This window comes from Anabrus simplex, chromosome 8 (assembly GCF_040414725.1).
Source record: "Anabrus simplex isolate iqAnaSimp1 chromosome 8, ASM4041472v1, whole genome shotgun sequence".
NCBI lineage: Eukaryota > Metazoa > Arthropoda > Insecta > Orthoptera > Tettigoniidae > Anabrus > Anabrus simplex.
The window spans coordinates 85606189-85678277 of NC_090272.1; positions in this window are offsets into that span (position 1 = coordinate 85606189).

Genomic DNA, 72089 nt, shown 5'->3' on the forward strand with positions numbered 1-72089 from the left:
TAAATAAATAAATAAATAAATAAATAAATAAATAAATAAATAAATAAATAAATAAATAAATAAATTAATTAATTAATTAATTAATATTAATTAATTAATTTCCATTAAAAAGGGAGGTTCAGATGTTGAAGGGAAAGACGGACATAAACACGGTAACATCCACCCAGTTCACGTAAGTCACTGGTTGATTCTTTTATATTTTCTCCTCTCCACTTAGACCAATATTCACCATCTACACTTTATATGGGTCACCCTGTAGCGATGTTCTTCATGACTTTGTGACCGCCCGACTTATCTCTTCGCAGACTGTAAGTTATAATTTTAGCAAAACATTCAGCTTGAAAGCTAACATAAACGTAGGCGATGGCACTCCTAGATTATGTCATTCTATCCACATGCTTGCCAAAGAAGAAGTGTAAAGTCTTCGGTACCGTACGTGAGATCTAAGTCCTGACGTCATAGCCGGAATGAGGTCAGAGACAGATCTGCACGGCGTGATGTCAGCTGATAGAAACCACAACCCAACACATGACTCAATCAGCTGTGCATGGCAGAGATACAATTCAATCCCTAAACCTGGTTTGTTAATAGTTCACTTCGTTCTCCAGCCTCACAATTGTCATGACTATAACACTATTGCTACTACTACTACAAGTACTATAACTTTAATACGATATTCTCACTCTTCGAGATGTCAAGCTTCTTTGTCTTCCGTCTACAGTTACAAAACTAGGCGGCCCTTATAAATAATCCTTGTGTGATAAATATACCTCGGATTTTTAGCTGGTAATAGGTTAGAATGCAAAGTAATTTGGTTTGTAGGAAGTGTGATGCAACCCGTAGTATCACAATGTAGGAAGAGTAGCATAAATTCAAGGATCCATTTTGGCAAGGTGTAGTGCTGCGAAGACACAAAATGCTAATGAAAATCTTCACAGTGTTATCTGGTCAAAATGCCCCACCAAAATCTTTGTTTCTGTGAAGAAAATTGTAATGGCGATGTCAGAGGTAATTTCATCGTTCAACCAAGGACGATATAGTACTGAAGTTGCCAAAACTCCAGATAGGAGCTCGATGTGCGAAGTGAAGAGACTTCTGAGTAAACAGAGGGATCGTCGTAGAGTGAAGCAAAGTGTCTACCGTTCTTTGGAGGAGAAGGAGAAGAGGAAGAGACATGCTTCCAGAGTTGCCAATATTCGTGCAGAAGATGCTAAGAAATAAAAGGAAGGAAAAACATAAGGTTCTGGCGAATTTTAGGTAATGGATCAGGAAGAAAACCTTACTTGAACTTTGACTTCATTTTCTCGCCAATTAAAATTTTACACATTTTCCCCATTTTTCTCCCATAATATCCTGCCAAATGTAACAAAATTTGTATGGTATATTATGCATCATAGCTATATTAGAAAACTTGTATATGGAATTTTTGATTGCAGAATATTTTCAAGGAATAGGGATCTCCGAATCCAAAATTTTACAAAATTACACAAATTTTAGCACAGTATATATCCTTATATAAATTATATACAGAAAACGTCATTATAGGCCGGGCTGAGTGGCTCAGACGGTTCAGGCACTGGCCTTCTGACCCCAACTTGGCAGGTTCGATTTTGGCCCAGTCCGGTGGTATTTGAAGGTGCTCAAATAAGTCAGCCTCATGTCGGTAGACTTACTGGCACGTAAAAGAACTTCTGCGGGACACAATTCCGGCACCTCGGCGTCTCCAAAAATCGTAAAATTAGAGTCGTGGGACTCAAAGCAAATAACAAATATACAGTGATTTTAAAGAGGTATTATCTACCTAATTCCAAATTTTCATTAATATCTCAATTTCATGAAAAAATGCAATCAAAAGTTTCAAAAATATTTCCAAAACATTTTTTGGAACAATTATTTATTGTATATGTAATACATTTGCGTGATGTCCTTACGTTTATTTAGGTGACATTCCCGCAAAGTTTCGTGAAAATCCAAGCTGCTTCTTCTGCTTCATCTGTTTATCCTCCAGGGTCGGTTTTTCCCTCGGAAGCACCGAGGGGTCCCACCTCTACCGCCTCAAGAGCAGTGTCCTGGAGCTTCAGACTCTAGGTCGGGGGATACAACTGGGGAGGTTGGCCAGTACCTCGTCCAGGCAGCCTCACCTTCTATGCTGAACAGGGGCCTTGTGGGGGGATGGGAAGATTGGAAGGGATAGCAAGAGGGAAGGAAGTGACCGTGGCCTTAAGCTAGGTACCGTCCCGGCATTTGCCTGGAGGAGAAGGGGGAAACCACGGAAAACCACTTCGAGGGTGGCTGAGGAGGGAATCGAACCCCTCTACTCAGTTGACCTCCCGAGGCTGAGTGGACCTCGTTCCAGCACTCGTGCCTCTTTTCAAATTTCGTGGCAGAGCCGGAAATCGAACCCGGGTCTCCGTAAGTGGCAACTAATCACAGTAACCACTACACCACAAAGGCGGACGAAAATACAAGCATTTGGTAAAAATATCTGTTTATTTCCAGACTGTCCCTTTCACATTCAAAAATACAGATTAATAGGAGGATGTGAATACTAGCTGGAGCATAATTCATAACAAAATAAGTCACACTTTGGTTACTTTTATCCGTTTTACTGACTAGGCTAATCTGAAAATTCCCTGTTCTTTCCAATAATAATTATCATTGCACGTATGTATCTCATTCACCACACCAGAGCACTGTTTGCTGACGCATACGACTGCGTTGATTATGTTGGATGCATGACCACCCCTACCGCATGATATCCCCAGTTTACTCGAATTTCCGGCTCATATTTCGTAAAACTGTGTTATGAAGTGTTTAAATAGAATAAATTATGTAATTGGTTGCACATGGAATCAGATGACATAATTGTATCGTTTAGAATTACATTCATAGAGCAAATTATACAAATTGGGTGTGTGGTGTGGCTTTTGCACACGACAACGGAAATGTATATATTCGCTACATAGATGAGTACGATTTATTTTTGCCTTACGGTGAGTTATGCTACATGGAGCATTGTTTTATGTGAGGGATAAGGACGTTGAAGTTCCTTGTGGGTGGCGGCGGTAGAATACGCCCATGATATCTCCAACCTATCGTAAGAATCGCCTGAAAGGGGAATCTTTCAGGACTTTGGGTTGTCAACCACGGGGCCCTTCGGTGAATCCGGTATTGCTTCTACTTACTTATGGGAGGCTCCTCGATTCAACTTCTCTGTCCGACCTTCCTTGGCAACTCTTATTCTCTTCTGACCGAGCGGCTAGGGTCCCGCAGCTGTGAGCTTACATTCCAAAGATAGTGGGTTCGAGCCCCACTGTCGCTAGCCCTAAATATGGTTTTCCGTGGCTTCCCATTTGTTACACAGGCAAATGCTGGGGCTGCACCTTAATTAAGGCCATGTCCGCTTCCTTCCCACTCCTAGCCCTTTCCTCTCACAATGTCACTGTAAGTCCTACATAGTTCATTTCATAAAATCAAAAGCAGCCAAATTCGGATTATTTGCAATCTTATGCGAAGAAATGGGGAGTGAACATAAACATATTCTCTTCTATACTGAGGTGAAGTGGCTTTCCAAATGGGAACTGTCTAGTACATTTAATTGAATGAAGAGTTTCAAGCTGCTGATAAGAACATGTGTATTCTTAATCTATCTGTATCGGTGCGACGTAAAGTAAATTGTAAAATTGTGTTAGGCTCGCGAGGCCTAGCGATCTTTCATTTTCACGTCCTTCGAGACAACTTCCATAGTGTAATAGCTAGCATTATTAGCTGCCATCCTCGAAGGGTTGGGTTCAATTCCGGATCAGAAATTTAAGATAGGAAGAAGGGCGGATATGTGGTTAAAATGTACATGCAGCTCATCCTCACTAGAGAGCGAGAGAGAGAGAGAGAGAGAGAGAGAGAGAGAGAGAGAGAGAGAGAGTGGGGGGGGGCGGGGAGGGGGGTTGGGCCTGAGAGGAATTGTACCACCTCAAGACAAGGACACGATATTTTTTTTACGCCCTTTGAGGCCCTTCACTTATTTTTGTTGATCCTTAGATCTTCGAATAGTTGGCCGTCTTTCGTAGTATTTCTGGTTAGTTTTAAGAGAGGATGATTTTCCCATTGCCTTTATTAAAAGAGTGATCACCACCATCACGATGCATTGCCTCTACCGAGTGAATGGATGAGTAGTTTCAATCACCTAGCTGTCAGCTTGCATTTGGGATCCTGGCCACCTTTTAGGTGGCCCGCCTCTCCCCCTCAGGGAGGGGAATGGCATCTTTTCATGATGATGCGTTTGGAAGATAGTCGGTTCGAACCCCACTGTCGGAAGCCTTAACCATGGTTTTCCGTGGTTTCCTGATTTCACACCAGGCAAATGCTGAGGTTGTACCTGAATTAAAGCTAGGGCCGCTTCCTCCCCATTCCTCACCCTTTCCTATCTCACCGTTGCTCTAAGACCTATCTCTTTGGGTTCGACGCAAAGCAAATTGTGAAAAAGATGAAAAAGAAAGGGAACCCGGATATTTTCTCGAAATGAGACAATCAAAATAATGCTTGCAATGTGCGGCTATGCAGTCCAGGTGGTTGGATGTCTCTATTCTGGATGTACCGTGTTTTCGAAAATTCGAAGTGTATAAATTCGAGAAACACAGACAACCTCCCTTTTGAGAGTCAAATTCGGGCTATCCGACGTTTCTTGAAAATATAATATTAAATACATACTACTACTACTACTACCACTACTACTACTACTACTACTAAATACTACATACACACGTCTTCATTGTAGACTGTTGTGCCTTTCAGTGTTCTGTCTGCAAACCTGTGTGAATTAACTAAGCACCTCCATAATCCTCTACTTGTAAAATAGCTCTGTGGCCTCGTTGACTTACACCTCTTCTTTTCCTGACCTTTGCCCATTTTCCTGGAGTGGATGAACTTCGCAACTTCTCACTAACTGAGACTTTCGTTTTAGGCGTATTTGCAAATCGCACACTTCGTAAAATATTTTTAAATTTATTTTAAAAGAACTAAATGACAGAAGCTTCCTCTATAACCAACGTCATTCAGTGTGTTGGAGGAACAAGAGGGCAGGGCGAATGCGAGAGATATGAATAATGTCAAATTATCTGCTTCCGTATAAGCAATAGCTCGTACCTGCTAGAAACATTCCATATACTACTTTACAATGGTTCTTCAGTAGTAGTATACTCCAGTCTATCCTGAAAAATAATTAAATAATTTATAGAGCTTACTATGATGTTTATAAAACGAAGTTATAATTAAAATATGTGTTATGTTCGCGAGTTCGGTGAAAACATATTCGGTACGGATGGAGTGATATTATTCTATAAATTGCGTGAATATGCAAAAGGATCAGTAGCATCAAAGGTGAGTAGAAAATTTACTACAAAAGAATAGTGAAAATTTTTGCCTGAGTTGAATAAGTGACATTCTTTGTGGAAACCCTTCATCTGCAGATTTTCAGGAATTTTCTACAAATTATTTAAATCTATTTAAGAACGCTCCCGTTACATCATGTGGTTTCGAAAGAAGCTTTTCTCTCTACAAGACGATACTTAGCGACAACAGGAGAGGATTCTCAGGTGGTGGTGGTGGTGGTGGTGGTGGTGGTGGTGGTGATTATTGTTTTAAGAGGAAGTACAACTAGGTAACCATCCTCTATATAACATTAATCAGAGAGAAAAAATGGAAGGAGTCCGACACTTCGAAAAATGAAGGTATGGGGCAAAAGAAGATAAGCGCTACGAAGGGCATGAAAATGAAAGACTCCCTAGGCCTCCATACGTAATACCGTCGGGGTCTGAAAAGAACAAGAGTTGGCCAAGGGAGGTCGGATAAGATAGGTGAAAGTGAGGAGCCTGGTACAAGTAAGTGGAAGCAATGCCAGGACTCAGCTAAAGGCCCCGTGGTCACCAACCCATGCTCCAAAGTTCAGAGGCTCTGGGGCCACCTTTAGTCGCCTTTACGACAGGCAGAGGATACCGTGGGTGTTATTCTACCGCCCCCACCCACAGGGGGGAGAGGTTTCTCACTCAACAATCTTAAGATGTATGTGGTCATAAATTGCATCATTTCTGATGATGGAGAATAGATCAGGTATAAAAGGTTCATTCACATAATACATATTTTGTATATAACGAAAAATTGATTGAGTACTGAACAGTGAAAGTAACTGTAGTGTTTATGTCTTCCACAGAGTCCGTCCTTGCCTAGACGTATGCTGTATAACCTTAATGAGTTCATGAACTATTCTGCATTATAGTTGACTAGGGGACCCGTGCGAGAATTCTCGCATGTTCATAAAGTAAGTGGAGGAGTAGCCCCCTGGTGAACTATGGAATACACAAATCAGTACAATATTAGACAATCTTACCTACCACTTAATGTAATCTTTGATTATTTTTTTTTACATTTACGGTGTTCACTTGAACGGAAGGAAATGCAAGTGCATTATTATACTGACGAATGTTCCGGAAGTTATTTTTGCTTTTGCTATCATTCTTTTCTTAAACTGATAATTACAGCATATTATAATGACATAAAACAGGCGTCACCGCGTCGAAAATTTGAGGTGGAGAGCACTGATGGTGCGTATTTTCCTACAGCAACAGTATTTGCAAATCGTACATTTCATACAATAATTTTAAACTCATTTTAAAAGAAATTATCGATATTTATGAAATGAGAGTCCAATTCGTCACTGCTAATGTCTATTCTCTTTCTTTTGAATGCTTATTTGTCAGGATCGGTTACCTGCGAGCGCCGCAAAAGGGATCTACACTACTGAAATAATATATATGATTTTTAGATTAATGATTTCGAAGAATTAAAACTATTTTAACTTTACATTAATTGCAGGCTGTAGCAATTGTAATAAAAGTGTTTCTGAATGTAATGTAGATGATATTAATTAAGTCATAGTTTGAATTATATGGGTCGTATTTCTATGGATGTTTAGGTCAATTAATGCATACATATTTAACACATTTTAGTTCATAGAAATCTGCCACCCTAGTTGTAATTGTATGACCGACGGTAAGTTTTCTCAAATCCATTGTCCTATTCGTATTTTATACTAGCAAGATACCCGTGCTTCGCTACGGTATTATACTGAAATGTATAATTGAATGCTTATTGTATTAGATATATAATCCGCCGAAATTCGCGATCTGACTCGTTTGCTGCGAGAATCCACCAAAATTCCCGATCTGACTGGTTTTCTATGATTTTACGGCACGTTTCCTCCCATTTTTCAATCTTCCTTTTCAGCAATCGATTTCGTACTTCCTGGGTTAGGCTCAGGTATTCCTCCCGGTCAGTTGGGTCCGTAAATCTGTGCCATCTTTTCCTATAATCATTTTTAATATGGATAAAATCCTTCAGGAGATCCGGCGTGGTGTCATATTGGATGCCTTGGCGGCACTGAACCCGCGGCCGGGTTGCATTCTTAGTCATTACCCGTCCAGGAGCCGTTTCCAGCGCGGTCCGCACATTTGACGACGGTGCGGAATATTAATATTATTGTTATTATTATTATTATTATAATTATTATTATTATTATTATGTGTTGCTGGAATGGCTGATGACAGGGAAAACCGGAGTATCCGGAGAAAAACCTGTCCCGCCTCCGTTTTGTCCAGCATGAATGCCACATGGAGTGACCGGGATTTGAACCACGGAACCCAGCTGTGAGAGGCCAGCGCGCTGCCGCCTGAGCAACGGAAGATCCTTATAAGTACATTAATAACAGTAAAATCAATTGGTCTCACCTCCTTCTACACCCCACCGAAGTTAAGTTTATTTACCGCCAACCCCCCCCCCCCCACCATAAAAAATTAAAAGAATGCTTGTTTCTTTATGTTTAAGGAAGATTCCAAACACCAATGTTCACGTCTATTACCTTCAGTTTTCAGATAGAAGTATCCCCATAAAAATAATTCACTTTTTTTCACTTCATTTCACAATAATCCCCCCCCCCTTAAGTGAATTTTCCCGCAAATAATACTTGTTTCTTTAATAGTAAAGGATCTTCTAAATACCAATTATCACGACTCTAACTTCTTCAGTTTTCGATTTATGTGTCCTCATGAAAGGAATTCAACTCCTTTACACTCCCGCCCTCCAAGATGGTTTCCCCACCAAAACGCGTTCTTCTTTGTTTTTAAAGGAGGTCCAAATAAGAATTTTCACGCCTGTAACAACTTTAGTTTTTATTAGATGTATGTATTCTCATACAATTCAGTCAATTAATTTTTCAATTCTTTCACCCCCCCCCCCTTTCATTGGATTTTCCGAGAATACGTGTTTCTTTACTTTTAAAGCAGATTGCAAATATCAAATTTCACGTCTGTAACATCTTCATTTTTGAGATATCAGTAGCCTAATTAAAAGAATTCATCACCATTTTCAGTCACTTTTACCCGCCCCCCCCCTTCCACCCAAGTGGTATTTTCGAAAACTAAAAGTACACGTTTCTTTATGTTTAATAGAGATAAAAAATACCATTTTTCACTTCTGTAACATGTTAAGTTTTTTTTAGATATACTGTAAATATTCTCATTTTAAAATTTCACCCCTTTTAAGTTCCCCTTAAGCGGAGTTTCCAAAAACAAATCACCTATATTTCTTTACATTTACAGGAGATTTAACCCACTCTTTACGTCTGTAACATTTTACGTTTCCAAGATATTCTGTAGATATAGTCTTTCAAAAAATTCACCCCAATTTGTCACTCCTGTTTAACCGCCATTAAATGGCTTTTCCAAAAACTTAAAAATACGTGTTTCTTAATTTTTAAGGGAGATCCCATATGCAAATTATCAGTTCTGTAATATCTTTAGTTTCTGAGATATGTGTATCCTCAATTAAGGCATTCAACCCATTCTTCACCCTTTTACACCCCTCCTATTAGGATTTACAGAAAACAAAAAAATGTGTTCCTTTATTTTTAGAGGAGATTCTAACTACCAATTTTTATATCTGTAAATTTTAAAGTTTTAAGGTGTAGACACACTCATTTTAAAAATTCACCCCCCCTTTTCACCCCTCAATATTTGGATTTTCCAAGAACGAAAAAATACGTGTTTCTTTACTTTTAAAGTAGATCCAAAATACCAATTTTCAGGTCTGTAATATCTTCAGGTTCTGAAATATAAGTAGCCTCATGAAAGGCATTCAACCCATTATTCACCCTTTTACACCCTTCCTATTGGGATTTTCCGAAAACAAAAGATTACGTGTTTCTTTATTTTTAAAGGAGATTCTAAATACCAATTTTTACATCTATAAACTTTAAAAGTTTTGAGATATAGATACACTCATTTTAAAAAATCACCCCCTTTTCACCCCCCCCCCATTAAGTGGATTTTCCACAAAAAGAAAAATACGTGTTTCTTTATTTTTAAAGGAGATCCCAAACACCAATTTTTAGGTCTATAATATCTTCAGTTTCTGAGATATAAGTAGCCTCATTAAAGGCATTCAACCCATTTTTAACCCCTTTTCACTCCTCCTATTGCGATTTTCCGAAAACAAAGAAATATGTGTTTCTTTATTTTTAATGAAGATTCTAAATACCAATTTTTACATCTGCAAACTTTAAAAGTTTGGAGATATAGATTCACTCATTTTAAAAATTCACCCCCTTTTCACCCTCCCATTAATTGGATTTCACAAAAACAAAAAAATACGTGTTTCTTTATTTTTAAAAGAGATCAAAAGTACCAATTTTCAGGTCTGTAATATCGTCAGTTTATGAGATATAAGTACCGGTATCCTGATTAAAGGCATTCAACCCATTTTCCCCCATTTTCACCCTTTTTCATCACTCATATTGGGATTTTCTGAAAACAAAAAAATACGTGTTTCCTTATTTTTAAAGAAGATTCTAGATACCAATTTTTACATCTGTAAACTTTTAAAGTTTTGAGATATAGATACACTCATTTTAAAATTTCACCCCCATTTTCACCCCCTTACCGAAGGAATATCCAAAAATCCTCTCTTAGCGAGCACCTACATCATGATATGAATATATCCCCAAAATTTCATTTCTTTATGTCCAGTAGTTTTGGCTCGGCGATGATGAATCAGTCAGTCAGTCAGTCAGTCAGGACAAGCTATTTTATATATATAGATTGACTCACATAGCTGTCCGGTGACAAGGAACCTATAAGAGTCTTTGGCCTTGAATCGAGACGGAACTTCAAGGAAAGATGATGGGAGATTACTGAGCATGCATGACCTTCCCCATCTTCAATGGATTGTAATACAAACTACGCTCATTTTCATTTAGATGTAATTCCTGATATGTAGGCAACCCTTAAGACATTCCAGCTTGCCGGGAGGCCAGTGTACAGGAAGATGTTACTCGTACTGAATAAGTCATGGAGTTCCACTTTTGTCCTCTATTATCTCAGGAGGAGTTTTCTTGCTTTCTCGAGTAGGTTTCTTATATTGTTAACATTTTTGTTGGAGTCATCAGTCCATAGACTGGTTTGATGCAGCTCTCCATGCCAGTCTATCCTGCGCTAACCTTTTCACTTCTACGTAACTACTGAATCTTACATCTGCTTTAATCTGCTTGTCATATACTTTAGTCTATCCCTACCGTTCTTATCTCCTACACTTCCCTCAAAAAACAACTGAACAAGTCCTGGGTGTCTTAAGATGTGTTCTCTCATTTTATCTCTTCTTCTCATCAAATTTAGCCAAATCGATCTCCTCTCACCAATTCGATTCTGTATATCCTCATTAATGATTCGATCTACCCATCACACCTTCAGCATTCTTCTTTTAAACCACATTTCCAGAGCTTCTATTCTATTTCTTTCTGGGATAGTTATCGACCATGTTTCACTTCATACAATAACATGCTCCAGACGAAAGTCTTCAGAAACGTCTTTCTAATAACTATATCAAATTTGAAGTGAGCATTTTTTTTCTTTAAGAAAGCTCTTCCTTGCTTGTGCTAGTCTGCATTTTATGTCCTCCTTACTGCTGGCATCGTACTTCCTTTAAGAATTCATTTCCTAATCTAATATCACCTGCACCTCCTTCATTCCATTACTTTCGTTTGGAACATATTTATTTTCATCTTATACTCCTTACCCACTACTTCGTCCAAACCATTCAACAACTTCTCGAGTTCTTCTGCAGTCTCAGATAAAATAACAATATCATCGGCAAATCTCAGGGTTTTGATTTCCTCTTCTCGGATTGTGCTCCCCTTTGCAAATTCTCCTTTGATTTCCTTTACTGCATGTTCTATATAAACACTGAAAAGTGGGAGGGAAAATTCAGCCTTACCTCACTCCTTTCTGGATTGCTGCTTCTTTTTCAAAGCCCTCGATTCTTATCACTGCAGACTTATTTTTATACAGATTGTACATAGTTCTTCGTTCTCGGCATCTGATGCCGATCACCTTCAGAATCTCAGATGGCTTGGTCCAATCAACATTATCGAATGCCTTTTCTAGATCAATGAACGTCATATACGTGGGCTAGTCCTTCTTAATTTGATCCTCTATGATCAGACGTAAAATCAGGATTGCTTTACGTGTTCCTACATTTCTTCTGAAGCCAAACTGATCTTCTCTCAACTCAGCTTCAACTTATCTTCCTATTCTTCTGTAAATAATTCAATCAATTGAATTCAGAATACATACTTCTGTAAGAATATGAATAACAGCATGGATATAATATAAATTCAGGGTTTTAAAGAATATCTGTTTTGCATACGCCAGCTTCATGTTGTAGGGCACAACAATTCCTAGCCAGTTAAGGGTATTAAACCTGAGACTAAATCACTCTATCTGATACAAGAGACAACGTACCTGGCCAAGGAAACCGAGCAATATGTCAAGGTAAATACGTGGCAGTCTGGAATTGGACGGCCAGGGTAGCAGTCTTCTTGTCAGACCAGTTCTCCCATGAGCTGCTTCGTCACGGTTCCTTTTAGTTTATTTATTCTGTACGTAGTAAAAATCAAATCTTATATGGTAACTTAGAATTAGAATTTCTAATTTATTAAGCAATATACAAAACTCTCCAGTGTTAATCTAATCTAGTTTTAGAGATTTATGTCAGCTGAATTTTTACCCAGCTCCATGGCTTTATGGTTAGCATGCTGACGTTCGGTCCAAGAGGTCGGGGATTTTAAACTTAATTGGTTAATTCGTCGGGGGCTGGGTGTTTGTAATGTCCTCAACATTAGAAACCATCTTAGGTAGGGCCTCATCCTCACAGACATACAAGTCGTCTATACACTGTCTACTAGGAAAAGACCTGCACCAGATCTCTCCGGAGGTCATACGCCAGTATTATTATTATTATTATTATTATTATTATTATTATTATTATTATTATTATTATTATTATTATTGAGTTCGTTTGGTTCTTCTGAGGGCCACGGTGCTTGTGCTTTAGCTGCATTGTTGTTGTTTTCGATTGTTGTCGCTTCTGGTGTTGTTAATGGTAGGTTTGGCTGCTGTTTTCTTCCAGGTACCTTGACCTTTTCTGCTGGCCCAGCGTTTCTTCATTTTCTTGCTGAACTCTATTTTACGTTTCTCGGACCATTTCCTACTCTCATTTTGGTCAGCTTCTGTAAGGGATGTTAGGAAGGGTCTCGTTTTAATAGATGAACGGCAGTTGCTTCTGTTAATTATTACTATAGCATGATTCTCGTTGGCTGAACGGTCAGCGTACTGGCCTTCGGTTCAGAGGATCTCGGGTTCGATTCCCGGCCGGGTCGGGGATTTTAACCTTAATTGGCTAATTCCAATGGCACGGGGGCTGGGTGTATGTGTTGTCTTCATCATCATTTCATCCTCATCACGACGCGCAGGTCACCTACGGGTGTCAAATAGAAAGACCTGCACCTGGCGAGCCGAACCCTTTCTGGGATATCCCGCCACTAAAAGCCATACGACATTTCATTTTCATAGCATGATTAATATTAAGTTTTGCCGGATCCTTCTCTCTCTACCAGCTAGATCCACAGCGATCCAGTGGCTTTACCCTTGCTGGCTACCTTGAAGATTTTATAGGACAGCCTGTGAGAATCCAATCTATACAGGCGTCCGTAGAAAGTAAGCCATTTTCTTCTGATGGAATCTGTGAGGGTTTCTTGCTGTTGGTAGAGTTCACGGTATGGTTTGTACCATCTCCTTACATCTGATACGATCCTTGGTTCTACTATCTTTCTCAGGAACTTACTTTTTTGTACTGTTATTATAGCCGATTCAGAGAAATTATGTGAACATTTTTATTTTTATTGTTATGATTGTTATGATAGCTCTGACCCATATATAGTTAGATACAGAGTTTCTCCTCCTTCTTCTTCTAATACCGTATTCATGATTAGATGTTGACGATCGTTCTGGCTATCATAGTTTTGTTAATGGCTGCGCGGAATAGCGATTTTTTTGAGTTTGTCCGAGCCGTCTTGGGTTCTCCAGCCAAGACGTTCGTGGTCTCCCAGGACCTCTCTTGCTGTCAATATTTCCTTGTATAATAATTTGCAGTAGGCTATGGGTTTGCGGGTACCTCCTGATAGGATTTCTAGATACGAGAAATTGAAAAGATCTAAAGGAAAGCAGCGCGACTTGACCTTGTCGATTTCCGACAAAAGGATAGTGTTACGAAAATGTTGCAAACTTTGGCCTGGGAAGACTTGGGAGTAAGGAGACGAGCTGCTCGACTAAGCGGTATGTTCCGAGCTGTCAGTGGAGAGATAGCGTGGAATCACATTAGTAGACGAAAAACCTTGAGTAGAGAGTTTAAAAGTAGGAAAGATCATAATATGAAAATAAAGTTGCAATTCAAGAGAACGAAATCGCACGTATTCATTTATAGGATGACGACTAGGAGATTGGAATCGTTTATCAAGGGAAAAGTTCGATACATTTCCAAATTATTTCAAACCATTAAAAATGTCTAGGCATCTGCCATCTGTGAGACAGCCCCAAATGCAGATCGTTGATGACGGACTGATTGACTGATTTGTTTTTTGGTTTGTGGCACACTGCTACTCCTTTAGGAATATTGCGGTATGTTAGTCTGCTTTAAAAGGATTTCAAACGCTAGGAATCACTCCCGACAGATATCACGAACCCAAGGATAAAGTATATAAACCACTAGAAAGATCGAGAAACATGTCGATCTCTATGTATGTTTAGTCCTCAGCCCGAAGGCTGGCTGGATGCTCAACAGCTCCACCATCAGCTGTCATAGATGACCTAAGCATCGCTGAAGAGGAGTACTAGGGAAATGAGGAGTGAGGTAGTTTCCCGTTGCTTTCCTCACCGAGCCAGAAGTTGCTATTACATATCAGTCTGCCAAGCCCACTGAAATGCATGCACCAACCCACCCTATGGACAATATTTTCACACCATTCATAGCAGGGACTGGCTGCAGAAGGAATGGCATTACTAGCATCACTCATACCTCAGTCACTTTCATTTTGTCAAAGCCAAGGATAAAGCTGAGACAGATCAATGAAAGTAACAAGATTGCTCTAGCCCATACCAGAAGACATAGTGCACTGTAAACACTAGGTGCCGCCAGCAAAGGATCTCTGATGCCCTATAATACCATATTTTTGGTACTGACCAACATCAAAATTAGAAATAAAAGCGATTCATTTCTGTAGATTAAGAATTATGGGAGTGTTTGACTGTTATTATTCCCTGTATTGAAGAGTTGTTCTAAAGTTAAAGACACCACATTCCCCGCTATGTTGCAACACTAATGTAATTACTGATCATTCTTAATGTTTCAGTTTCAATTATATCTTCGCTGTTCTCTGAGGTTAATAAATGACATTACTGTAATATTTAGGAGCCTTCGTGGTTTAGGCGGCAGAAGCGCCAGCCTCTCACCGCTGGGTTCCGTGGTTTAAATCCCGGTCACTCCAGTGAGATTTGTGCTGGACAAAGCGGAGGCGGGACAGGTTTTTCTCCGGGTACTCCGGTTTTCCCTGTCATCTTGCATTTCAGCAACACTCTCCAATATAATTTCATTTCATCTGTCAGCTATAAATCATTGCTCCAGAGGAGTGTGACAGGCTTTGGCACCCGGCACAATTCCTATCCTCGTCGCTAGATGGGGTCATCATTCATTCCATTCCTGACCTGGTCGAATGACTGGAAATATGCTGTGGATTTTCACTGTAATATCTAATATACATGTCTGTTTTTGTGTGTTCATATTTTCCAGATGCATTATTCTTTATGGGCACAGCCTTTGAGATTCTCTGCTCTAGGGTCTCACTGCGTGTTTGTGAGACGTGTGTGGCACAAACTAAAAATGACAGTGCTTCAAGCTGTGCATGCTTTCATGTTACCTATCTCCGTGGGCCAACTTCTGTTCTTTCCGAGCTAGTCAGTATCAAGTCGTTGCTTCATATAAGAGACTCATTATCTCGATGTGTTTCGTGTGAAGTCGTCGTGAACTGTGTTGTCTGTACCAGCGTGTGTATAAATTACGGTGAGGTTGGCTGCATTTTCCAGCATATGAATTGAAGACTAACTAAAAGCACTTTTAGGATGGCTATTGGTGATATTTTAACCCTGTTCCTATCCCAGTTATGCTCTCAATGACATTTCCTTCTTCATCCTTAAACCATTACACTACCTCTTCTTGTGTAAGTGCCATATTCTCAATGAACGTCGGCGGTCAATCTGCTCCAGGCCTCCCTACTGACAGCTGTTGTAAATAAGCCAGCTGATGATCACGGCCAGGATTTTGATGATCTAAAATGTTTAGAAAATGATCTATAAAACAACGGCAACAATTCAGTAAAATGATCTGAAAACTTAAAAAATTGGCATAAATTTTGAACGAAAATTTACAATCAATTTGCTAATAGAGTAGGTATAGCTATAGTCATGTTGTTGACATACAGTAATGTTAACACACAAACAAATGCAAACAGACTTGTCATTCTATACTAACATAAATTTAATGGATACTTAATCTAATTTCATACTTTGATGAAGATGCACATAAATACCGATTAACAGCTCAGCCCATTGTTTATTACTACAAATTAAATTTTTCTTTAAATAATTTATTGTCTGTCATGTGGTCCTTCAAGAACAAAACAGACAAAAAAAGAAAATTTTGCCATTATATAATCGAATGCATTATTGGATTAGAGCATGCATGAAAAACGTACACTTACAATGCCTTACATCATTCCGCTTTACAATACTACCACTTTCACTTCACATATTTTGCAGACAAGAATTTCACATCGGCAGAATAAATATCCTTCCCGAATTGCAAAATTATTTATTTAAAAAGAGCAAACCTACTTGGCTTTAACTTCGGCATTTTAAACATGTACACTGCAAACCAAAATCGGAATTGACAACGAACATTAACTCCACACACGTGGCATTACTTGGCCAAATGTAATTTGTCCTGCTACCCTCGCCTTGAACATCCCTCTCGGATTAGTTACAACTACAGGTGTCTCTCCTAGAATGTTGACATTTCCCAGAAGTAAGGGGTGAACAAAGTTCCTTAGTACCCAGATTGACAAAACGTTGTGATGATTCTCAAGTCTCCATATTCATCCTCACTTAAAGTTGCGTTAGTATCCAATACCACACGTGAAAATACTACAAAATCCTTCAACATGTAACAAAATGACGGAAAAAGTATAAAATGCTTTATTAAATTCCATAAAATGACCAAATAATGAGGTATAATTTTGGAAAATGACATGAAAATACAAAATGGCAAAAAATGACCTAATAACATAGCATTTCTACAATGTGGGAACTATAATGAAGTTTTCTGTACAAGTTAGCAATGTCTGTTGAGAACTAATTAAAAGATGACATGTCCTCAGAATCCTAGCTTTGGTGATGATGAACTGGACCACTGGCGCAGGCTCTTCCCAACCAGGAAATACGCCGTCCCCCAGGAGTTCTTCTTCCTTTTACTTCTCCTTGAAGTATAGCTTATTGGAGGTGGTATTTCTCCTTACACACAATATGGTCAAATTATGTCGTCTTATTTTCTTTGATGGTCTTTCTTACTTCTAATTGTTTACTCATTACCACGTCGTTCGTTACGTGATGCAACCAAGATATCCTGAGCATTCGACATAATGCCAGAACTCAAAGGCATTTGACCGTTTAAATATTACGGTCGTGAGTGTCCAAGCCTCCTTGCCGTAATACAAAGTGGAGAAGACGTACCACTTAAGGACTCGGATTCCAACATGAAGGTTGAAGCTCAGATTACTTCCTTCATCCGATAGAATACCACCTGTGGTTTCTCAATGCAGATGTTTATTTCTTGATATTGGTCCCATATCTCATTTAGTGAACCTGCATGATTTAATTCCCTGATGTGGGCCACCCAGAAGGTTCTGTTCAGTGTCTGACCAGGACATTGGCTGAGTTTGGTAGTGTAATGGAAGTACGATGTTGGATAACAAATGTATTGTAGATTTACTTCTAATATTTATCCTCGTTGGACCGTGTTGTTGTTCTGTGCATCATCATCATCATCATCATCATCATCATCATCATCATCATCATATTCTAAAGGCTAAGCCTTGTCACCATAGCCTTAGGTGTCTATCTTGTGCCAGTCTTTTCGACTCAATGTAGGTCTTGCACTTCATCCTCAGAAGCAGGTTCTTGAAATAACACACTCTGGATCGTCATCTTTCTCTTTTCCCGGCAACTCGGTGATGTTACAAAGGAACTCCTCATGTCACATGATGTGACCAATACATTAACATTTTCAGTTTTCCAATGTCAGTTACCACTCTGTTTTTTCTCTTATCTCTCTCTAAGGACTCCGGTATTCACTACAACTTATCCCCTGCATTCTCCTCCACATCCACACTTCAGTTTCCTATAGTCTTTTCTTTTCATGTTCTCCAAATGTCCAGCTTTCGCAACCTTACAGAAGCATGCTCAATACAAAGGTTTTGGCAAAGGCCTTCCGAGTTTGAATATCTATGTGCTTGTTGGCCAGCAGATGCTTTTTATCGTCAAAGGCTCTCTTTGCCATTGCTGTCCCGTGGTTTTCCACTTTCACACTAGGCAAATGCTGGGGCTGTACCTTAATTGCCGCTTCCTTTCCACTCCTGGCCCTTTCCTGTCCCATCGTCGCCATAAGACCTATCTGTGTCGGTGCGACGTAAAGCAACTTTTAAAAAATATTGCCATTGCTGTCCTTTTCGTATTCTCATTGTCACTCGTAATTAGGGCTCCTAGGTAGCAAAACTGTTTCACTGGTTCAATTTTATCAGGGTCTATTTTGATGTGTGTTATAGGTGTCTCTTCGGATTTACAAATTGTCATTTTTTTCCCCTTGTATTAATTTTGAGGTTTCATTTGCCTAAATTTTCTGCTAGTATGTTGATCATTAGAGCCCGGATTTTTATGCATTAAGAGGTTAGAATGTAAACTTACTGAAGAGAGTAACAAGTATAGTCTAATCGAAACAGACTTTCAACGTATTAGGTCGTGTTACGTACATGTAGTGAACCCGAGTGACTTAGGCCCATAGTCAGTCATGATTTGATCGGTAAAATAATATGGTACATTTATTGAAATACAGAGGAGTGTATTTGAAAATATTTCGTTTAGGTAATGTCGAAAGCAGAGCGAAGGAAGGACGACAGACTGGAGCCTGACGGATTAGCTCAACACGACAACTTTTAGCTACTTCACAGCAGGGAATATCATTAGTTGGCGTACAAGGAAATACAGAGTCCACAAATAAGTCTTGGTCAGAAAGAGGAAGGGGGAGAGTCATACAAAGAAAACTCACCACATGAGTAAGACCTTGGGATATTTTTGGTAGGACGGAAATTCCATGACCTCATGGAAAAGTACAGCGGCTGAGTGTACGTTCGCTAGCCTAAGTTCGAGCAGGTGGAGATTTAAATCACGTGACCGCGTGCCGGCCAATAGTAAAAATTCGATGGGAGACTCAGTGATACCATCTTAAGGAATGAGGGATGAGATATTTTCGTAACTACAAAAGTAATCAGTAATAAATTATTATGAGTACACGGATGAATGTAATGAATTTATTAGAGGTCATGCATGGAAAAATAATCAATACTTATTGGCAAATTAAAGAAATTGAAGGCTGGATTTCTTGGAAACCGGACAGCTTGAATCTCATTGGCTGAAAGAAGACCACGTTGTCAGGGACGCTTACGAAGGCGCGAAATGTGAGGAGCGAAATCCACCCATATCTCCTAAATCTGTGATCACCAGGAGTTCATATTTTATCCAGCAGATATGCTAGCGGAGTGGATTAATTTGATGTAAATTTTAACTTCCAATTCGGAGTGCAAGTACCGATATTAAAAATCCACCCCCTCCCTCAGGGGTATGACGTCAACGAATCCGCGGGAAAAAGGCTTCATCCATATATACGGGGCAAGGGATCATCGCCAGCACACTTGTCTTGAATCGTTGGAGCTGAATTGACGGTCGCCAGCATACGTGAATTGAATATCGGGAGCTGAACTGTTGGTCGCCGCTAACTTAGAATTCTACGGTCGTACAGTCATTTAATGGCGCGAGCATCCGCCAGTGTTTGTAAAATGTGATCGCGCTCAAGCAACATGTTAAATTTGGAAATAGTAACGTAGGACAGTGTCTGTCATTTGTGAAAATCAGTGATGTAAAGTAATTACCCTGCAAGAGAGTAGTATAAAGTATATCACCATAAGTACGTACATAATAGACTGTGTGACGAACAGTACTTTAAGGAAGTAGTAGCCTGTACTTAGCTATACCGAACCGATGTCATGAACACGTCGAGAATGCCGTATAAATCGGGCGTATCGCGACGGGCGTAATAGTTGACACCTCGTCGTACGTGTCCAGGTCCATTGTGCGGTAGGTGGACGAAGATTAAATAGTGTAAATATATTAAATTCTTGGGTCTAGGATAGAAATTTGTTGTATCCAAGTTAATGTATACAGTGTTAACGTAGTAAATGGTGAAGGTTTGTGGTAATCAAGATATGAGTATAAAATGATAATGTGCCAGGAAATCTTTTGTGAAACTACGCCATCAAGAATGGAGGAGTAAAACGCAGAGAGGGGCCGGATGGAGCCTCTCGTCTGCAAAGCTGCAATGGAATACCGATAACTAAGATGAGTACTAAAACTGTAAATAATATTTGGGAAATGTTATCGTGATGGGAAAAATGGGAATAACTTGATTATACTTGGTTACCTTCTGTAACAAGATGGGTCGCTTAACGACCCCATCCTAAATTTGTAGCACGGACAGTAGTAAATCATAATAATGTAAATAATCGGGTCTTTTATGTATTCAGTTTGTGGGAGATGTAAATTTGTATATATAGTGTAGTACGTTAATTCATGCATGCATTCATATTTTCTTTGTAGTCGATAATTTTCTTTACATTTGATTTTGATTATGCTAGTTAAATAAGACCCGATATGTGCTTTTATGTTTTGTCATTTTAACGAGCCATTTAATGACATGGAAGGAAAATCCAGCCTCGCCATACCAAGAGTGTTTTGTTGAAATTAATATGGTCATATTTTCAAAGTGAAGTTGTTAAATTTGTGAGATGCGATTATAATATAATATTTCCAAGTAAATCATATCTGGAGTGTTTAGTGCCAGAATAAATCGACTTTGTGAAAGGGGTTATGCGTTAAACATATTACGAGTGGACTACCGAGTAACAGGCAAATTATTTTTTTAATAATAATAATAATAAATAAATAATATAACTACTTTTTTTGTGAAGATATTTTTTTTAAATATGATTTGGAGATAATAATAATTCATGTGATCAAGTGTTGAGTTTATTGGGAATCATTTAATGACGGGATGTCATTTTTAATTCGGAATTAAAGTGCGTGATAATTTAATTTGATCAATTAATAATATTGAAATGTAGATCGGTGCTAATAATCCGTACATGTTAATGAACGTGTGGTTTAAATTACGGTCCAATATTTTTTTACGTATAAATGTCGCGTTTTGAAGTTGCGATTCATTAGCCGGAACATGTAGTGCTAATATTACGAGACCATGATTGTCAAAATTTGGTAAATATAATTTCAAGATGTTACGATTATTTGTGGAGAATGAACTAAGGCATAGATCCAAATGAAATAGAATATGTGAAAGAATCTGCAGTCAGATAATAAAAGGTCGTGCAATGTCAGAAATGAATAAATAAGTCAGTTGATAATTCTGTGAGAAATAAATGAATCGAGATAGAGAGGAAAATAAATTCCGTACGAGAGACACTTAGGATATTGATATGAGTGTAAAATGTACGGGCAGTGTCACAGAGAAATACTGAGTTACGCAGCGGGTAGAATTCGAACCCGTGACAGCATGTACGAAATAAATAGACTGCACAGCTAGTCGTTGAGATACAACGGATCTAAGGATAAGGAGAGTTCAGATTCCACAGAAATGGTCGTATATTGTATTCATTGTAATAACGAGCGAGGACAATCATGATGTCGTGATAATAATAATAATAAATATTGCAGATAAAGGATTGGACCGCCTTAATTAATTGAGCGTTGATAAAGATGTTAAACGGGAATCTAAATGACAATATGCAACCGATAATAATAATAATAATGTAAGGACGATGTTAAATCATCGCGGTCAGATTAATAATAATTGTCATAATAATAACTGTAATGATGTCGTTGGTTGATCAGTGAAATATTTGTAATTGCGACCGATATCTTAATATAATTATTTTGGCGGAAATGACCGGTCCATTAATAATAATAACATCTTGAGTCACCTATTCATTAATAATAATAATAATATCTTGAGTCACCTATTCATTAATAATAATAATAACCACGAGAGGGATATAATAATAATAATAACAGTAATAACCATTTGTGTTTGCATCCCGCATAATAATGATGATATTAATCAAACGTGACAGTGCCAGGAACCGTTGAATAATAATAATAATAATAATAATAATAATAATAATAATAATAATAATAATAATAATAATAATAATTTCGAGGATGATAATTTTGTGGATTAAATTATTTGGTGACAACGTCCCTCTATTCGTATGTTGAATAATGAGAATGATAATATTAGAGTCATTTGGTACCTCTTTATTGTACGGTCTCCGTATGGGACGATGTTACATACTTGCGTGTTTGTTTACTTCGCTCGCGATGCGAGGGGGGCCATGGCCACGGTATTTCCCACCGCTTCTCGTTATCTCATCTGTGTCAGTAGTCTACTGAGGCTAACTGGTGATAATTCAGATCACATGTAAATAAAATGTAAATGCTAATTCATTGGTATGGCATCAGCTGGATATCGTAAGATAGGAACTGTCCGTGGAATCCAGTTTTCGCACTTCACGAGAAACATTACCCAGTCCGAGTACCGGTCTCGGAAAAATGTATATAGCCGGAGTACATCATCTTAGTTAAATCGGGAAGCTGACCGTAACATGGGTTATGCTCGTGCTCCCAATAGAAGGAAGCTATATCCTTGAGTAACGGTTCGATTCAAATGGAATCGATCCGTAAATTATACCTCCAAAATGTCATTTTATTTCAGAAATAACGCAGCAAGATATTGATACCACTTGCGGTATGGCAAGTGATTTATATATGTAACATGTGTGTAAATTCAAATATTGTTGCCACGTGTATCAAAGTTTTATACGTCAAAAGGCGTAATAAACCGCTCCTTCTGGCAAATTATTTCAAAGGAAACCACTCTCATAATCTTTTTATTGTAGTTAGATGATGCCCTTTTTAAAGTAACAGTCACTTCCTAGTCCTATCATGGAGTCCTTAAATTCAAGTTTACAATCGAGCCTTCCCCCTTTTAATTTTAAGTTGCTCCGTTCATCCCCGTGTTCTATTATGCCGTTATATTTATATTTAATGAATTAAATAATGAACCGACACCCCTGAGATAAATGCTAGTCTGGGACTCGGGAGGTGGACGGGTGCAGTAGTACGTGTTGAAGAGATGTTAAGTACAGAACAAAAATGGCCAGCCGGACGCCAGTGGGATCCGAACCCACAACCTCCCAGATTTCGCGTCGGAGGTGTCCGGCTGGCCATTTTTGTTCTGTACTTAACATCTCTTCAACACGTACTACATGTACGTAACACGACCTAATACGTTGAAAGTCTGTTTCGATTACAATGCGGTCGTGAAAATTCAATATTCAAATATAGTCTACCTTCACAACGATTATGCTATGGGGTTTGCATAAATATTAGGGGTACTGCTCATCAGAACCCCTATAGTTTATCTTACTCTTGCTACATGATTGAAGAGCGGGTGGCCTACACTTCCCACTAACCAAATTAGTTTGCAGTCTAACCTGTCACTGCATAAAAATCTCGGCTATATTGATCATTCTCTGCATACTTTTGCCTCTTTCTTCTAGTATGGCAATATCATTAGCAAATCTTATATAATATACTTGTTTACCATTGATTTTGGTCTCAGCTCTTTTCTCTTACATGGTTGTGATATTTGTATATTTGCTCAAAAATAATAATGAGCAGATGGTGGTATTGTATGCTCCTCGCATTTAATTTTTTATTACATTTCATTTTAATTTTTATCAAAATATAATACTATGCGCTAAATCTTCTTCCTGGTCGTTTGTACATTATACAAAGGTTATCGACGTTCCGAACGTATTAGAGTAATTTTTATCAAGGTGGGTGATGTACCCTTACGTCCGGCTCCATGGCTAAATGGTTAGCGTGCTGGCCTTTGGTCACAGGAGTCCCGGGTCCGATTCCTGGCAGGGTCGGGAATTTTAACCATAATTGGTTAATTTCGCTGACACGGGGGCTGGGTGTATGTGTCGTCTTCATCATCATTTCATCCTCATCACGACGCGAAGGTCGCCTACTGGCGTCAAATCGAAAGACCTGCATTTGGCGAGCCGAACTTGTCCTCGAACACTCCCGGCATTCCTCGGCAGTTGTGTAGTGTCTGTGGTCTACCCGAGAGGGGTACGGTGTACACCGGGAGTTTGGGAGAGTTCTGTAAATGGCGGGGAATCCAAGGGTCCCTAACTTTTTGAAATTGAGAACAACATGGCGAGTTTTAGGGCCCTTTGCTGTCATTTGAATTAAGCAAGATTACGCGAGATTGTCAATATTAAATTATTTTATTGTTAAAAACATTTACGCTTTTTAGGTCTTTTCAATAATGAAATTACCAGCGCTTCACCCCAGTGTAGCAGTGGGCTCATCAGTTACCTTACCATAACGCTGGCGGCTAGTGCGCCGTTCAGACACCACTACAAGCCTCCTATGATTGAAACGGCCTAACGACCTTAAATGGTTTTAACATCTGCAATCGATAAAATTAAATTACGGTTTCCTTCTGGGAGCTTACATTTTGATATTTCATTATTGAACCGAAAATACATTTAAAATATATTCCAATCACCGTCAAATATTAAACTTACAGAATGTAAATGTTACTTTCTGATTATCTCATAATAATATTACTTACTTTTGCAGAATTATAAAACAATTGAATTGGTGTAAAACTACACTATTAGTTACTTATATTTAATTTCGTTATTTATTATAGAAATTACCTTGATATGAAAAGTAATAATTAATGTGTAAATGATATCAGTTGTCTTAAAAATTTAAAAGGGGCCGATGATTTTAGATGTTAGGCCCCTTTAAACAACAAGCATCATCATCAAAACTTTGAAAGAGTGTTATAGACACACCCGTTTTACTTAATTAGTTATTTAAAACTGTTATAAATTGAGTAAAACTGATGTTATTTCAGTTCACAAAAGAAATATTTTATTATTTATTGTAGTTAAATAGTAATTTTAATTTCTCCAGAAATTTTTAAAATAGACAGTTATGAATGTACACAAATATGTCTTATCGCTGGAGGTCACCTGAAAATTTTTGGGTCACAAAATTAGGGAAATAAAATATGTGACATGATGTTACGTAGCAACCGTGCAGGCTGTGATGTTAAGTATTAATGGATGGCCATTACTGAGAGACATACAGAATTATCAGATGGTCGATGCGATCTTGTAGGCTGTGATGTGAAGTATTGATGGATGGCCGTGACTGAGAGATATATAGTAGGCTCTTTTATCGAAAAGTCCTCATCTCATCATACTTTAGACATTCATTCGTGGTAGTTTCATAGGCCTTGAGTGAGTTTCCCATTTTCGACGCAATGAATCCTACGCTTGTTCACTCCAAAGTCCATACAGATGATTCTCGAAGATTACTTGGATGCAAATTACTTGTTATCAGTTTGAGTTTTATTTCTTGAAACATATTTATGATCATTATGACCCTCTGATTTTCTCACAGGGATATTCGACACCGTTTTCCTTTGTGCCCAAAATCTGTTCGAGACGGCATTCCCCGAAGTTCCCCCTCCTCTACTGCATTTGGAACTTGTGGAAGGTGCCTGGCCGTCCCGTAGGAATTTTCTGTGACTGTGACTTAAATTGGTACGGAGAGTATTTTCGTACTCTATCCTATAGAGGCTGTTGGTTATATGTGTATAACAAGCACTCAGGAACTCTCAATTTTGTAACTTTTTCCTAAAACCATGCAATTGGGGTGTTTCTTTATTTCTAAACCAAACCAAAGACAATGGCGCAACAGCCCCGATAGGTCTGGACCTACCATGCGACTGTACAAGTTCCAAATGCAATATAAGGCGGAAAACAGGGGTGTACAGCCCGAATACCTGCAGATTACGAGGTGTCATGTAGTCTGCACGACAAATCATCTCGACCGTTATTCTCGGCTTTCTAGAAAATGAAAATCCACAGCCTGTTTCCAGTCATTTGACCGGGTCAGGAATGGTATGAATAAAGCCCCCATCTAACGGCTAGGATAGGAATTGTGCCGGCTGCCGAAACCTGTCGCACTCCTCTGGGGTAATGATCAATAAATGACGGATGAAATGAAAATGATATTGGAGCGTGCTGCTGTAATGAAAGATCACAGGGAAAACCGGAGTGCCCGGAGAAAAATCTCTCGCATCTCCGCTTTGTCCAGCACAAATATCACATAGAGTGACCGAGATTTGAACCATGGAACCCAGCGGTGAGAGGCCGGCGCACTGCCGTCTGAGCCACGGGGGCTCTATTCACGGCTTTCTAGACCGCATCTTTATTTCTAAGGTCTTTCGAATGTTTGTTTTGAGATTTCGGGGCACAGCTGCTAACATATTCAGTTCTAGGGGGATTATCTGATGGCTCTTTTTTTTTTACAAGATGTTTTATGTATCACCGACACAGATAGGTTCTATGGCGACGATGGGACAGGAAAGGGTTACGAGTGGGAAGAAAGTGGCCGTGACCTTTTAAATTTCGTGTGGCTATTTCTAGCCGAGTGCAGCCCTTGTAAGGCAGACCCTCAGATGAGGGTGGGCGTCATCTGCCATTTGTAGGACACAGCGTGTTTGGTGGAGGACAGGGTTATGTGTGGTGTGTGAGTTGCAGGGATGTTGGAGACAGCAAAAAAAAACCCAGCCCCCGGGCCACTGGAGTTAACCAATGAAGGTTAAAATCCCCAACCCAGCCGTGAATCGAACCCGGGACCCTCTGAACCGAAGACCAGTACGCTGACCATTCAGCCAACGAGTCGGACAATTTAATTAATGATTTAATGTTATTGTTTTTACGCCCCACTAACTAGTTTTGGCGGTTTTTAGAGACGCCGAGGAGCCGGAATTTTGTGCCGCAGGAGTTCTTTTACGTGCCAGTAAATCTACCTACACAAGGCTGGCGTATTTGAACACCTTCAATTACCACCGGACTGAGCCAGGATCGAACCTGCCAAGTTGGGGTCAGAAGGCCAGCGCCTCAACCGTCTGAGCTACTCAGCCTGGCTGACCTTAATTAAGGTAACGGGTATGAAAATGGGAAGCCACGGGAAAGCATCTTCAGGGCTGCCGACAATGGGGTTCGAACCAATTATCTCCCGAATGATAGCCCACAGTTGCGTGCCTCTAACCGCGCGACCAACTCGCTTGGTTATCTGATAGTTACGGTTTCTGTTTATCACCGAGGGGCGTGATAGCCAAGTCGATTTTTCACTAGTGTTTCACATTGGCGGTGTTTAGTAAATTTACTGAGGCACAGAGGCTTGCAGACTGAACGTTAAAAGGCAGAACAGTCTATAATGAAGGTGTATATATATGTTTCAGCAACGGGCTTCGGTTCTAATCTTATCATTGCACCTGTGATTTTTTAAATTAATAGCCACTTCCCTGTGCTTCGTATGCCATGTGAAATTGTATTTACCATAACTAACATAATTATACATCAAGAATCGCGTAAAACTACGAGTTTAATTACTTTCTTATTAATCTGTCCTCTTTCTTTTCATTTTCAATGTCTACGGTCCGTTTAAGTACAAGTAATAATTTCTACATTCATTTTTATAAGAGGAATTATTCATTGGTTTCCTTGTGATATGGAAGAGTGGAGGGAAGTAATGGTAGTAGGGGTGGTGATAGTAGGGTTAGGTGCTTAGTGATGCTCGCTTAGCTACTGGCTTTCAACCCAGACAGGTCGAGGTTCGTATCACGATCTTTCTCACCATGAGAATTCTATGATGATGGCAGAAATTGCATCTAGTATTATGGCCGTCTAAAACTAAAAAAGAAACCGAGCTCGATAGCTGCAGTCGCTTAAGTGCGGCCAGTGTCCAGTATTCGGGAGATAGTAGGTTCGAACCCCGCTGTCGGCAGCCGTGAAAATGGTTTTCCGTGGTTTCCCGTTTTCACACCAGGCAAATGCTGGGGCTGTACCTTAATTAAGGCCACGGCCGCTTCCTTCCCACTCCCAGCCCTTCCCTGTCCCATCGTCGCCATAAGACCTATTTGTGTCGGCGCGACGTAAAGCAACTAGCAAAAAAAACACAAACAAAAAACAAAAAAAATAAAAGGAGCCAGGGACCATATGAATTAGAAAAACCGAAGAAAGTTGAGTTTTTAATAAAATGAATTCAATAGTGAACACTGGCCACTAGGCATGAGAATAATTCTTCTTCTTCCTCTTTCGTTACGGTCTCGGTAGTACCACGAGCAGCTTTGTGATGACATAAATTTTCTCCTTCTCCTCCCTGAACATCTTCATCCTCTCTTTCCTTCACTCCGGTTCTTCAGCTGATATTTTCAGTATCCTCCTCTCCCGTCTCCCCCATTGGTATTTGTCTATCCTTTTCCTGTATCTTTCTCTGCCGTTGATCTCCAGCATATTCTTCTTCTTTTTATTTTCTTCTTCCTCCTCACACATCTGTGAGGTCACGGGTGCGAACTGTGTAGCAAATGTGAATTTTGGCCATGTTTTACGGCCGGATGCCCTTCCTGACGCCAAGCCTATATGGAGAGATGTAATTACTATTGCGTGTTTCTGTGATGGCTGGTATTGTAGTGTGTTGTCTGAATATGAAGGGGGAAAGTTTTGGGACAAACACAAACATCCAGTCCCCGGGTCAGAAGAGTTAATCAGAGTCAGAGGCGATTAAAATCCCTGAGCCGGCTGGGAATCGAACCCGGGACCTTCTGAACCTAAGACTTCAACGCTGACCATTCAACCAATGAGTCTAACGAGTTGCAGCATATTGGCTGGTGTATATTTATTTCTCCAGTTCTCTGTCGCTCCCACTTTGATCCCCATCTCAGCCCAGTCCTTCCGGAGTACAACAACCCATTTAGTTTCCGTCTCTCTTCTCGTCCTACCCGTTGTCTCCCATACTCTTCATGTCCATCTTCTTCTTATTTTCCTACCGCCTTTCCCACACCTGGGGGGTCGCGGGTGCGAACTGCGCCTCATATGTGGATTTTAACCTGTTTTACGGCCGGATGCCCTTCCTGACCCTTCCTGACGCCAACCTATATGGAGGGATGTAATCACTATTGCGTGTTGCTGTGGTGGTTGGTAGTGTTGTGTGTTGTGTGAATATGAAGAGAAGAATGTTGGGACGGAAGCAAATACCCAGTCCCCGAGCCAGAATAATTAATCAGAAGCGATTAAAATCCCCGACCCTGCCAGGAATCGATTCCGGGACCCTCTGAACCGAAGGCCAGTACGCTGACCATTCAGTCAACGATTCGGACATACTCCCATCCTGATCACATATCCAACAAATGTTGCTCTTTTCAGTCTTATTTCTTTTGAGATCGACTTCTTGTTTCGGTACAGTTCGTCCCTTGATATTCGTTCCCATCTTTCATCTCTTCTTTTTGGTCCCAGTCTCATTCTCAGTATTTTTCTTCCTTTTGTTCTACTCCATGTCTTCCTAGTGTCATCGTCTCGACGTTCCTCACTGCAGCCTTGTAATGCCTAAGCTTTGCGTCTGTTAATGTTTCTTTTATCGTATACTTCTCTGGTCGCAAGGTATGTAGTCCTCATCTTGTGCACCCTCTCTTTCATCCAAAAAGTGTTACGAGTAGCGGCCAGTGGGGGGGAGGGGGTCATTTACTTAATGATTAAGAAAACAGTTAGCAGAAATACGAAAAAATTGTCGTTCGTCGCGCCTAATCACTAAATGAATTTTAAATTGTAGAATCACACCGTACTTCTATTTAATTGTAATACTTATTTACTGGTCGGCGCTACAGTCCTTGTAGGTCCTTGGTCTCCTTTATCACCTGCCTCCATTCATCTCGGTCCTCAGCTTTTCTTCTCCAACGTTTAACTCCTAACTTTCTAAGGTCATCCTCAACATCATCAATCCATCTTTTCCTGGGTCTTCTTCTCCTCCTCCTTCCATCAAGTTTCCCTATAAACACCTTTTTAACGGTGCAGGTTTCTGCCATTCTCTGAACATGACCAGCCCACCTAATTCTTCCCTTTCTTAATTTTAGTAACAATATCTGGCTGGCCAAACAGTCCTTGCAGCTCTACATTTGTCCTTATTCTGCACCCATCCTGCTCTCTTACTGCACCGAATATCTTTCTCAATATCTTCCTTTCCCACCGTAACAGCCACTGTTCTTCTCTGGAGGTCGTCACCCAGCATTCTGATCCATACATAACTATTGGTCTTAGTACTGTTGTATATATTTTAATTTTTGTATTCCTGCTGACATTCCTGGATTTAAACATATTTTGCAAGGCGTAAAAGCATCGGTTTCCACTTGTTATCCTCTCCTGTATTTCCACGGAGGTTTTATTGTCCTCTGTTATTATAGAGCCTAGATATTTGAAAGATGTGACTCTTTGATATTCCTTCCCATTTAATCTTACTGGGGTCCTTCCTCTTACTCCCTCTGTATCTCCCATCTTCATATATTTTGTTTTGTTTATATTCATTTCTAGTCCTAGGTCGCGTGCTTTCTCTTCTAATACTGAGTAGCTCTCTTCAAGAGCTCTTTCATTTCTTGCAATTATTGCTACATCATCAGCATATGCTATCACTTGTACTATCCTGTTCAAAATGGTTCCCCCTGGGTTGATGGGCAATTGACGGATTACTTTTTCCAATGCTTTGTTAAAAAGCAGTGTGGAAAGTACATCTCCCTGTCTTAGTCCTCTCTCCACTAAAAACTCCTCTGACAGATCTTGCTCCACTCTCACCTTGCATACTGTTGTTTTCAAAGTAATTTCTGTTAATCTAATCCATTTCCTTGGGATTCCAAATTCTTTCATAATCTTGTAAATTTTACTCCTATCTAGACTGTCATATGCTTGTTTAAAATCCACATACAGCTGATGTAGCTGTTTGTCATATTCATAAAATTTCTCTAGCACTTGTCGTAATATAAATATCTGATCCAGAGTAGAGCGATGTTTTCTAAAACCTGCTTGGTAATCCCCTAATATTCTTTCCATCCATAATTCCAATCTTAAGGCTAGTACCTTACCAAAATCTTGTACGTTCCATCCAGCAAGGTGATCCCTCGATAATTTCCACATACTGCCTTATCTCCCTTTTTATGTATTGGGTAAATTATACCCAATGTCCAATCCTTGGGTATTTCCTCCTTTGTCCAAACCTCCTTAATCAATTCATAAACAGCCTTTTCTATTCCCTCTCCCCCATATCTCAACAGCTCTGACTCCATTCCATCTTCACCTGGGGCTCTATTATTCTTTAATGCATTAATTGCAGCTTTGACCTCTTCTAAGTCTAGCTGTTTTACTGATTCCTCTTCCAGTTCTCTTTCTTCCCCATCAACATTTATATTTTCCTCCTCTCTATCATCTTCATTATTTCCATTGAGTAACTCGTAAAAATACTCCTGCCATCTTCCAAGCACTTTGCTTTTATCACCCAGAAGGTTTCCATCTTTATCCTTGAAGAAAACAGCTCTTGGTTGAAATCCTCTCTTAAGGTCTTTTGTTCTTTCATAGAACTTTCGTACCTCGTTTCTATCCTTCATTTCATACAGTTCTTCGATTCTCTTTCTTTCAAAAGCTCTTTTCTTATATCTACATATCTTATCTGCTCTTCTTCGTTTCTCTCTATACTCTTCTACTGTTTGTCTTGTTCTCCTTTGAAGCATTCTGTTCCTAGCATCATTCCTCTCTTGGATTAATGTTGAACATTCCTCATCAAACCATTCTGCTCTCTTTCAATTTCTTCTTTTCCAGGGTACTATCTGCAACTTCACTGATAGTTGTTTTCAGTATCTTCCATTTATCTTCCACTTCTCCTTTCTCCCATAATTCCCTTTTTATTTCCAAAGATTCAGCCATTTTCTTTTTGTATTTCTCTTGCAATTCCTCATTTTTTAGACCTTCAATATTGTGCTTTGCCTTTCTTGTTACTTATTCCGTTCTTGCCAAATCTATTTTTTGTCTGTACTTGACTCTAACAAGATAGTGGTCTGTATCTGCATCAGCATCTCTGCAGCTTCTAACATCCATAATATCTGATGCATGTCGACTGTCTATGATAACATGGTCTATTTGATTTCTTGTCACACCATATGGTGAAATCCAGGTCTCCTTTTGAATGTTTTTCCTAGGATGCCAAGTACTTTTAATTATCATCTGCTTTCCACTCACAAAATCAATCAATATCAATCCTTTATCATTATTTACTTCATGCAGGATTTCTTTCCCTACTAAGTGTTTGTACACCACTTCTCTTCCAATTTTTGCATTTAAATCTCCAAGGATAATTTTCACATCATGCTTTTGAACTTTATTCATTTCTTCCTCCAATTTAGTATAAAATACATCTTTCTTCTCATCTTCTGCCTCCTCAGTAGGGGCGTACACACAAAACACAGTTATGTTGAAGAATTTTGCCCTAATTCTCACAGAGCACATCCTATCAATGATTGGAGTAAAGTTGATCACGCTTTGCTTTACCGACTTATGTATGAGGAATTCTGTGCCATTACTGCCTGCTTTTTCTCCACTGTACATCAAGATATGTTGTCCAGACATCATCATCCCTTGCCCTTTCCATCTCAGTTCCTGTAGAGCTGCTATTTTCACTCCATACTTATCCAGTTCATTCCTTAATTCTTTCAACTTACCAGGTCTCTTCAATGTCTTAACATTCCACGTTGCTAATATAATATCCTTTTTCCTTCTCTTTAGCCGTTTTTCTCGCCGGTTCGTCACCAAGTTTTCCAGTCCTGCTTTATTCATTCTTAAGGTATCCGTAACAGTTGTTTTTTTACGAGGTAGGGGAGTTAACCCTACGCTCAACCCCCAACCTGGAGGACCAGGGTATCACTCTTAGTCTGGATCATCACCTTAGACCTGTCCGGCTTGGGTGGCCCTACCAGGAGCAGATGCTCCCGCCGGCATAGCTCTAAGGATCATTTGACCACGCAAGCCTCCAATAAACACCCGGCAAAATATATTTTGCCTTCGTCAAGGTGGTGATACCTTCGGGAGGATTTAATTGTAATACATGCGCAATTATTGTTATTTTGTGAAAGTTTTACTATATAGTTCTATTATTACCGCAGATAAGTTGGTAGACTGTCAACCTTTATGTCCGTTTATGTCTCTAGCGAAATTCTCTCAGAGAGCACAAAAACTTACCATTTTATGGCTTTTTAAAAATTTTGTCAGAGAGCATCAAAACTTACCATTTTATGGCTATTTTTCAATTTTGTCAGAGAGCATCAAAACTTACCATGTTGTGCCTATTTTTTCAATTTTGTCAGAGAGCATCCAAAACTGATCATTTTATGGCTATTTTTTCAATTTTGTCAGAGAGCATTAAAAATTTACCATTTTATGGCTATGTTTTCATTTTATTCAGATACCATCAAGAATTTACCATTTTATGACTATTTTTTCAATTTTGTCAGAGAGTATCCAAAACTGACCATTTTATGGCTATTTATTCAATTTTGTCAGATAGCATCAAGAACTTACCATTTTATGGCTATTTTTTCAATTTTGTCAGAGAGCATCCAAAACTTACCATTTTATGGCTATATTTTCAATTTTGCCAGAGAGCTTCAAATACTTACCATTTTATGGCTATTTTTTTCAAATTTTGATTGTAACCCCCACCACTCACTCTCTCTCTCACACACACTCTCATCTTCTTATTCCCAGTCGCCGCTACCTGGGTGCTCCTGTTCCTTCCTATTACATATTCTGCAAGGTACTTATTCTTTTCTGCCTTCTGGTATTTTCCAATTAAAAAGAAAGCAATTAACATTGATCTGCATTTAGGGCAGTCGCCCAGGTTGGAGATACCCTATCTGTTTTTTTCCTTTTCTTTGATTAAATGATTGCAATGTACTTGAAATTTATTGAACACCTCCCCTGGTAAATTATTCCAATCCCTAACTCCCCTACCTATAAACGAATATTTGTCCCAATTTGTTCTCTTGAATTCCAACTTTTTCTTCATATTGTGATCTTTCCTACTTTTAAAAGCGCCACTCAAACATTCGTGTACTAATGTCATTCCACGGGATCTCTTCACTGACAGCACGGAAAATACCGCTTAGTCGAACAGCTCGTCTCCTTTCCCCCAAGTCTTTCCAGCCAAAACTTTGCAACGTTTTCTTAACGCTACTCTTTTGTCGCAAATCACCCAGACCAATTCGAGCTTCTTTTCTTTGCATTTTTTTCCAGTTCCCGAATCAAGTAATCCTGGTGAGGGTCCCATATACTGGAACTATAATCTTGTTGGGGTCTTATCAGAGACTTATATGCCCTCTCCTTTACATCCTTACTACAACCCCTAAATACCCTCATAATCATGTGCAGAGATCTGTAGGCCTAGCCTTTATTTAGAATACCGTTTATGTGATTACTCTAATGAAGATCTTTCCTTATACCCCTGGTGGTGTTCAGAGTCTTTGTCTTTTCGCAGGCGATCCGTAACCCTACTCTTCCAGCTATCTTAATTAAGAAATCTTCATTTAAAACGGTCACGTTATTTTGAATGTTTGGTGGGAAGTCACAGCGTTGATTACAGTCAAATAGCTTATTAAGCTATTTGTTACAGTAGCGTTGATAAGCTAGTGTAGCTACCTCGCGACTAAAGTGTGAACTACGTCCAGCTCTTCCAATTACTTCCAAGCATTGTCGCCAGATGGCTGAGGCAGTCGAGTACGGACTGCACTAGAATACGACAAAAATACACCAGCTCGAGCTATTCAGGGCTGTCACCTTCTTTTAATTTGTTTACTCAAGACAATATCGCAGCTGTTTGTTTATAAACACGTATTAGTAATTGCAACACTTTTATTTTATTGAGAAACAACTTTCGTGGAACTAATTCGCTTTATATTGGCTAATTTGTTGAATAGTGCCAACTTGTGAAACCTGTCTGATCTATATTCGTTCATTTCAACACATTTCCCTCTAGATCCTAGTGTGAGCGACAACAAGCAGAGTAGTTTTGGCTACAGCTCTGCATTCGGGAGGTGGTGGGCTTGTCCCGCCGTCGGCTGTCCTGAGAATGTTTTTCCGTCGCTTTCCGTTCTCCTCACTAAGCCGAATGAAGGGAAAATTCTTTTATAGGCCACGGCCTATCCTCTCTCACCCTTCTCCACACCTTATTTATTATTTTTTCTTTTTTGCTACTTGCTTTACGTCGCACCGACACAGATAGGTCTTATGGCGACGATGGGACAGGTAAGGGCTAGGAGTGGGAAGGAAGCGGCCGTGGCCTTAATTCAGGTACAGCCCCAGCATTTGCCTGGTGTGAAGATGGGAAACCACGGAAAACCATCTTCACGGCTGCCGACAGTGGGGTTCGAACCTACTACCTCCCGAATACTGGATACTGGCCGCACTTAAGCGACTGCAGCTATCGAGCTCGGTTCTCCACACCTTAAGTCAGCGCAACACATCTCCTGGCCTCATAGAGGGCGTCAGCACTTATTATTATTATTATTATTATTATTATTATTATTATTATTATTATTATTATTATTATTATTATTATTATTATTATTATTATTTTATTATTATTATTAGCTGCCACCCCCGGAGGCCCGGATTCGATTCCCGGCTCTGCCACGAAATTTGAATCAGCTTGTTTTACAGTGATAAGTGTATGGTGAAGGGGAATTTTGGGGTAAAAGATCCCATCCTCAAATTATCCTCACATAATAATAATAATAATAATAATAATAATAATACTAATAATAATAATAATAATAATAATAATAATAATGCCGGTTTCTATGGTGTAGTGGCTAGTGTGATTAGCTGCCACCCGCGGAGGCCCGGGTTCGATTCCCGGCTCTGCCACGAAATTTGAAAAGTGGTTCGAGGGCTGGAACGGGGTCCACTCAGCCCCGGGATGTCGACTGAGTAGAGGTGGGTTCGATTTCCACCTCTGCCATCCTCGTAGTGGTTTTCCGTGGTATCAGGATGGTACCTAAGTCAAGGCCACGGCCGCTTCCTTCCCTCCTTCCTGCATATCCCTTCCAATCTTCCAATTCCCCCTACAATGCCCGTATTCAGCATAGCATGTGAGGCCACCTGGGTGAGGCACTGGTCCTCCTGCCCAGTTCTATCCCCAACCCAAAGTCTCACGCTTCAGGATACTACCCATGAGGCAGTAGAGGTGGGATTTGTCATAGAGTCCGGGGGAAAAACCGACCCGGAAGTTAAACGAATAATAATATGAAATAATCGTTAGACGAGTCATAGAACAAGATATCTAGGTGAGGTGATCCAGCAGAATGGGTTAGAAGAGGAAGCTGTTAATGCCAGTATAAGGAAGTTAGACTGGGAACACCATCTCACGAGGAATATGTTCATCAAGAGGACAATTATGGGTGCAAAGTTCAGGTACTACAACAAAGCGGTTAAAACGGAGGGATTATATGGTTCAGAAACATTGACCATGAATAGACAAGGACAAGTCAGTCACTTGAAAAAAAAAAAAAAAAAAAAAAAAAAGCAAGCAACAGAGAACACGGGATTTTAAGAAAGATCCTAACTAACAGATGCATCGATGGACACGTACGATTGAGAAATATTTTCTTACGTGTTAACGTCGCGCTACCACAAATAAGGTTTTCGGCGGCGACAGAAATATGGGAAGGGGCTAGAATTAGAAAAGTATCGACCGTGGCCTTAATTAAGGAACAGCCCCAACATTTGCCTGGTGTGAAAATGGAAAACCACAGCAAACCATTCTCAGGACTGCCAACGGTAGAATTCGAACCTACGGGCTACCCGAACGCAGAGCTTGACTCCGTAACTCTTGACTTTAGTATTAATGTTATGTTATAACCAAGGAGCGCGGGGGGGGGGGGGGGGAGGGGGTACTATTCATGTTCTAAATGATTTAAATAATGCACTTCTTGTATTCTCACCTCTTAACAAAAATTATTATATTCATCCCTTTCAAGGTCGGGTTTTCTAAACGCTCACATACCCCACAATTTAGGTTTTTACAGGCACATAAATAAATCTCTCAATAAATAGCAAAACACACTAGTTGGACATTATATTCACAAAAATGGATAAAATACAGATGAATGAAATGAAAAACAACAATATCACACAATTTACCTGCTTAAAAGTTTTTTTTGTATGATATTCCTCAAAGCACGGGGCTGAGCACAAACCAATATTCTTCCAAGGTATGTTTGTTTACATGACCCATTAATACTTATTGCTAAAACAAATACATTTCTTCGACAGTAACATCAGTCCATTTTGACGCTCGGGATGTGGGAGAAATGACCTAATTATTCTCTACATATTGCGAGTGATACAAGTTCGTTCCTATGACTATTTTTTCCACTAAGGTATGCGGAAAAATTATTTTGAAAACGTCTAGTTCTGGAGAGTTTTCATTCAAATATTGATCCTGTATTCCGGCAAGATCAGGCTTATAGCCGAAATCAGTAGGTAAAAATTTATTAATACCCGTTTCTTTTTCCCAGACCCGATGATCAGTTGATACATTTCGTTTCTGCCTCTTCGCGGTAGCTGGTTATAATTCTTCATCATTGTCACTTACACCTTCATCGTCACCAGTTGAAACTTCGGGCACAATATCGTCAACACTTTCTAAGTCAATTTCACACAAATCTGAACCCTCACTTTCATCATTCGTTAATATTTCAAACATTTTTTCATCACCTTTCAAAAACTTTCGCTTGCCTGCGAGCAGCCATGTTTATCAGATCGCATTGACTCGCAAGTGTGGTAGACATTCACATAAAAAATTTAAGTTAACAGCGTTCCCAAAGAGAATACAAATTAGCGCAAGCTTCCGTAATATAGCCGATAGATGGCAGATACGACAAATTCTTCAATCATTGCTGAAAGTCAAAGAGAAGCGAAGATATGATGCTTGGAAGTTCGACACGCAATATATTGCGCCGTAACTGCTGGGGCACTTCCCGCGAGGCGCAATAAATTGCGCCGTGACCCGGAAAGGGTTGACTAGTGTATGGCCGCCTCTGTGGTGTAGTGTTTAGCGCGATTAGCTGCCACCTCCGGAGGAACGGATTCGATTCTCGGCTCTGCCATGAAATTTGAAAAGTGGTGCGAGGGCTGGAACGGGGTCCGCTCAGCCTCAGGTCATCTGAGTAAATGTGGGTTCAATTCCCACCTCATCCATCCTCGAAGTGGTTTTCCATGGTTTCTCACTTCTTCTCCAGGCAAATGCCGGAATGGAACCTAACTTGAGACCACGGCCGCTTCCTTCCCTCTTCCTTGCCTGTCCCTCCTAATCTTCCCACCACGCGAGTTGGCCGTGCGGTTAGGAGCGCGCAGCTGTGAGCTTGCAGCCGGGTGATAGTGGGTTCGAACCCCACTGGCGGCAGCCCTGAAGATAGTTTTCCGTGGTTTCCTTCACACCAGGTAAATGCTGGGGCTGTACCTTAGTGAAGGCCACGGCCGCTTCCTTCCCATTCCTAGGCCTTTCCTATCCCATCGTCGCAGTAAAACCTATCTGTGTTGGTGCGATATAAAGCAAACAGCAAAAGAAAAAAAAGACTTAATCTTCCCATCCTTCAACAAGCTCGATGTTCAGCATAGTAGATGAAGCCGCCTGGGCGAAGTACTGCTCCTCCTTCCCAGTTGTATCCCCCGACACAAAGTCTCGCGTTCCAGGGTGCCCTTGATGCGGTAGAGGCGGGATCCCTCGCTGAGCCCAAGGGAAAAACCGACCCAGGAGGGTAAACAGATTAAGAAAGAAAGAATGACTGGTGATTATAATTAAAACAAAATTATTTTCTCACTTAGAATGGGGATTAAAACAGAAAAGAACACCATACTGTATGACTATGTTATTGTTGACATTGTTGCTGTTGTTGGCAATGGTGGTGGTACGATTCTCGCAAACAAAGTAATTACCTGAGGGGATAGATTTGACACAGACAGAAAAGACTCGGCCAGTCTTTATACTACGTTGTATTACACAGCACTGCTTTACAGGTACGTTTGTTGTTTTGCCTATACAGCCGGGCGTCATATTATTTCATTTAACCTATGGTTATCAATCATACTCGGTCATGTAGGAATCTAATATCTACATTGACTCTTATAGTATATGAGGAATTGTTCATTGGTATCTTTGGGCATATGTGGGAGTGGAGTGAAGGAGTGTTGAAAGTGGTAGTGTTACGTGTTTACTGCACTAGAATCCGACAAATAAACCCCAGCTGAAGCTATTCAGTGTTGTTACGACACAATAGAAACCTTTCTTGGAGCGTGGGTTGGTGACTAGGAGTTCCCTAGCATAGCCTGTCATTGCTCCACTTGCTTGTAATAGGCTCGTCGTTTCCTTCTTTCCTGGTTGACCTCCCTTGATCAAGTACTATTATCTTCCAACCCGAACGGTTTTAGGCTTGCCGACTCTCTACCACTCTTCCCCCTGTGGCTAGGGGCGGTAGAAAAACACCCACGGTATCCCCTGCCTGTCGTATGAGGTGACTAAAAGGGGCCCCACGGGCTTTTCATCTGGGATCGTGGATTGAGGACCACGGGGCCCTCAGCTGAGTCCTGGCATTGCTTCCACTCAATTGTGTGAGGCTCCTCACTTTCATCTGTCCTATCTTTTAAAAAATTCTAGTTCTTTAAATTACAGAAGCTTTCCTTATTTTTCTCATTTTTCCTTATTTATTTTTCTGTTTAAGGACAACACACACACACACAGTTCCCGAGCCAGTGGAACTAACCAACTATGGTTAAAATCCCCGACACGGCCGGGAATCGAACCCAGGGCCCTTGTACCAAAGGCCAGTACGCTAACCATTGAGCCATAGGGCCGGACAAAATGGCTGGGAGGGATTCAGTTAGGTGGAATTTTAATAATAGCGTTATTTGCTCTACGTCCCACTAACTACTTTTACCCCTGCGCATTTAAAACGTGTTTATTATTATTATTATTATTATTATTATTATTATTATTATTATTATTATTATTATTATTATTATTATTATTCCAAATTCCGTGTTGTCACGACTTTGGTACGGTCTGCAGACTTAGCCTTTGTGTATTCTTATTGAATTACAGCATATGTGTATGTAATATATTTACTTGTGTTCAATATTACAGCGTGATTTCTCTTCAGCCCGACAAATAATAGAAAATTTAAAGAAGAATTATTTACACCGGGTAAACACCGAAGAATACGGTTATACTAATGCATATATCAAAATGATGCAGAAATATATAACATTAAATCGAGTGAGGGTGAGAGTTTTTTTTTTTTTTTTTTTTTCCTAGTTGCTTTACGTCGCACCGACACAGATAGGTCTTATGGCGACGATGGGACAGGAAATAGCTAGGAGTGGGAAGGAAGCGGCCGTGGCCTTAATTAAGGTACAGCCCCAGCATTTGCCTGGTGTGAAAATGGGAAACCACAGAAAACCATTTTCAGGGCTGCCGATAGTGGGGTTCGAACCTACTATCTCCCGAATACTGGATACTGGCCGAACTTAAGCGACTGTAGAGGGTGAGAGTGAGAGATAGTGTGTGTAATTCCTTAAGTTCTCATTAAGCTTGAAAACCGTCGTAATTATGAATATCTTGATTGATCATTTATTTGCAAGCTGTCCACTTCATGGCCGTATCGATGAGTTTAATCAATCAGCACATGTGCTTGCTTTTAAATGTTATCATCTAAGATTTTTTATATACAGCTGAAGATGACCACTAAGTGGTCGAAACATGTACTGTGTTTGTTAATGTATTTTTAAGTTTGCCAAAGGCAAAAGAAATAAAGTATCGATTAGGTGGCTTTTTAGATTAATTTGTTGATCATTTATTATCATTTACTCCGTTGTTGATACTCACGTTGAGGATAGTTTCTTGATGTTTATGTCTCGTGATTTCAGTATGGAACTAGTCAAGTTGGCAGAAGTGTTGAGCCATTAAAAAAAAAAGAGAATAGGTTGGCGATGTTTGCCTTTTAGTGTATAGTCTTACGTGATGAGTGCCATACCTGATGTTTCCTCAGCCGATAAAGCCAGGCACAAGTTATAGCGGTGTTGGTGTTCATTTTTATCCAACGGAAGTATTTACTATTTACCTATAATACCGTACAATTACCCTGCTTCTCTCAAATCAGTTATTGTCTTGATTTGGCAAACAAGGACAGGAAGAAACAAACCAGGAGTCACAAAGTAATAAAGTAATTCCAGTAGTCAGCCTCATTGCCTTACCTCAAATACCAATCACAAACCTTCACCCCCTACCTAAGTGTGAAAATAACAACAAAAGGAAAAGGAATGGTCAGAAATATGAGATTTTAACATTGTCTCCTTATAAGAATAGTATTGTGGAGAAACAGAATGTTAAGGAATAGGAACAAAGGAAGAAACAAGAAAGGATGAAAGCAAAAACGGAAAAACAGCTTGCAAAAAGAAATTCTCAAATGTCTAAAATTGTAAAGAATGGTAAACAATATGAAGGGGCCCATCCAAAACGTGCAACTTCATGAAAGCTAACGTTCGGGCCTAACACATACAGAGGTGAACAATCTCCGGATATCTACATCTGTCCTAGGTGTCAAGAATCTTGTGAAGACAATGATTGGGTACAATGCAGTGAAGGTGGTGAATGGTGGCATGAGTTGTGCACGTCATATGAAGGACTTGGAGGATTTGTTTGTGATCATTGTTAAAACGTTATTATAATTTATTGAGACTGCGTGAAATGAAATGTAATGGGAAAACAATTGCGCACACTTAGACTACAGCTTGCGCGTACTTACCCTCACATGTCGTCTAAGTGTTCACATACGTAAACTTGTGTAAACTCGTGTGTCAGAATAAATCACTATGACTGTATATTCTTCTTCTTCTTCTTCTTCTTCTTCTTGCGTTAGGGCCTACTAGGGACCACGTTCCAATTTCAATTCTTCATCCTTTGTTGTTGTTTCTTCCTTTTCCTCCAATATTCCTTCATTGTTTCACTATATTTCTTTTTTCTTTCTTCAGACCACTTTGTGCCGGTTTTCTTTGCCTCCCTTCCTTGAAACCTTGCATCTTTAAAACTTTCTTCCTGAAAATTTCTCTTTACATTTCTTATTCTTCTCTGATGTTGTTTCTTTCCAGGTCTTTTTTGATCTCTTGAACCCAGGTGGTTGTTGACTTTTTCTTCCAAAGATACGTGAAGATCTTTTGGTTAGTCTATTGTCGTCCATTCTGTAAATATGTCCAAAAATAGCAGTCTCCTCTTCCGTACTGTTATAGAGATTTTTTCTATGTTCTGATATTTTTCGTTATTCTTAATTTCCACTGTGTATTATTTTAACAATATATAAAGATTCTTCACGTTCCCTTCTACCAAAACATCTATTAAAGTTACATAGTTATGAAAAACAATGTTATAAGGGCTTAAACATTAAGTGCGCACACTCATCCTCCTCCACCTTATATACCGAAATTATAGAGACTATTTCTTTTTTACTTCTCAAATGAATATGGGCGCGTATTGTTTAATATATGCAGTAGAAGATCTTTGCTAAGTACTGTATATCTACCATTTATTGGTTTCCCTTGGCTACACATCAGGAGTGGCTATTCAGGTGTAGCAGGTAAAACGACCCTTAACCAAATATTTACTCAACAAAATATTTAATACATTTTTATTTTAAATTTAAATACGAATGTAGATAGTAAAATAACGCACCGTGCATCTTAGGCGAAAAAGCGCGTGATGGCAGAACCAGCTATGATAAACAATACAGGGTACGAGTTAGAGAACAGATTCTCGGACACGTTCAAACCCCTGCATAAAGGAGGATGTAGAACCTTGCCCGTTAAGACAGCCAATCATGCACTTAGCACGCTGAGGTAGATAAATTGCCGTGTAACCGTGACGTCAGGGGTGACTGGCATGGGTTCTATCCCATGGAATGCAGAGTTGGTCCCTGCGCTGTGGTAGTTACTGCTTGTTTTTCAGCTCTGTGGAAACTCCATGTTCAAATTTCCACTGGATATGAATTTTATAAGTGTTGCTCTGTGCGTTTTGTTACAAATATTCTTCTCTCTATGTAGCGACTATTTAAAAAAATATTTTAACTTATGGATGTACTACGGAACAACTTACAGTAATTGAAACCAAAGAAATTAAGCAATCCGGTTAGTATTACAAAGTCAATTTCAAACGATCTTTGTTTACTGTCAGGAAAGAAGCCTTTCTTACTTGAAACAGATGAAAACGTTTTGCGGAATGTAGGTTCAGGGTTCTTGAACATCGTCAGCTGAACATCACATGACACCGAGAACCAGGAACGTGTGAAATGGCGCCCGAAGGTCCAAAAACACGGATCCTGCAACAAAGGGATAAGTGCAACTGTGGTAGCGTGAATGCTGGTAAAGGATTGCTTCACTCTTCAGCGAGAAGACGTTTGGCCTCCAAGGAGGCCTGGTGCAGGTCTTTCGAGTTCATGCCCTGTAGGCGACTTACTCGTCTGGGAGGATGTTGTATTTTAATGCTGAAGACGGAACAAACCCTCAGCTCCCCCGAGCCATCGGAATTAACAAATGAAAGTTAAAATATCCTACCCGGCTGGGAATCGTACACGGGATCCTTTGGATCAAAATCTATGACGCAAACAATTTAGCCATGGAGCCGGACATGATGATGATGATGATGATGATTGGTGATATGTATAGACTGGAATGTCAATACACCATTTTTGGTAGTATATAGACTATATATTATCAAATATATTTTATGATTTTTTTTACTTTACGTCGTACCGACTCAGATAGGTCTTATGGTGACGAGGAGATAGGAAAGGCCAGGAGTGGGAAAGAAGAGACCGTGATCTTAATGAAGGTGTGAAAATGGGAAACCACGGGAAACTATCTTCAGGGATGCCGACAGTGGGGCTCGAACCCACTAAATGCAAGCTGATAGCTACATGACCCGAACGGCGGAGCCCCTTGCTTGGTTTTGCTGGTGTTATTTATCTTAGATATCCTTTGGTGTGTATATATAGTTACTAAGGCCTAACAGTACAGAAGTGGACGATATTGCCTATATTAAGTAGGGTAATTATATTAGAATAAGCTTAAAGTATTTTTGAATCCAAACCATTGTTTAAAGAATGTATCATTCAAAGGGCTCAGATAGAGGTCTGGAATTTTTCTTGAAAGAAAAAGAAAGCCACGAAATGCTACTCGCAATGCTGCTGACGATAGGAATCGAACCTGAATATTCTTTACCACATTATATAGTTGTGAAAGGCAATGTTGATGGTCGTGTTGGAACTTAGTTTCGACCTTGTGTTTTATAATAAACATAACTATTAAAGTAACATTCACTTCATAAATCCGTATGTTTATGAGTCATGTCACAAACTGTGTACTTTTAAATCCTTGGTCTGTCTGTACGGTGATGAGATGGTAATGAGTGGTAACGAATATAACTCCTTTCCTAGACGGTGTTCAAGGTTGACTCATTAGGAGAATAGTACACTTGGAACTATGGCAGTGTTAATTGCTTGATTCTACAAACATTACTGCCTCTCCAGTGAAATTCCTTCTCTAATCTGTATGATTCACTCACGAATGGAATAATAATAATAATAATAATAATAATAATAATAATAATAATAATAATAATAATAATAATAATAATAATAATAATAATAATAATTACAGTTCTATGGCCACATTTTCATAATGAACAATGACAAGCTCACCAAAAGGATTCTCAACCTTGCTCTCTCATTTAAAGTCAAGAACAACTGGCTTTGTGAAGTAGAAAAAAGACCTTAAGGAAATTCGCATCCCACAGGAAATTATTCAAGATCGACTCCAGTTTAAAAAAAAAAGCAGTTAACAACCAACATTTTGCAGAGAAAATGAATGCCAGGACTAAGAAATCATGGACTGGAGAACGGAGGAAAACATTCCGTGCCCAGATTAAGAGATTTTGGGAGAATAAAAAATCAATGTCAGCTAAATAAATTCTATCGTGCTCCACAGGTGGGCATAACGCTGTAAAAAGAAATAATAATAACTAGCTGAATCCCGTAAAGACATGGCGGGCGATGGGGTAAATATTTATTGAAGGATTTCCTTATATACGACATTCCTTGTACTTTATTTTTAAAATAATTTTCTTTACGACGCGCCGACACAGGCATGTCTTACGGCGACGATGGGATAGGAAATAGCTAGAAGTGGGAAGGAAGCGACCGTGGCCTTAATTAAGGTACAACATTTGCCTGGTTTGAACATGGGAAACCACGGAAAACGATCTTCAGGACTGGGGTTCGAACCCACTACTCCCAAATGCAAGCTGATAGCTGCGCGAACCAAACCATGATCCATTTGCTCGATGCATTCCTTGTACAATAACCTCTTGGCACTATTGTAACTTTAAAATACCACTCTCCTGACAATGCAACATTTGACTGGCCATGGCTGAAAATTGGCCGGAAGCAAATAGAGACTTACCTTGAGGTTTACTGGTTTATGATACAAAATGCCAAGCGAATTAGAAATTGACGCCTCTTGAAAGAAAGTGCAAGTGTTGTTATCGGATGTTGTTTAGTCAATTCGAGGGATTAGAGTTCTCTGTCTGTCTTTACGTCCAGTTATTACTTCCAAATCTAAACAATTTTCGTCCACACTTCTTAGAATTAAGCCCTAATCTGGTTCCGCTTCGGAGCCCTTGGGAAACGTTCCGATTTCTAAGCAGCATAATTATAGCTCCAATTTTTTGAATATGTGGAGGTAAACCACTAAATTTGAAGGAATTCAAGAATTATGCAGGAAAATGCAGTAGCTAGCTTTCATCTTCAGTATTAATCTCCTGACGCTAGTGTATGGTTTTAAACTACCGGGTATTAGACCAATGACTTTCAAATTAATTAAGAATGGTAACTTTAGAGAAAAAGATGTCTTCTCTCGCAGAAGTGAACGTCTTATTTTCAATCACGATATCATCATGTGCAAAAAATTCTGGCTTGTAGTTCAATAACATTTGATCCGTCACCATCTACTGTACAGATGGATAGCACCGTTACAGACTTCTTGCAAATAATCAGCGAATTCTATTTTTATGTGGTTTCGCAAGCATATTTTTATGGAAGTGGCATGTTTTGAAGAAGGTTCAAAGCGGATACTAACTAATACAATTATAACTAAATAATTGTTTGGTGATAAGCATGTGGCAAAACAGGCAAAACCTTTATGAAATCTCCCCCCAAGTACAATAATTTTTGCACCAGAAGGAATGGAATATCGTTACCTACGATGTATTTTAGAATACGACTCACACACATTAATGAATGGCTATTTGCTATTAGGGCTTTATCCCATATTGAGCGGTGCTTATCGAATGTCGTCAGCTGCTTTGGAATTTCATTTTAATCCAGACAACGAAAGCTCTTTTAAATTTAGAGGCATTTTGAATGTAATATGCACTGTTCAACTGCTGGGCAGCAAAACAGCGGCTATTCCTGCCCACGAAGTATAGCTGACCAGTAAGACGTCTGATTGCGCATGCGTGCCTATCCCCTTCCAGCTCCCCTGTCCTCAGCGCTCTCACGGTTCAGGAGGCATAGAGGTACTGGCGAGCGTACTGAGTAATGAGAATGCTACATTTTCCTTTAATAATTTAAAAATATACGGCAAGAATTTATGTTTATAATAACATTCCAAAAATCTACAGGCAAAGAGCTTTCGTCAGAATGCTTTACGGTGTCAATCGGTTCAGCTATCTCAGAATCGGTTTAACAAAAAGTCAGTCTAGTGTGAACTTTAATAAAACCGACAAACTGCAGGGACTTATTCTTGACTGGAAATGGAGGATTAAATGTCCTACAAAAATGTGTCCGGAAATGCATCGTTGTGACGGTAGATGGCACTGACAAATGAAATTTTCTCTGACAACTTGTAGTGTGTTTCTTCTGTTGCAGATAGTGTGATTGAAGCAGTGTACTGTCGAAAGCAGAATGGTCCGGTATTCATGTCGGAAACAAGCCTAGATGGTGTTTGTGTACGGACAAGCCAATGCAAACGGTCGAGAGGCAGCACGGCTATACCAAAACAAGTACCCTCATAGACACCAACCACATCACACAACGTTTCAAGCCCTTTTCGGGCGTTTGTGTGATCATGGGTCCTTTCGAACAGACGAATGTGCAGGGAGGCGGCGGAATGTGTGTACACCAGATCTGGAGGAACAGGTTCTACAGGAGACGAACCCTAGTACAAGCTCTAGGCAAGTGGCCCACCAACATGGTGTAAGCCAGACTACGATTGTGTGTATCCTGCATGACAACTGCTATTATCCCTGTCACCTGCAACGGGTGCAAGTATTATCAGCTGCGGATTTCCCACTACGGGAAGGATTTTGTCGATGGTTTTTGCACCAGGCCATCACAGTTACGGGATTTCTGTCGTCAGTTCTCTTTACCGATGAAGCAACCTTTACCAGATATAGCATCGTCAATCTGCATAATCTTCATCTGTGGGCTACAGAAAACAGAAGCGTCTCACCAGCATCGGTTCAACATCAATGTTCGGACAGGGATTCTTGGCGACCACATACTTGGACCAGTTATTATTCCACAACGCCTCAACGGAGGAACGAACCTGGACTTCCTGCAGAATACTCTGCCTGGATTGCTTGAGAATGTGCCTTTGGCAATAGGACAGGTTATGTGGTTTCTGCATGATGGAACACCACCCCGCTTCCGCATTACATTTCGCCAACAACTCAACATCATCTTTCCCAGGCGCTGGATAGAACGCGGAGGCCCTGTTGCATGGCCTCCTAGACCACGGACTTAACCCCCGTGGATTTTTACCTCTGGGGACATCTGAAAAGCGTTGTGTATGCTGAACCTGTTCCTGATGTGCAGACCCTTCAACAGCGTGTTCACGACGCCTGTGACGCTATTCGGCTAGAGGCCGGAACGTACGAAAGAATGAGGCAATGCATGATACGACGTCTGAACGCGTGCATTGCAGCCCATGGAGGCCACTTTGAACATCTGGTGTGACGTGGATGCGATTCAGCTATGTACTGTGTTCGGAAGGCCCAAGAACTCAAGGTAATGTCAGTCATCTCTTAATATGTGATAGCTCCAGGCAGATAACTTGAGGGGAAGGTTTCAAACTCCTTAATATAAAATTCAAAAGTTTCTGTTTAAATGTAAATTTTCGGCAAGTCTAAGTACTGTACTTTCAAATCCCACTCAACTTGGTATGGGGTGACAAAGATTGTCTAAACCTTTAAATTCTTCACAATGCTTTAGAACTTAATATTTCGCATCTAGTCACCCCTCTGTAGTTCATGGCCGATCATCTTAAACCTTTATTTTGTACATTAAGGCCATTTAGAATGGGCACTCATTGCCCCTGTTTAAATTATCATTATTTATAGACGAATGTGTAATAGACTATCAAGCAGAAATGACAGTAAACACCGTTTTTGAAGTTTATCTAGAATAAATTTGGAAAGAAGCGTGTGCCTTTGAGAGGCTGGATTGTATTCACGTTTGAAGCTAAAACTACTATACGATACGATGTAATCGAAGGACAGCACGCTCGACTCCAGCACCGAGGCCATGCAGCAGTAAGCTCCGCCATGGGTCACCCGTGGAAGGAAAAACCACGGCCACCAAACAGATGAGTTGATGTCAAAAAAATATAATTTTCTTAGCAGGTTATAGTATAACCGGGTCGGAGGATGAGTTTTTTTTCCTTTGTAATACCTAAATGTAAAATAATGCATGTCCTAGTATGTAAATTTTATTGTTCTTTATCATGGTAACGTAAATTCAAGGGAGCTAACTCCCCGGACGACCCATGTTTTTCTTAGTGATTAGTTTATCGTGAGGGGTTATTCTTAGTAATATGTAGAATATCCTAGCAAGTATGGGAAACAAGGATAAGAGAATATTTTGAGTTCCCCTAGGGGTGGTTGGAACAATAGTGCTGATGAGCAGGGAAAACCATGTCCAAAGGCTGTTAGTTAATATCATATATGACTATCGTATATGCTAGGGAAACTCATGGGCCAGTCAGACGATGCATGCATAGCTTATACACATAATCATTGCATGTGCAGCAAGAGAGAAGAAATCCTGACTGAGAGAGGTACATGACTGTGTTATTTAGGTAATTTGTGTGAGCGACAGTTTGCGAGGTTCCCGTATTCTTGATTATTTAACCATAATTGTCTGGAGCTTCTTTTGTCTAACTTGGATGCGACCCAGGGAGGCCGGAGTCTTTAATGTATGGTCAAAATATAAAATATGCATAACTTTGGGCGGTAAGCGAAGAGAATGAGAAGCGTGGAACTGAGGAATCATGAGAGTCCTATGCCCAAGGAAAGAAGATACGCGATATGAGACGTAATGAGAGGGCCGAATGCCCAGATAATTTTACGATGGCCCTGAAGATGGTTTTCCGTGGTTTCCCATTTTCACACCAGGCAAATGCTGGGGCTGTACCTTAATTAAGGCCACGGCCGCTTCCTTCCAACTCCTAGGCCTTTCCTATCCCATCGTCGCCATAAGACCTATCTGTGTCGGTGCGACGTAAAGCCCCTAGCAAAAAAAAAAAATTTTACGATGAGATAATTCGGAAGTGATGTTGCGCACATTCGGCGCTCAACGATAAGAATGAGAAGGTAGAGAATAAATGAGTATTTCTTGGGATTTCTGCGGTAAGATGAATAAACAAATGAAGTGGGCCATAGATATGTGTCTCCGAGAAAGGAGGGCTGGCCGTTGTAATTGAGAGAAGAATCCGGCGTAGCCAATGAATGAGTGATGGTAGTACTAAAGCGAATGACCTTCCATTCTTTTTTGTATGTGTTTGCTTCTCGCCCTTCGTGACGAAGCGGCCCTGCCGTACTCCTGTTGTAAGACTCGGGGCTCTGGGTTTTCATCGTGCCTGTTTGTTCGGTTTAAATGGTTCGGCTAAGAACACTTATGCAAATGATAATATCACGATGATTTAGAAGGTAATTAATAAATGATTATGGATCTCCCCCAATATCCGGTAGTATGAGACCGTAGCTAGTTTAGGGATTTCAGAAATATTCCTCTCAGTCGGGAGTCGTCCAGTTCGAGCTCAGGTCACAGTGGGCCACCTTGGGCAAGCTTCCATTAAGCTTGCGGTGGGGCAGAAAACAGTGATAAGCATGTTTTTCTTACAGAAATGGCCCCATTTATACATGATGTGTACATATGAGTGTGTTTAGTGTGCGTTATTTTGAGTTCAAACAGAACCGATGTTCAACGTTGTTTTGTCTTGGTGCCAGCTAAAGGAAGTCCGGGGGTTTAGCTCAGTGGTATGTGTGTTTTTGTCTGTGTATTATGTAAATATCCTTTTTAATATGGCAATCATGTAATGTAGGAACCGGTTAATTACGTGCTAAGAATAGTATGTACTATGTAGAGGGACATCAGCTCATATAACACGGTGTGATCGACAGAATAAATAAATTTAACGACAAAGGTACTAACTAATGAGGGAAAGATAGACGATATTGGTCACAAAACCTCAATTATACCTCCGCGCAGATGACGCCCTCACTCGAGTCAATTTAAAGTGTTAATTATTTTCCTTCCTCCCGTATGCGGGAAATTCATTGTACAGGGTTTTTTTCTCATCTAAAATTTTGAATAAATTAGTATTCGTAACCCCCATTACACGATTCTTGTCATTTATAGTGTGCTAAGCAGTATCCAGTAGACAGTTGAACCCAGAGATCCTATTTTCATATTTAGATCAGGCTCCATCTTAAGTATTTGTTTTTCTTCTTGCAAACGTACCTCCAACCAAGTGCTCGAGCTGCCGAGGCCAGCACACAAAGTAGGCGGGGAGCGGTTCGAAGCTCGTTAGGCAATTCCGAGCCGCTCTTCACTGTAGTCTCATCCGTGGTTGTTTACCAGGTTACGCGGAGGCATTCTTATGCGTGGGTCGTCTATTCGAAGCCTGGAAGGGTGTAGTAAGTGAGTGGAGCAAATATGCTCTTGTAAAATAGTGTACTTTCAGAGCTACAATGCTCATCCCTTTTAAATGTTCTCTCTTGTACCTGTTTTTGACTAAGTCATTGTGGGAGCTGAAGAGCTCATCATATATTATTGTTGTTCATCCAAACTTTCTAACTACCAAATTTGAAAATGAAAAAAAAAAAGGGACAGAAATAAAATTTCAGTATTTAGTGTTTTAACTTATGTTTTGATCATTTCACTCTCCACCCATTCATCTCAGCACCTTCTTACACCTCCGTAAACCACGGAAATCCCTGAACAATAATAATAATCCAAAGCAAAGTCCCTTCCAAACAGGACGTGAAGACCGTTGGAGGAGTGAAAAGTAAAGGCATCCACTACTCGAAACCTTGGCACTAACCAGGGTCATTACCCAAAGTGTACACTCCCATTTGGATTAAATTCTTTCAAAATGATGAACGAGAATGCATTTCATGTGAGCCTTCGTGGCTCAGGCGGCAGCGCACCGGCCTCTCACCGCTGGGTTCCATGGTTTAAATCCCGGTCACTCCATATGAGAGTTGTGCTGGACAAAGTGGAGGCGGGGAAAATTTTTCTCTGGGTACTACGGTTATCCCTGTCATCTTTCCTTCCAGCAACACTCTCCAATATCATTTCATTTCATCTGTCAGTCATCACGGCTACTGCTCGAGTCAACCAAGCAATGTCCAGAAACGTCAAAGCAGAAGGTGGTACGAGACAGGACTGCATTTTCTCATCCATCCAATTGAATATCTACACTGAGCAAACCTTGAGAGAAGTACTGGAGGACTGAGAAGGAGGTATTTCAATCGCGGGATAGGAGGATCAGCAACCTTAGGTAAGCTGATGGCACGCTCATTCTAGCGGCTAGTGCGCAGAAACTACAGATCCTCATAGAGAAGCTGCTGTCGATTAGTAGGGGATATGGCCTGGAAATTCATAGAAGAAAGACAAAGGTGTTGATTGTCCAGGCCATGCAGCCAAATGTGAGAGAGATAGCTGGTTTCAGGATCGTCCAGAAATTTGTCTGATTGGACTCCATGATGTCAAATATAGGAGGGTGTTCCGATGAAATCAAGAGAAGGACGGCCATGGCCAGGATAGCCACCAGAAAACTGCAACTATCTCTTTCCCACATATTCCCCATTGCCACCTGTGCAGCTGAGACATGGACAAACAAACAGGCAGATAAGAAGAAAATGGAGAGCTTCGAGATTTGGGTTCACCGACGCATTCTCCGAATTTCTTGGAGTGAACAGTGAACTAACGCGTCCCTGGTGGAAGAACTATGCTTCTGGAGTGGATCATCCAGGCTTACTTCCGGTACTTCGGACAAATCGCTAGAAGAACAGGTACCCTGGAGAAGCTTGTGGTGGAGGGAAAGTTTAATGGCAAGAGATCGCGAGGAAGACATCCAATCAGATGTGTGGGCCAGCTGCAGTCTCTGGTGGGGAAATCTTCCCACGAGGCAACGCTTATAGCGACAGACTGACAGACGTGAAGAAAGAAAATAAGGTCAGTGAAATAATAAACGCTGACATGTCCTGTCAGGTTTAGAGGATTGAGGAGGAGGTGTATATGGACATAACGATTTTTCGCCGACGAACTTGGGAACACTTGTTCTTCGCGCTCGTTACAGCTTTCAGATGTTTCTCTCACTTAATGTGCTGTTGTTCAACAAACTTCCTTTCCGAACTCACAATTTACAAAATAAAACACGCCCATCTGTTGCAAACACGTCTTTTCCAAATGTATTCACTAACCGAATTAAAAATACATTTTGTGGTTGTTTGACTTTTGGCATTTTTTAGAGAACTAATTGGGAGGAGAGCTATATAACTTTTGTTTCGAAATCCTTCACATTTGCATTTGTTCTCGGCCAGGAAGTACGCGGGGGGTGAACGACTGTTTGTGTGGGTGGGTGCAAAGGCTTGTGCTTGAGACACGTTAAGGAATGCCTTCTTCTAATTATCAGAGTTCTGTGTTGTGTTCCTGAACATATCTTGGAAACATAAGACCCACAGATAAAAACCCTTTCCTGATCCTTCTAGTCACCAACGACTACTGGTCACTTTGCTTGGTCATAAGATGTTTAGCAAATTGAACCATATGTAAGAAAAATGTTTAATTTTTTATATTACCACACGTGCACTTTTTACCAGTCTGACAATAAAGAATACATGCATTAAAGCACTTTCAAATGATCAAAAATTCTTCAAAATAATATATATTGAGCTAAAACCTTCGTAACCCTCTACTGCGTGAATTACTTTCCGTTAGCGTTCGGTGACAAAAATTTCAAGCTTTGAAGTTCAACTTGCGATCAGTGTCTTACATTTACCAACAATTCTCAACTGCAGCTAATACCGTAACACTCTTATGTGATGTGGTTTGCCATAATGGAGTATATATGTGATTTTACGCTACGTTTCAACATTCAAAGTCCGATAATTATTGCCTACTGGCCATGGGTACGTCTTGCAAAGCACAAATCTACTTGTAATGCCGTTGAGGTTGACGCCAGAGGTACTCCTGAAGCTTGTGGTAACTAGACGGAGAGGGCCTACGGAAAAATAAACAGTGATTGCTTTTTGTTTTTGCTTGTTGCTTTACGTCGCACCGATACAGATAGGCCTTATAGCGACGATGGGACGGGAAAGGCCTAGGAATGGGAAGGAAGCGGCCGTGGCCTTAATTAAGGTACATCCCCAGCATTTGCGTGGCGTGAAAATGGGGAAAACCATCTTCAGGGCTGCCGACAGTGGGGTTCGAACCCACTATCTCCCGGATGCAAACAGTGATTGGTACACATGGATGTTGACGTGGTGGTAGGAGTACCTTTGGTTGTAGGGCTACTTTGTCCACTGTTATGTAAAAATCCAAAAGCAAGGCATCGCTGGTATATGTGCTTGATTGACTGTACAGTTGAAGGTGTGTCGTAAAATTACTTTTGTCCATAATCTGCATCTCACATACGTATGTGAAAGGTGATACGTTGTCCCATGGCAACACTATGCAGTAAAGGGTTAAAGGCTGAAATAATGACCGATCATCTCCAGTCGGAAAAAAGTGCAAAGGAATGTAAAATTAGAACATGTTATTATCGGTTGTTATGTCGCAGAATTAATTTCTGAACTACTGAAAACGTACTGATGCAAAGGAGAAAGCTATGAAATTTCAACAACATCCTCTCATTCTCATGACATTTAGTTTCGACTTGAGATACATTAATAGATATTTCTGTTGTTTTAGGTGTCTTCTAAGCGTCGATGAGCATGGCCTGCTACACTTGACAGTTCACACGGATGACGTCACACTTGTAGTGCTTCGACTTCGATATGGAAGCGTGAGTCTTGTTTTCATGATAGTTTGCTAGCACGTTTTTGTTATTTCAACATTATTAACCCATTGGCGCAGAGTCACGGATCCGTTCCGGGAAAAATTCGAATACAATAAAGACTGTTATCCTCTCTTTTTTGAAAATATAATAACATAATCGGCGTGTCAGAAGGAACTGTCTACCTACTGTAAGTGAATTGGTTTGTTTCTTTTAAAAAAGCTTCGGAAGAACTATAGATGATTCAATTAGAACTTACATATTTGTACAATAGGGTTAAGCATAATCACTCATTTTAAAAGCTGGGAATAAGTGATGGACGTAAAATTCAATGTGATTTCAATGTGAAGAATTTTGGCTAGCAATAAAACATGATTTTCATGTAAGGCAAAATCATTATTAAGTTGAAAGAAGATATATCATTGTTCAACCTTTCAATACTATTAAAATAAGAAATGTAAGTTTTACATTCCTACTTAAATATAATTGGCACCGGTTTCGACCAGTATTCTTGGTCGTCATCATCATCAGCCGAACACAAATAAGTATAAAAGACAATGCACAGGAAAACAAAATGTGAAGTTTAAATAATTCTGTCAGATGCTGTTTATGAAGTATTTTAACACTTTAGGGAGCACTGTGTGTTGAAATTTCAATGCTGAAGAAGTCTAGAATGAAATACGTATTACCGAGCTCGATAGCTGCAGTCGCTTAAGTGCGGCCAGTGTCCAGTATTCGGGAGATAGTAGGTTCGAACCCCACTGTCGGCAGCTCTGAAAATGGTTTTCCGTGGTTTCCCATTTTCACACCAGGCAAATGCTGGGGCTGTACCTTCATTAAGGCCACAGCCGCTTCCTTACCACTCCTAGCCCTTCCCTGTCCCATTGTCGCCATAAGACCTATCTGTGTCGGTGCGACGTAAAGCAACTAGCAACAAAAATAGAAATACGTATTTTTAAGTTGTAGTTCATGAGGTACTGTATAATGTCGATAGCTCCGAAAAACATGGAGAATTCGTAGATCAAATACGTAAATGTAGTACGGAGCAAGCATTTAAATGCTGATATGAGTGAAATAGTACAATATAGTTGTGTATTATTTGTCGAAAGAAATATATCCAAGTTAAAGAAATTCGTATGTTAGATGTTAAGGCAAAATTATCTCAAAAGTATGGTTAATGGTGAGTTATTATTAGTTTGAAACAACTTTTCTGCCTTGTAGACTATGCTATTAGTAATTTCTATTCAGTTTCCGTAAGTCTACTAAGTTTTCTACATTGCAGTCATCGTTATACTCTTTTCCGTAAAAAAAATTCGGCTACCCTAATCACATCATCATAGTCAACATAGCTGGTTAGTTTTTACTTATTTTCAAGTTAGCGATGCAGGACGTTGCTGGACTTCAACAAAGAACACAAATTCGTGATTATCTCGATTTATGCATCAGTTACGGTAAAAACGTGTCAGAAATAATATAGTTATTCAAAAATAGACGCACGCTTTTTAGATAGAATTAATATTTCCAGAGATATCTGCAAGTTTGTGAAAATGTAATCATCGCGAGTATCTCCATTAGATAAAACATTTGATTTGAGTATCGTGAAATTTGGACTTGTAAAAGTTGTGCCATGCAGTGTGACGAACCCACTTTGCCCACACATGTATGACAACTTTATGACGTGGCGGGTCACTTTAATATTAAAATAAATAAATGATATGTCATTGTTTCTCCAGAAACAGTATCCCAAGGGCGCCAGTCTTCAGGCTTATGGCTTGAAAACAAAAGTAGATAATTAATAATAATAATAATAATAATAATAAATAAAAATACGTAATGAGACTCAAAAAAACTCCCAGGGGTGGGGTGAACGGAACACAAATCATTAAGTACACTAACTTGGAATTTAAGGATCATTAATAATCATTTCATAAAATACAAATTAAAACAGCTATTTATTAAGATGAAAACGTGACGTAACGGCGTATTAACGAAATCTGAACTTACGGAAGCAAAAGAAAAAGTGAATGAAATTAACTTTAAGAAAATGAACTGTTGCGCGAAGACTTGCAGTAACTTATGCCATAAGCTCACCAACTGTAGACTCTGTTGTCTTGAAGCTGAAGATGGGTGGATCTCTCGTACAGGCTGCCTCATCTGTTGTTGGATTCCAGTCCTACATCCACATTTCCTGTCTTTAACACTTCCTATTGTACTCCTTACATAAAGTCGTAATGAGTCCTAATTTTAAGTGCAAAACCACCATGGGTTATGTTCATGGAGAGAATACCTTCGTATTCTTCCGTATTACGGAACAGTAGCGTAGCTAAATTCATAATAAAAGCTCTCCTCCCCTATACCAGTCAGAACCGGTCTCCCGTTGACTACCTCTCGTCATTGAGATAACAAGTCCCAATGAGAGTAACTTTTGAGTAGAATATACTCAGATGCGAAGTGAACTAAGTTAAAGTCTTCTCCGATGTGTAGACGTAGAATCGTAGTAAGAGTATCTTCCAAGCGTGAGAATCAGGATCAGAATGTCCGAATCTCCAAATGTCCGTATGAGAGTGTGAATGAGAGTAACCTCTCCAGCCCTTGTCGGTGGTATATATTGGTTCAAAAGTCTCCTTCCATCAGCCATATCACATGGTCCAGTAAGATTCGAGGTCTCATCCCTTCTCCCTTGTATAGCTGTGCATCCATCACGTTGCTTCATTACGTTCATTCACATAGGCTGAACTTTCCCGCTGAAATAAAGCGTCTCGAAGCTGAGTTTGAAAAGTGGGTGTTAATAATGTATCAACTGTCTTTTCATGAGGTGGAGAGGGTAATATCTCTCGTAACCTCGATGACGTACTTTTCCTGGAACTGGGCTGAAATTAGCCTGCTGACTCTGGTCACCTCACAACGGCTATTGGAAAATTTACTGCAAGTTATAAATATGCGTGATGTTGAAATACTTTACCCAATAATTTGTTCGTTCAGAATACGTTATAGCCGCGATACAAAGAAATGAAATGATGATTTAAATGGATGATAAAAGCCCTATATATATATATTAATTTAAAATGACCTATCAGTGATTAAATATATACATATTATCAATTAAATATATAGTTCAATAATTAAAAACATTCAGTGATGTCCCAAACATCACATTCGCCCCTCTGAGCCTGAAACAAGTAGTACTTCGTTGAGGGCTCACACCCACACTTTGCCACTTACGTTACACTTGTTTCCAAAACAACTGTACATTCATTCATTACTGTATACAACATAACACTATTTTACAAAATTACAACTTGATGATTCCACCTACAACTTAATAACAGATAATACATAACACTTCAAAATTTCCATTAAAACACAATATTACAACTTAGCGAGTTTCTGATGTCTCACTTTCTCAAATGTTCGTCACCTCTTGCTGATTTTATCAATCCAGTGTATGCAATACTTGACAATTCAATTTAGATCTGTACAAAATTTACACAAACAAAATGCATCGTATTACTCTTTCAAGTGTTTATACGTTCTTGCTGTATGACTATCACTTCACACACGCTAACACATTCACGTGGTTTTAGCCTAGGGTAAAATTATTGCAAGTCTTTATGATGACTTCTTATTGTCTACGGGGAATTTACAAATTTTAAACTGCAATATTAATGATCCTCGTTATATAAAATCAAATACTAGATTACCCATACATGGCGTTACGTAAAGAGAACAGACGTAACCTTGGTAATGAACTCGTGTCAATCGTATACACACATCGTGTAGCAAGCAAAACAAAACTTGGGAAACTCCACCTACCAGAGAGCAGTCACTCCACGCTGCGACAGGTGTATATTATATAAGAGATAAGCGTGGCCTGGCTCACTGACCTATATTCCAGCACTATGGAAAATCCACCGGACTCGTAATATATTTACGTAAACTCCGAATGTTGAATGAACCCAATAAAATGCAATCACCGTCAGATAATTTATAAGCACGAGGTCCTAGTTTCTTATGGATACGATAAGGTCCTTGATACAAAACTCCAGCCACATCATCAATAAAAACCGTGGCGAAATCCCCTGTATCATCACCTAATGCAATATTTAATGCTCTAATTAAGGCTGCAGAACTAGTCTTCGTCCCGTAGGGAACGCGCTGAAACTGATACAAGCTGTACTTATGACTAAATGCTGTCAGAGGCCTGTCCTCTACTCTCAAAGGAATCTGCCAAAAACTACTTCTTAAATCAACAGATGAAAACCATTTTTACCCTCAAAGCCCTGAATTAACTCTTCAATAGTCTGTGATTTTAACTGGTCAGTACAAATACGTCTATTCATATCCCTCCCATCAATGCAAATTCTAACGCTCCCATCACTCTTAGGCACAACGATTAAAGAATTTACATACTGGCTATTAGACACTTCAATTATCCCATCAGCTAACATACCTTGTATCTGATCGTCAACTGCCTTGGCATATTTGTGTGGGATAGCATACCGTGGCCCGCTGAAAGGACTGTCATCCAGCACTGAAAATGAATGTTCATAAACATGTATTTTACCGGGTTTCTTAGAAAGAATCTCAGCGTGTTCACATAACACTGCCAACAATTCGTCCCTCTGGACTTCCTCTAATTTACTGTTACTCGCAGCTTCAAATAAGGCATCCTTCTGATCCTCTTTTAACCACAACTGGCATAAATTAAACCCCTCACTGGGTTTCTCCTCATATCTAGAAACCTCAATAACACTCCACATAGCACAAACATTCGTTTTCCTCTGAATTTCATTTTTCAGTTCGAGTTTAACATACTTATTATCCCACTTCAGATTTACCGTTGCATCATCGTAATCTAGCTGAGCCGATTTTAAAGTCAGCCAGTCACATCCCAAGATGAGATCAAATACAAGGTGAGGAATAACCAAACATACCTGTACTGAAATAAAACCCTCTATACAAATCGGCACCGCAACCTGCTTGCATATTTGTTTCGACTTCTTACCAACAGCTGTAATAATGAATGTAGACTTAACAGGCATCTCTTCTATCATAATACCCTGTTTAACTAAAGAGTCATACCATTCTGAACTAATACATGATTTCTGACTTCCAGTATCAATTAACGCGTGAACATACGCCCCCCAAACTTCTAATTGAACCACAGGATTAATCACTTCATCACCCGAATCTAAATAATTATTATCTGGTTCACACATAAGGTCTTCCTTAACATCTAGGTCATATGGCAATAGTTTCATAACACAATTCCTAACTACTTCCTGGTAAGGCTGGAATTCTGACCCATCATTACAGCCTGCATTTAGTTTAAAGGTTGCGATCGTGTACCTACACTTGGCTCGTTAGTACCTTGTCCTCTGACTTGTTGGGCATTTCCCGTTCTATTTTCAGGTGCGCCACCCCTACCGTTATGCCTTGGCTGAAACTGATTACGATTCTCGTAGTTTGGCTGTCTCTTATTGTCCCTTGGTTCACTATGAGGAACAAAATTATGTGAGTTTCCTGTTCTATGCCCAATGTTTCCTAGCGCATCAAAACTCCCTAATAACTGCTCCATTTCCTGAATAGTTTTAATACTTTGCATACACGCTGCTTCGCGTACCCTGTCTGGAAAATGTCGTAACAGTAATCTGACTACATCTGAATCAGCCGTGATTCCGTCTAAATTCTGGCAAATCATAACATGTGACAAAAAATACTCAGTCATAGAGACACATTCATTATGTTTGAATTTTCCAAATACTACCCTTTCTCTTTCACGGCTTTGAACGTTTTCGTTCCAGTATTTGTCTGTGAACTTCGTCTTAAATTCTTCCAGACTTTTCATGTTACTTTTATAGACTGAAAACCAGGAACGCGTCTCTCCCACAAAAGCATGATCAATAATGTCGATCGCCTCTTCCCAGTCCATAAACCCTTCCTCAATCCGTTTCCCAAACCGTTTTTCTACTATTTTCAGAAATTCTAGTGGGTTAGTTTGTTTCCCATTGAACTTCGGTAATTCGATTTCCTTACTGTAAATCCCTCCATGACTTTGCCTCTCAGTGTTACCTTGCCTTTCTCTTACTTCTCGTCGTATGCGTGCTTCTGCCATCGCTATGCGGTTATCTACATCTTTATCTCTTTTTTCAATTTCATTCACTACAGTGTTCTGTTTTTCTTTCAATGTCTTAATTTCCACTGTATTGCCTTCTACTACCGCAAACTTTTCTCTTTGTTCCCTAGTGTTGTCTTCTATTATACACTTAACGGTATCGATCTTGTTTTGTACCTGATCTTTAAATTCTTTTATTTCTTCCTTTTGGATCTCAACTTTATTATTAACACTTGTCACCTGTGTCTCTAACTCCTTTCTAGTGTTGTTGCTTTCTTTTTCCATTAATCCCAACAACTCACTCCTCTGCTCTACAAATTTCTTTTCTACCTCTTGTTTCTTTTGCTTAGCTGTCTCTTTCTGTTCCTCTATCTGCTTGTTAAATCTTTCATTCTGCTTGAATAATTCTTGTAACTGTTTGCTATGTTCGTCCATCTTTTTATTAGCTTCTACCTTGTGTTCATTCAGTGCCTTACTTAATTCTCGTTTAGTTTGTTCTACTTCATTTTTGATTTCTGATTTAGTTTGTTCCAATTCCTTTTTTATTTCATTTTTTATTTCAAATTTATTTTGTTCCATTTCATTTTTTATTTCAGATTTACTGTCCTCTATCTTACTCAACATTAACTGCATCATTTTAAGTAACTGAGTATTATTACTCTCAATGTTAGGACTAACCTCCGCCTCGCCCCCCATCGTACTATCGTCTGAATCTAACGTAACATCGTCATTCCTACCCTTATTCCCTTCGCTATCTTCGCTCCTAATATCAGTTTCCTCCTCTACACATTTATCTAACTCTTCCTTAGAATTACTTAAAATACTACTCTTCAGCACTTGTCTACTACGCAGCGTCATGTCTTTCTCCTCTTGCTCGGCCATGTTACCCCCAAAATCAAACACACAAGAAAAATATACTGTGGATACACAACAGTTACCCCCAAACTACTGATTTTATCCTTCTATACCAGTACTTAATGATTTACGAGCCCCACGTTGGGCGCCAATATGTGACGTACCCACTTTGCCCACAGATGTATGACAAATTTATAACGTGGCGGGTCACTTTAATATTAAAATAAATAAATGATATGTCATTTTTTCTCCAGAAACAGTATCCCAAGGGCGCCAGTCTTCAGGCTTATGGCTTGAAAACAAAAGTAGATAATTAATAATAATAATAATAATAATAAAAATACGTAATGAGACTCAAAAAACTCCCAGGGGTGGGGTGAACGGAACACAAATCATTAAGTACACTAACTTGGAATTTAAGGATCATTAATAATCATTTCATAAAATACAAATTAAAACAGCTATTTATTAAGATGAAAACGTGACGTAACGGCGTATTAACGAAATCTGAACTTACGGAAGCAAAAGAAAAAGTGAATGAAATTAACTTTAAGAAAATGAACTGTTGCGCGAAGACTTGCAGTAACTTATGCCATAAGCTCACCAAATGTAGATTCTGTTGTCTTGAAGCTGAAGATGGGTGGATCTCTCGTACAGGCTGCCTCATCTGTTGTTGGATTCCAGTCCTACATCCACATTTCCTGTCTTTAACACTTCCTATTGTACTCCTTACAGCAGTTCTATTTTCCGCCATTATATTGCACTGTATTATGGAGCATTGGCAGTGTGTTTTAATTATTATTAAGAAATACATTCCAATTGGGAAATATCACTTACGGTAGTGTGATAATAAAGTAAAGTTATAACGTATCTCAGTACGTTTACATGGGGATTGAGATCGATTTGAGTACACTTGCCGTATTGAATACCATCCCCATTTACATATAGCATTTGAGTATCGTATTGAATCCACCAGGCAACATCGACGTATACGAACGATGCAGAATTGTAGTAAAATCGATATCACCTGTTAGAATTTAAAAACGCCAAACGCAGTAGAAGCCCAGGAGATAACTTCCGGTTTTGAAAGTATGTGTGGTATTCCAAATGTAATTGGTGTTTATAGATGGAACACACATTTCAATTTTATCCCCAAAAGAAGGTTATCGGGATTTTGTTAATGGCGAGGGCTGGCCGTCTTATGATATGATGGCAGTTGTTGATTATTTACATAGGTAAATATATTTACTGGCTTATTATATTTGTTATTTCGACAGAACAAACATGGAGTATGTGTGCAGTCGTTTTCAATACGATCTCAGTACGATCCGCATTTACATGAAACTCAATTCGAACTGAGTACGATACGATCCCAGATCGACCTTGAGACTCAATCCGAACTGAATCCCCGTTTACATGACGTTTTCAATACGGGAAGTGTACTCAGATCTGAATCCTGCATGCAAACGTACTAATAATTACCAAACAACAACAACAACAACAACAACAACAACAACAACAACAACAACAACAACAACAACAACAAGCAGTTCCATGGAAAGAAAATATTACGAGAAATACTACTAGTTTAACATTCTAAATCCAGCATCATCATACAAAATTGCATACACATGTTTGCTTAACACTACGGCTTACAATACTATATGTTGAGCTTACAACGAATCACTTTGGTCGATACTGAATATCGTTTCGGAGGTCTTCCACGGTCATGGTCCATAATATTGTTCTTGAGCATTCAAAACGCAGTGTATCCCCACTTCTTTCTGCGTATCTATGTAGGTCACCCTTGACCTAGGAACAGATGCCTTCGGTGGCCGCTCCTAACACAGAGTACAGACGCCGCCTGATGGCTTTTTCAGGTATAATTCTGCTGCCATATGTTTTGATTGGCATTTCCTCCGTTGAGGGGTCCATTGCCACCCTGAAGACTTGAAGCTCATCCGCCCGAAGCTATTGACTCCTTCAGGGTTTTAGGTTATTTACCACCGCTCAACACTCGGCATTGAGACGCTGGCTGTACAGTCCATTCTATCGGCGTAGCAGGAAAGACCTGGACAAACATAAACATAACAGGTACAAAATAATTTGAAGGGGCAGTAGAGAAACTTTATATAGGAGCTTCAAGTATCTATATTGAAGATGCAATTATCGGCAGGTTTATTTTGCGAATATTCGTCTTAATAGTGCATTTTCTTCTACCATAACCATCTTGATTTATATTGCAAATAAAACAATAGCGACAATTATATTTAATTAATGTTGTAAACATTTTTAGCGGACGAAGTAAGAGTCCTCATACTACGAAAAACGTAAAATTAAGCAATTTCCTAAATTGTGCCAAAATATGAAGGGCTAAATGGCCCAGAAATATTTCAAATTGTGATATTTGGATAGCTCTATCAAACTAACAAAAACAAATTACGAAAATCACTTCCGGCCTAAATCCATTTCCGGAAAAACAGCCTAAAATCGCTTGTTTCTTTACTTGCTTCGTTTTTGATTCAAATCCTGCCCAAATTAACTTATTTACATAATACTTTCTGTGGTGTGTTCCTTGGTTCAATACCCTCAGGCGGTTTTTAATTTTTTGAGAAATGTCTACACCGAATGTAGTCACAAGGGCTTAAGTAAAACTCTGCATTGACTCACATTAGCGCTCGTAGTGGTGCCTAAGTGAAACAATGCACTGACTCACATTAGCGCTCGTAGAGGTGCTTAAGTGAAACAATGCATTGACTCACATTAGCGCTCGTAGAGGTGCCTAAGTGAAACAATGAATTGACTCACATTAGCGCTCGTAGAGGTGCCTAAGTGAAACAATGCATTGACTCACATTAGCGCTCGTAGAGGTGCTTAAGTGAAACAATGCATTGACTCACATTAGCGCTCGTAGAGGTGCCTAAGTGAAACAATGCATTGACTCACATTAGCGCTCGTAGTGGTGCCTAAGTGAAACAATGCATTGACTCACATTAGCGCTCGTAGTGGTGCCTAAGTGAAACAATGCATTGACTCACATTAGCGCTCGTAGTAGCAGAAAAAGGCAAACTGCTAGTCTAATCGACCGGATAACGATGATTAAGAAAAGGATTGTAATTGTTAGGAATAACTAAAGAATGTATTCTCATATGTTATTATTTTTTCCGATGCGGCCTGCTATGGAGCACGTGCCAATTTTAATTCAATTCTTCATACTTTGTTGTTTTCTCTTCCGTTCCTTCCAATATTCTTTCATCCTTTCACTATGCTGTTTCTTTCTGCCGTCGGACCACTTCGCATCAGGTTTCTTGTTCAATCTTCCTTGGAATCCTTCCATACTTACTAACCTCTTTCTAAAAATCTCTCTGTCCATAGTTTCTTTTTCTCTTATATTATTTCTTTATAAATCTTTCTTTATTTCTTGAATCCAGATAGTTGTTGCCCTTTTGTCCAAAAGGTACTTGAAAATCCTTTTTGTTAATCTGGAATCATCCATTCTGTAAATATGTCCAAAAACTTGCAATCTCCTTTTTCTTATGGTTTCTGTTATGCTTTCTATGTTCCTGTATATATCATCATTAGATCTTAATTTCCATACTGTTGTTTTCACAAGGCCTAATATTTTTCTCATGATTCTCCTTTCTGGTACCTCAAGTTTATCTAATCTATCTACTTTATTATATTTTATTCACGTAAAATTCGTAGCTCATATCCCTAGGATATTTTCAACATTGAGTTGCTTGTCTGAAGGACTAGAACTGTAGATTTTTCATCCTATGACGTAATTGCCTTTTTCTATACTCGAAAGAGCACAAAAACAAAAACAAAAACAAAAACAAAACAAAAAAACAAAACAAAACAAAACAAAACAAAACAAAACAAAACAAAACAAAACAAAACAAAACAAAACAAAACAAAACAAAACAAAACAAAACAAAACAAAACAAAACAAAACAAAACAAAACAAAACAAAACAAAACAAAACAAAACAAAACAAAACAAAACAAAACAAAACAAAACAAAACAAAACAAAACCAAAACTAAAACAAAACAAAAACAAAATTAAACAAAACAAAAACAAAATTAAACAAAACCAAACCAAGCCAAAAACAATTAGCTGATTCCTGGCATTGCTTCCATTTACTTTTGTCAAGCTCCTCACTTTCATCTATCCTTTTCGACCTCCCCTGTTGCCATTTCTTGATGGATGCAGTACTTTTGTATCCATCTCTTGGCGCAGGCCAGAGCAAAGCGTAGCTTCCACCGAAGTTCCAGTCTCATCCATGGCTGTGACAATATGGAAGCTGCTGGGGTATGAGTTGTGCTGAGTGATGCCATTCTGAGCACGACTAGTGTCTGAGTGTTATGAACGGTGTTGCTCGTAAGGCCAGTCGTGCTACAATGACACTGTCTGGTCCAGTGAGGAAAGCAATGGCAAACTACCTCACTCCTCATCTTGCCTAGTACACCTCATTTGGGCTCTGCCATTGGTTTTGGGGGTTTCCCTATAACTGAATAGCCTTTGGTGGTGCTATTTGAGGATCCAATCAGCCTCTGGGCTGCTGACCTAACAGACAGACAGACAGACAGACAGACAGACAGACAGACAGACAGACAGACAGACAGACAGACAGACAGACAGACAGACAGACAGACAGACAGACATCCGACCTTGTTCTTTTCAGACCCTGACGGTATTAGAACATTCGAGGCCTAGGCAGTCTTTAATTTTCACACCCTTCGTGGCCCTTGTCTTCCTTTGACCGATAACCTCATTTTTCAAAGTGTCGGATCCCTTTCATATTTTCTCTGTGATCAGTTTTATATGGAGGATCGTTGCCTAGTTGCACTTCCTTTTAAAACAATAGTCACCGAAACCACCCCCACCACCACCCCGTAGTCACACCCTACGCTACCAATTAAGAGACTCTGAGGCCCCTTTTAGTCGCCTCTTACGACAGGCAGGGGATACCGTGGATGTTATTCTACAGTATCCGAGGAGCGAGCTGAGAAGCAGGCCAGCGGAAGACCCTTCGAAAAATGCCGCACAGAGCTACAAGAGGAAAAAAACAATTATTTTAACCTAGTCTATAAGGAAATCATGTAAGGCCTATCACGATAAATTCCCTTGAAAATTTAGAGGGATTATAAATTACAAAGGGCACTCGGAAAGTTTTGCAATGTGAGTGAACGCTTTATAGTTTTCAAAATAATTTACACCACACTCAATACACTTCTCCATACGTCGAAGCCAATCACTGAACCAAATTTGCCACTTTTCTTCGGTTACATTTTCACACTCTTGATTGCATGCTGCCAGAAGCTCCTCGTCGGATGCAAAATGCCGCCCTTTCAGCTTCATCTTCACTTCTGGGAAGAGTGCGAAGTCACATGCGGCAAGATCAGGAGTTTCTGGAGTGTGATCAAGCACAGTAAACCCTGATCTGACAAGAAAACCCATTGTTACATTAGCACGATGTGCTGGAGTATTGTCGTGATGCAAGAGCCAAGTATTGAGCCGTGACCTTGGACGGAGCTGCTTGAGAGTCTGGATGACCTGAGGCAGACAAGTCTCACTGTACCGCTTCGCATTAACTGTCCTTTGTGTTTCTAGCACAACCCGAGTCAGGATGCCCCGTTTAGTGAAGAATACTGCAATCATCCTTTTCTTTACTGACCTTGACTTTCGCACAGTCACAGGAGTACCCTCGTCTTTAAACAGCCACACCTTGTTCTGGGATTTTGTTGGGACATCGTAATAATAAAGCCAAGTTTCGTCACCCGTAACGATGATTTTGACGTTTCACGAAGTCCCATTTTCAAACTGTTTTAGCATTTCTCGGTACCATTTCACTCGATGTGCCCTTTGTTCCTTTGAAAGTGAATGGGGCACCCAAAGGGAACAAAACTTTCTAACAAGGAGATGGTCATGTAGAACTGAATGAATAGCTGGTGCAGGGATGTGGAGGGTCTCTTCTACCTGCCGATATGTCAACCGCCTCTCTTGCTGCAACATTTTCCTCACAGCTTCAATGTTTTCCTCAGTCACTGATTCAGACGGTCGCCCAGAACGAGGATCGACTTCAATCCCAAAATTTCCCCTCTGGAACTCTTTGTACCAGCGGAAAATTGTTGTCCGATGTAGACAGTCTTTCCCCACCACATGAATCATTTCCTCCAGGCACTGGTCAACAGTTAATCCACGAGCAAAATTGTAGGGGATAATTGCGCGATATTCACCTTTAGACCACATTGACATCTTAACTTGCTTTCAATCCCACTGCTTGGTAACAACTGGTGTGAAGGTCGCGCCTTGCTGTCTTCTAGACCGGTTTTTACCCCTCTTTCCATCCCTCACCATAACAGGGATGTCCAGCCAATTATTTTTGCGTATTAAAAAACTTTCGTAGTGCCCTTTGTATACTAATTTCTGAACAATCTTTTGGAAAAGTCCTGGCTGGTTCTCTCACTACAATGCTCGAATGTAGTGAACTTTAGCGCTTCAGTCACAACTGTTAAGTCTCAAGTGTAGGCTTAATTCTCCTAATTCATCCAGGGATTACCAATCCGATATCCGCACATTACAAAGGAAGTGTTATCAAATTGGTTTAGATAACTGCGCTGACCTCGCTCGTAAAGTTGATAAGATGAAGATAAGGTGACAGTAGTATGTCACTGAAATCAGTACGAAGGGCAAGAGGAATACACAGTTCACGGAGACTGTCATCACTTATAATAATAAATTGGCCCACCCATTGCCACATGACTACACACGGGAATTAACTATTTTTTTAGCCTATTTAGTTCCATTCTTGAAAGTTGAGTATGTTGTATATATGACTGATCTTCTTCTCCCCCAAACCACACTTAACCTACGGCGACTAGACATCCCGTTTTTAACGAACACCAAATGCTCCTCTTTTTTAAACCTAAAATGTAAGTGTTCTGATTTATCCTACCTTTTTATGACTAAATTTACGCGAAATGTCTTCTTTTATTGTTTGATAAATCTGGTCACCCTGCCCTAACCCTGCCTCCTATAAAAGTACAGGAAATTAAAAGTATGATCTGAATTATTTCAGGGAACTTGTTCGTTGTGTCCTGACATACGTCCTTCACTCGTGGATTCCAGCGGATGCCGTCTGTTAGAACAATCAACTCTTCAGTCAAATATGCTTATCTCAAGGCAAATGTCAGTCCTGTCGATCATTCTGTAAAATCTGAATACAAACCATTGTATATTTTTGATGATTTCATCAAGTTTTAATACGGCTCACCACATTCACTGGCGGGCCAAGATTTCAATCGATTTTCTTAACTATCTCCTTTGTAGCCGGTCTGTGTGCCTCAGAAAGCGCTGGCTTTCAGAATCCTAATTAACAGGTTTAATCCCGACTCAATGCCTTTGTTGGCGAGACCTAATGTTTACAGTGCACTAGTCTTCTGGCAGGCTGGATAGCAAACGAGGAAAAAAGTAAAAGAAATTCCGCAAAAATAATTTTCATTGCCGCAAAAAGTTATTTTTCATTACCGAGAAACATTTCTACCTCCAACCACAGTCGGGGAACCGTTCGTAGAGTTGCATAGTATTGCTTCCAATCACAATCAGATAATTATTTTTCTGGACTAATTACTTGAAAACTATGTAAGTGAAGATGCTAAATTTCCGCTCAATTTATGGGCCAGTATACCAACAGGTGGAACCAGAACTACAAATGGCGCACAGTCATTTCATCGACATTTAAAACAACAATTTTATAAACCCCAACCTTCTGTCCACGAGTTTACAGAAGCTTTAAAACAACTGCAAAATGAAACTTACCTGTGCTTTAACACAGTGCATTATAGAAGAAAAATAAATATACATGACTGTGAAAATGATCATGTTGCTACTGAATTGTGGGAGAAATATCAACGCGGTGAATTACACTAGTCGACAAAAATGAACCTTTTTTTCTTTCACAAGAATAAATATAAGAGATTCTAGAAGTATTTTTCATACTGAATTCAAATGCCATGTCAGTTTTTTTCCCCATCAGGCAGTAGTTTTGTCTCAAATTCATTTTAATTTTTTTTATAATTTGTGCAGGGAAACCTTCATTGTGTAAGACTGGCCACATTTCAGATGGCAAATTCGGATATGTAACTGTATATGTTGATTTAGATGTGGTAAATATTTCACTAGTGATATTCGTGCTAACAAGCCCATAGTCTGCTCAATACTGACACATCACAATGCCAGATTAACAGGTGCGCGCATGTCAAAACAGGAATTAACCTGCGCAGTCTTGTCTTTTGGTGCTTCAACATGACATTACATATAACTTCCTTAAATTCAACTTGAATAAAATCGATAGGTATGAGGTAAAGGTTCGTATGACAGTTAAAGGAGAACGCTAAAATCAAATTAAAAAAAAGTCGCTGTCCCAAAAAGACTGTGCCTGATGGAAAAATTCTGACTACATATCTGAATTCAGTATGACAAATTGCACTAGATTCTCTGATAAGATTCCTTGTGAAGAAAACCCTGTCGACCAGCGTTACCGTTACTGGAGTACGTAAAAATAATTGCACATCGGTTGCAGCCTGTCCCACTCTAGGACAAGCGTTTCACCGGGGCAGGCAGTGTGCTGCGCTGCCAGTTTTTAAGGTGAGCTGTTGTGCATTTTATATTTGCGATTTCTAATGTTTTACGTGTAATTTTGCGGTGATGAAATAGGAAGTTTTGTGGTAAAACTAAGCTGTTTTTCGGAAGGGCATCTGGCCGTAAAACAGGGCCAAATCCATATATACTACACAGTTCGCACCCGCGACACCAGAAGTATGGGAAGCGGTAGAAAAAGAAAGAAAGATTTATTATTATTATTATTATTATTATTATTATTATTATTATTATTATTATTATTATTATTATTTATTAGGGGATGCATGGGCCATGTGTTTTGTTTCATTTACTCCTCATTCTGCTATATGTGTATTACAGTAGTTTTTCTAGCAGTTTATTAGTATTATTCTGATAGTGTTATTAGCGTGAGACGACAACATTCAGGAAAAAATATTTTAAAAATAACATTTTCACAATAATTACGTTCAAAAATCCGATTACACGACTGGTTTACTCACTCACTTTCATTGACTAATGAAGTGTCACACAGTTTTTTAACAGCCCGGGGATTCCCTAGAACAGCTCCACTTGAACGATCTGAATACTAAGAAGAGGAAAACCATCCGTGCGTAGATAGAAGGTTCGATGTGCAGGAGTACAGTAGGATTCTTTAAACGTTTTATCGTCTCCCTCATGACCTTAGAAATCCCTTCTCTGCGTGGGAAAGAAAATGAAAGGATTTCAACATCGCAGTAATGAATGGCTTACGTGAGGTATATTTTGTCAATGACTTATTTATTTGAGTGGGAGATAAAATAATTATTCTTCACTGAAGTTTACGGTTTAGCAGAATGCGTGGTGAATCACTGTTTGGCATTGTTTTAACATACGTTTGTCCGGATTCTGTCTGATCCCTTTCCTTTCTGACCTAATTTGGCCACCTTTCGTTCTCTTCTGATTCTGATAGTGTTAGCTTTTGCGAGGAGCAGACTCTTTCGTTTCCCCATCTTTCATAGACATTTCTATATTTACCTGTAGCCTGTACATTTGTTAAGTATCTCAGGTATTCCTTCGTTTTTAATCCTCTTCCATCGAGAGTTCAGTCTCACGCTCAACGTATGTTGTTTAGAATGGGGTCGTGTCATCTAACAGTGCAATATGAAGACGGCAGGCATTTTGATATATCGCTGTAGAGTACTTTTACGAATGTTTATCTCAACCGCCACGCATAGAATATTGGTCAACCCAGTTTTACTTTGTGTCATTTTCAACCAATCATGGTCAACTATCTCTGAAATATCGAAATGAAATTATCTCACTGGATAGGCAACTGTCTGGATTTTATTTATTTATTTATTTATTTATTTATTTATTTATTTATTTATTTATTTATTTATTTATTTATTTATTTATTTATTTATTTATTCATTTATTTATTTTATGCCTTTATATGTGGCCAAGTTGGGGCTCATGGACCTCCCTTACACTTAACCACGAAGGTATTTCGCAATTGTGTCCCACTTGTAATCTATGGCATAGTATTTACAAAGATGTGAATAAATCAAATATGGGGGCAGTTACAAAGAGATTTGCAGAAGAGGCGTTATCACATTGGTTGTAATGAATTCAATGAAATAATATTGTATTAACTGCCTATGCTATTTTCATTTTATTACAGTAAAACCTATCTTAAGCGGAATTGTCAAGACCATAAAAAATTCCGTTTTAGGGAGGTTTTCATTTCATGAAAAGTTAACCAATATTTGATGCTCACGGTATATCTATTTCAATTCATGTATCCATAAACAGAACTTGAGAATTTTCTTTGAAACGAACAATAATATTACACTGAATGTAATTACTGTACTACTGTATATGTTTTGATTTTTGTGTCTTCCTCCAGACAGAGGCTGCCCGAAGACGACAAATACACCAAGATTTAAAAAGTAATACTTGGAAGATGTTGTTATTGTTGTTGTTGTTGTTCGAGTCATCAGTTCATAGACTGTTTTGATGCAGCTTTCCATGCCACCCTATCTTGTGCTAACCTTTTTATTTCTACGTAACTATTGCATCCTACATCTGCTCTAATCTGCTTGTCATAATTACCCCTACCGTTCTTAACGCCTACACTTCCTTCAAGAAAAACAACTGAACAAGTCCTGGGTGTCTTGAAATGTGTCCTATCATTCTAGCACTTCTTCTGGTCAAGTATAGCTAAATCGATCTCCTCTCACCAATCGATTCATTCGTGATTCGATTTATCCATCTCA